The sequence below is a fragment of the Engraulis encrasicolus genome, chromosome 9 (assembly GCF_034702125.1).
Source record: "Engraulis encrasicolus isolate BLACKSEA-1 chromosome 9, IST_EnEncr_1.0, whole genome shotgun sequence".
In the NCBI taxonomy this organism is placed as follows: domain Eukaryota; kingdom Metazoa; phylum Chordata; class Actinopteri; order Clupeiformes; family Engraulidae; genus Engraulis; species Engraulis encrasicolus.
Window position 1 is genome coordinate 59,849 of NC_085865.1, and position 72,089 is coordinate 131,937.

The 72,089-nt window shown below is 41.7% G+C and overlaps 2 protein-coding genes across 2 annotated transcripts; both read right to left on the reverse strand.

Annotated features, from left to right (window-relative positions):
- Positions 1-1,200: 1,200 nt before the first annotated feature.
- On the reverse strand, positions 1,201-46,288 carry LOC134456061 (beta-1,4 N-acetylgalactosaminyltransferase 2-like). Its single transcript, XM_063207493.1, has 10 exons — positions 46,230-46,288; positions 42,893-42,999; positions 35,227-35,264; positions 25,034-25,214; positions 24,788-24,874; positions 24,498-24,679; positions 16,870-17,012; positions 3,844-3,964; positions 3,359-3,461; positions 1,201-1,376 (listed from the first exon to the last, which is right to left on the reverse strand). The coding sequence occupies exons 1-10, from the start codon at positions 46,286-46,288 to the stop codon at positions 1,201-1,203; spliced, it is 1,197 nt and encodes a 398-aa protein (XP_063063563.1).
- Positions 46,289-47,431: 1,143 nt separating this feature from the next.
- LOC134456062 (uncharacterized) lies at positions 47,432-54,140 on the reverse strand. The gene is made up of 8 exons (XM_063207494.1): positions 54,054-54,140; positions 52,666-52,916; positions 52,034-52,103; positions 51,470-51,656; positions 51,014-51,135; positions 48,438-48,666; positions 48,086-48,232; positions 47,432-47,706 (listed from the first exon to the last, which is right to left on the reverse strand). Exons 1-8 carry the CDS (start codon positions 54,138-54,140, stop codon positions 47,432-47,434), a joined length of 1,368 nt encoding a protein of 455 aa, XP_063063564.1.
- Positions 54,141-72,089: the final 17,949 nt, after the last annotated feature.

A 72,089-nucleotide genomic window follows, 5' to 3' on the forward strand; every position in this document is an offset into this window, starting at 1 on the left:
AACTCATTAAATGACATAAATAAAAATGTATATTTTTAGTATTTAGTGAAAATATTTTCTGTAAAATAGCAAAATTTGGTCTACAATACGGCCCATAGACATGTACAAACATTGACTTGAAAGCTTCCGAAAAGGTTGTTTACACTTGTTTGCAAACATTTACAATGCAGTTTCACATTAAAAATGTCTAAAATATACAAATATAAGTACAAAGGATTAATTTGGCACACAAATTATAAAAAAAAAATCTGTAAAAATAGCCTCATACTAATCTAATTCTAAGTCATTCCAATGGGGTTGATTGGGGTGAATGGCCAACAATGTTGTTCCATAACTGCATGAAGTTGCCATATGGCAACCATAACATTTTACCTTTTTCCAAAAAAACCTTTGCATCTAAAGTTGTTTTAATGTTGAAAAATAACAGTTTACATATTCCAGATAGTGTTTGTATTTTTTTATAACAATATTTTGGGCTGAAATCAGAGTAATACCTTGGTTTATGGAGGCCTCGAGCGATGACCTCCACACACAAAAGTAGGTGATGAAAAAGGGCTTCCTGTGTTTATTTCTTAATCATGTGACCTGAAAAGTTTTTTTGGTTTCAAAGTAAAAGGCTGTCTTATCACAAATAAGTATAAATAAACAGGTTATAGTGCACCCTCTATTAGAAAAACTGGAAAAAGTTTACGGTTGCCATATGGCAACCCCATGCAGTAGAGGGTTAAAGTTTCCTTTCTGGCCACGCAACTGTGTTGGAGGTAAAGTGTTGATGACACTTCCATATAATGCTTTTTTATGGTGGAAATTTATGCACACAAGAAAAAAACAACAGAAAAAACATTCTCATTACTTTTTAGCTGAAAAATCATTATACTGCGCTCTGTTGTGGTATTACTGTCTACACCAAAACCACTGTGTCAATAGAGAAGTGCAATATATTGCGCAATATACTGGGTTCTTGGCTAGTACGACAACACCTCCTAAAACCAAAAAGCGCAGTATAATCGTTTTTTATCGTTTTTTTCTGAAACGGGACTAAGTTGGACCAAAAGTTTTTAACACAAGAAAAAGAAGGTATTTTAAAGCCAATTTCCGGTCTAAACCCATTTTCGACCATTTTCAAGATACTGCGTTCTGATATTGTAGGGCAGTATTGCTAGTTATTAACTTTATATAGAAGTTTGAAGCTTATATCATTTAACAATTGCGATAATTCTTGAAGTAAGTCAGGTGACTTTTGGTGGTCATATCATCATGTGGAGTGTGGCGGAACTGGTCGTATTGTCCACGGTTTGGTTGGTGGCCTTGGTGACCAATCACCAGGTGCCCACAGGATGCCACCAGTAGACGCCCAAGGCCATCTACGAAGAACTCTAGGACACACACGCACACACGCACACACACACATTAATTAATTAACACAATTTATGTAGGGAGGTGTGGTCCCTCCCCCTGTAAATTTTGCAGTTTTTAGATGCAATCTCCTGCATTCTAATCAATTTTAGGGCAAGGAATGGCAAATCCCATCTCACTCACTCCCTCAGATTTGAGATGTTGAGATCACAAAGTTAATGTCATATGGTCATGCATGAGATGCTGTGCTGAGATTTGCTACCCATCAGTCATGACTGAAAGACCAAAAGCAGCATTTAAAATGCAGAATCCACCAAACAATAGGTAGGCCTACACACACCCTTTGGGCCCCTGTACCTGGCTTGGCCTAGGGACTATTAGGGACTATACCAGTTCATTATACACTATATTGGCTGGTACTTGAAGCACCTTGGAAAGATTATTACTGCAACGGTGGTTTTGAAGGCCAGTGTGGGTCCTAGGCCTGGGCCCGGTAGGCCCGTGCATTAATTCACACCTGCCTCTACTGCATGAATTTTCAATATGAAGATGGGGCTACTAACGCCCCGCCCCCCCCCCCCCCCCCCCCCCCCCCCTCAGATATTGGTATGTTGCCTCAAGGCAACACTGTGCATTACAGGTAATACAAAAAAAAACGTCAATGTCTTTTAGTTGTATGTATATTACTGGAACAGGGATAATACATGATATTAACCATGTTTTGACCGTTTTTGATCAATTAACTGGACAAATGACATTCGAATTATCAGACACTGAATTACTATCATATTGCTGATTAGGAACCCATAGGCAGAGGATACAAACGCCACAATAAACCTATTTCTGTGCTTCACTTTCTTCTGATACATATTTATCTTCTGGGTCATTTCACGTGAAATCAGACACTTTGGGACTCAACAATTCAATCATACTTGCTGTGCCTGTTTAGTAGCAAGGTAGCACCCAATAACTGCATTTGTGTGAGTCTGACCAATATTAAGGGAGAAACAGACTAGCGAAGGCTTACATATGAGGGTCACTATGCATTCATCCTTGATTATATCAGTCAGTGTAAGTCACAAAAATATGTCCGTGGTGTTATTTGAAAGCTCTTTTCTGGCTCTACAAATTACACAAACAGCATGTAATACAACAACCCCCAGAATATGAATGATCATATATTGAAAAATTACAAATTGAATATAAAAAAAATGTATATTTTTAAATGGCCAGTTCCTTGTGTAAACATAGCCTGCAATTCAACTTGAGAAAGGCCATACGGGCCGAAATGTTGTTTTGTTAATAAATTGCAGGTCATACGGGCCGAAACGTTTTGTCAATAAATTGCAGCACGATGGACAAGAGTGTGCGGTACCTTCTTCTACAAAAATGTATAAGTTTGACAATTTTTTATCAAAAAAATAAAATGTTCAAATTCACAATTTTTTTGCTTTAGATGAGGGACAAGTATGTGCAAGATGTAAATGAATTTGAATGAACCCCAAAAAATAATTTATATCGTGGTATTTCTATATAAACTCCTTGGGGTCATAAATGACGCCACTTGGTCAGATTAGTCGCAAAAACAGGTCGGTTGCTTGAGGGTTAAAGTGAGGTGAACACCACCCCTTTTTGCCTTTTTGTTAAATCTGGTCATTTTATAGGCTATACTGCATTTTGAATTTGTATTACTGCTTAAAATTGCACAAGCATACATTGAAACAAAAAAAACATACTGCTCTTTGCTTTTATAGGCCAGTATGGCACAAGTACAGTCATTTTTGCAGCTACAAATGTCTATATCTGAAAATTCTAAATGGCGGACCATGGAGAAGATCCCTCTCATAATGAATACTTAGAATTTGATGGTGGTAGTAAGTAAGTATTCATGAAAAAGGTAGCATGAATTCGGGAAATAAACAACTAAAAATCTTACACAGTGCACCTTTAGGATGGGGGGGGAGAGAGAGAAAGAGAATAACAATGGAATGTATGATCTTACCGGAGTGGGCAGTCCGCTTCAAATGGGGGTCGAACCCAACCCTGCGTACGGCATCTGTCCTAGCCAGGAAGAAGTTAACCACCGCGTCCACCAGCACACAGTTCTTGAAGTAGAAAGGGGATGTATGACTCCTTCATGGGATTGGATCATAGTGACTCGTTCAATCAAAGAGCCTTAACAATGGCTCATTCGATGTTTTTTTTTATTTTATTTTTTTACTTTTATTCAATGTAAAGAAGACAGAATTTAAGAAGCCTCCTGTGGTCCATCTTGTCCGAACATCTGACTGTCCTCCTTCTAAAAACATTCCTGCCACTTTCTGAGGCAGAGACACTTGAGCTTCTTCTCAATTTTAAGTAATCACGTGAAGGTCACATACTCAAATAAAACAAAAAAGTGAATCCCTAGCTGTGCTTCGGTTCTCATCATTCATATACAGGATCCACTCAAAAGAATTAGTTTGTTTATAAACATCACAACACTACCTTGAAACCAGGCAGCTGGCCATGATGCTTGCTCAGCTGCCGGGACAGACACCCTCCTTCCTTGCCCTCCTGGTAATCTAGAGTAGCGTAGAACCGGTTTCCTGACACAGAGCCCCCCAGCGGTGAGCGCACACACACACACACACACGCACGCAAACACACACGCACACGCACACACACATTTTAATACTTTTATTTGGATGTCATCTCATGAAGAGATGCAAACATTAGTGGACGTCACAGCAGAGTTGGTAAGAGGGATCACAATGTACATCAGCAATAAGTTCAACATTGTACAGTTGAGGACGATATTATTAGCCCCCCTCCTGAAATTAGACATCTCTCTTGATTTCTCAGTGAGAAGGACCATTATGAACCGTTTCTGTTATTCTGGAAACAAATACACTGATGGAGATAATGTCCAATGAGTTGAATTTGATTTTATTCCATTTTCACAATTAGTAAAAAAGGGTAAAAATGGCAAGGACAAAATTATTAGCCCCCTTATCATTAATAGTCAATAGAGTGCCATTTATGAACCAAAACTGACATCAGGCACTTCAATTAGTAGTTAACTATAATGGCACATGCCCTACCAGGGACTTTGGCCCATTTTTTCATTGCAAATTGTTCACCTGGTCCAAATTGCATGGATGTTGAGGATGGACATTCATTTTCAGCACTCCTCAAAGACTATCTAAATGATTGAGATCTGAACCACAACATGATCATGGTTTTAGTAACCTTGAAGAACATTTGAACAATTTTGGATGAAAGTTTTGGGTTATTTAATTATCTTATTGAAAGATCCACTGAAGATCTTAGCTTCCTCTCTGAGCATATTTTTGCATGGTCACCTTCCACATTCTATCATAATCTTCTGTTTCTATGGTGCCGTAGACCCAAACAAGGTTTCCTGTGGCTGAGGCTGCCACGGAATGATGCTTCCACCACCATGTTTAATTGTGGAAACCATGTTATAAAGTATTAAGGACTATCACTTTCTTCACCTGACAGAAGCAAAATTCATGCATCAAAGCAGGTGCAATTGAATCTCATCAGATGAAAGCAGAGACTTTCAAAACTAATTTTTGACTTTCAAATGTTCATAGGCAAAGCTCAATAGCACTTTGATATGCACCGCCTTCAGTAAAAGGGTTCTTCTGTGATGATGGCCCCAGAGCCCAATATAATGACAAGCCCTAACAGCTGTCTTTCTTGAAATAAAAGCTCCAGGTGAGGCCAGGTCAATAACAATCATCTAGGCAGGTGTCCAATGCTTCTTTGGTCTAATGAGACTAAGCAGTTTCGACAGTTACACATAGTGGTGGGGGAATGTTTTTAGACTGTTATTCAGCCTCGGACACAGGGAGTCTGGGTCTGGATTTGGATTGCTGGGTCCTCCAACAACATTGTATCCCAAAGTAAACATTTAAATTAGTTCAGAGATTCTTCAAGGACACTAAAACCATCATACTGGAATGGCACGCTCAAAGTCCAGTCCTCAATCCCACTGAGAATCTGTGGCAAATGTCTATGCTCAGCAGCCATGCATTTTGGACCAGCTAGAACACTTTGCAGTGAGGAAATGGGCCGAAATCCCTAGTGGGCCATGTGCCAACCTAGGTAAAAATTGATCAAAGTGCCTGTTGCCAGTTTTGGTTCATAAATGGCGTCATATTGACTATTAATGATCAGGGGGCTAATAATTTTGTCCTTGTCATTTTTGCCCTTTTTTGTTTAAACTCATAGTAATGATAGAAAAATGCAAATTCAACTCCTTGGACATTATCTCCATCAGTGTATTTGTTTCCAGAATAACAGAAATGGTTCATAATGGTCATTCTCATTGAGAAATCAAGAGAAATGTCTAATTTCAGGAAGGAGGCTAATAATATCGTCCTCAACTGTATATGGGTGCAAATGGCATCTCTGTCTCCATATGGACAAACTGCCCATGATGGCAGACATTGAACAGCACTTCGCCATCATGGTGCTGACTGACCACTCCACTAAGTGTGCAGCTCAAGGCCGCGACCACTACACCTGTGTTTAGACAAAACACATCTCTTGCATGCTCTGACAATCAGATTGTATTCACACCAGGACTTGTAATAAATGTTTTACATTTCATCGTTATGAGTTTTCGTAAACGCAGTCTGCTGCCATACCTTTAAAAATGGGTTCAAATTGACTGATAAAAATAAATAAAGTAGCAGCAACCTACACTATTACACATGAAATGATCCCAAATAAGATTATGATCCATGATTATTATATGGTGTGACGTCATCGGTCGAATGCTCCATTAATTTCAACGGGGCTCCCCAACGTTCGCACGTCTGTTATTTGAAATAACGGACGGGTTGGTCTATAACAGACCGCTGTCAATGGCAACAAGACTTTTCACTGCTAAAGCGACTTTTCAACAAGACTCTAATCAGCTGCTGTGATAGACAACACCTGTTGTCTAGGCTACCTGTTGCCTAGCGGTGTTCCACAACGGCACTGTTTTGTTTTGCGCAGCAACAATCTTTTGACATCAAAAACTATAATAGACTTAACGTTAAATAGGCCTAAAGAAATGTCTCCGCCATGTGTGAATCATTTAAGTATATCCATATAATAAGCGGGTTAACGTTCGACGAGTCGATCGCTTTGTGGAATAGCAGCACTTCAGCACTCCGCTCCGCGTCGGGGTCTAAAGATTCTCTCTCGTGCTGCTATTCCACGGTAGCGACCAGGGCTTAATTTGAGGGGGAGCAAGGGGGAGCTAGCTCCGGAACCTCAGACGAGAGCTCCGGAACCTTGGATGGAACCTCAGGGAAAGACCTCGGGGGGGGAGCTACCCATCCTCTGCACTCCAGGACCTCCCGCTTGACAAATTAAGCACTGGTAGCCACCTTCTCGCCAAACGTTAACCCTTACTTAATATTACCTTGGATTTGTCAAGGGGGTTTGTACTCATACAATTCTGTTTTCTAGTAAACCCTGTTTTTTCCCATTTTCAACACTCGGCAGGAGTTTGGTACAAGAAACTAACAGTGATGGGCCAAGTCCAGTCAATAGCACCAGCATTCCTATGGCATTTTGCCAAGACCAGATGGTTTATTTGTTTGATGCTGAACATATTTTTTTTATTCACACATACAGATGGTCCCTCTACAATGCACACCCTTTGTCGCAACAATGCCACGTCCTGTACCGCGTCCTGTACCGGGCCTAGCTGCAGTGTACCCAAACAACCGCCAGGTGGCACTTGGGAGCGCTCGCTATACGCTTTACCACGTGGTAGCGCATGTTCAAGTTTGTAATGAGAGATCAAGAACCCATAATCCAGAAGGATTTTTTTCTTAAAAAAACTGTATATATATGATATCTCTCTCTCTCTCTCTCTCTCTCTCTCTCTCTCTCTCTCTCTCTCTCTCTCTCTCTCTCTCTCTCTCGTTCATATCAGATAACCATAGCACAGAGTGGTGAAGAAGCGCAAATGTGTAGGCAACATTTATTACCATATGGAATATTTTGGACGATGCTGACGGCATATTAACTCATTGGCTGCCTTAGCCGTCGAATGACGTCATTTCGAATAGTGACGCCCCCTGCCTTCGACGTCGTTCGCCGATAATTGCGTTTTTTTACAGCCAGGCCTCGAGAACGGTCTGACCTATCTTCTGTATAAATTTCAAGCCTCTAGGCATTTTCTAACTGTTCCTGTAGGTGGCAGAAGTGTCCTTAGGAACAGTCAAGGCAGGGCTTAGTTCAGACCAGGAGGAAATGTCAAGACAAAAACACCCCTTTTTTACTATTATAATCTCAAAAGTAGCATAGCAAAATCATTTTTTAAACTAAAACACATGTCACAGTAGTCTACTTTCTTGCCCTCTGATTTTAACACAGGTAGGCTACTGATTTTAGTGTCAGAGCCTGACCAAAAAAAAACCCTTCCTCTCATGACCAAAATACAACCCACTGTTGGCATTGTAGCTAGCTTGCCCAAAATACACCATGAGATGATCTGTGTGGCAACCTTTCATTTTGGATAATGTGATCAGCCTACACAACATCAGGATGATGCTTACAAAATATCATCTAACAGGAGAATGCACGGGACTAGTGGTGATGTTGGGAATGCTTGGCTATACATTTTGCTACGCTAGCCAGCTAGCTGGCACGAAATCGCTAACAACTTACAACTAAGCCTAAATAAAGGAGCCTTGGTAAGTCAACTATTTTTACTCATTCTACAGTTATTTTTTATGGATCTGTATAGTATGATCAGCTTACTGTATCATCAAAAAAGACAGGGGGGTTGCAGATTCTTGGAACAGTAGCCTTTGTGTCTGGTCAGATGCAGTCAGCTCACATGAGAAAGCATTGCACTTAGCCTCAGACCAGCTAGCCTTCACCACTCCAATCGGCTTGTGAAATGTTGGATATGTGATCAGTACTTTATCAAAAGAAAATTCATTGAACAATATATGACAAGATCACTATAGCAGAACCATGATGACAGTAATCATCAATCTGCAAATTGTCCGCTCTGCCAAATAAGCTGCAGTAAGCTACGCTAAGCGGAGCTGCCTACCTGCCTCCCTCCCTCCCCCACAAGACACAACATGGTACTATTTCTGGAGGAAATAAAACAGCTGTGATTCCTTATCCAACGAGGGGAGAGAGAGCACAATCAGAGGGAGAGGGAGAGGGAGATCCCGAGTTAGGGGCACCTGCTGTCATGATCCATTCTGCGCGCCAGCAACTAAACCAAAACACCCTTGTTTTCGAGTCCACCCCGTTATATTTCAGTATATTAGGTTGAAAAGGTCATACAAACGATTTTTTGTTCAGGCTACAGATGACAGAAGACTCTGCAATAGCATCTGATAGGTTTGGAGTTGTTAGGACGATGCCATTATGGGCAAAAACGTTTGCAGTTATAGTTCTACTTCAAATGGCGTTTTCTCAGCTTTTTGGCTAGAAAGCAGCATTTTGGCGAATTCCACTTCATTTCAACAGGTGATTATGAAAGAACGGAAAGGGGTAGAGAGAAGCCGTTTTTTTTCTGATGACAGATGAACGTCTAATCTGTGTTTTGATAGGTATGGTGTTGACATAGACACAGAACTCTGGGTTACTCTTTTATGAAAATGGCTGGCAGCCAATGAGTTAATATATGCTCATATTCACCAGCACGCACAGATTCAGCGTATAACAACATGCCTAATTAAATTGTCTGAGACAACACCTCCTGGAAGTAGGAAGAGTCATGAAAAGAATAAATAGCCTAATGAATGTTCTTCTTTTGTTTTTAAAATGATCGGATGAATTGCCTTTAGGCTAATGTGCAAGCTCTGACAAAATGTGTAGACCTAAATTGAGTGTAGCCAGAAGCCCCTACCGATTCTCGCATCGCAAGATTTGAAACGTCTAATATTGCAACTTAAGACTTGTTTTCTGGATGTGGATACTTTTTTCGTTTGGTAAAAATTACGGAGAGTGCAATAAACCTCACCGCAGTAACCTACAGCGCCGCGTTTGAGCGTTTAAGCATTGGCTATTTATCTCACATCGCCAACAGCTGAGGTGATAACCTAACCTACACTTCCCTAATGAATTTAATGTTGTCACATTGGCAAAAATTAGCAAGCGACTGATATTTCTGTTTTCGTGCTCAATATTAAGTGTAAGCAACTGTCGGGTTCTGTGAGGGAAGGACAAGCGCACACATGCGGAACTCTTGGTAGCCATAACCAACAGAACACATGTCACGTCCCCACCTGCATTTTTGCGGTTTGCTATGACTAATCAATGCACCAAGTGTAGTGTATGCCACTACATTATCCTCAAAAACTTTATGGCAAACATTTTTTTAAACCATTAAACAATGTCTGCGCAGCCAGGGCTTTCCATCTTATCCGCGCATATCAAGCAAGGAGGGGCAACTTCATAAGTGGGTGCCAATTAATTAGCCTAGGCCTATTAGTCAACATTAAGACATGGGCCTATGTGTGGTAGGCTACGACATATTTTCGTTTGCATTCTTTTTTTAAATAAGAGTAGCCTTTTGCCACGGCCTTAACTGTAGTGTTCTGCGAGGGAACACATGCAGAACTCTCGTAGCCATAACCAACAGAACAGATGCATGTCCCCACCTGCATTTTTGCCGTTTGCTATAGGCCTTTACATGACCAATCAATGCACCGAGTGTAGCCCAGATGCCACTAAATTATGCTCAAAAACTGTAGGCCTATGCCAAACATTTTTAAACTAAACAATGTCTGCGCAGCCAGGGAGGCTTTTCATCTTATCCGCATTCGTTCGTTCTCAAGTGATTCTCTCTCTTGCCTGTGATTCTGTTTGCGAGTGAATCGCTTTTTTCACCCGTGTGGCTGTCGCTATCAGCCCCATCATCCCTACCCTGCCGGCTCCTGGTGCCTCTTCTCCATTACCTACGCCCCCCGCCTCTCTCTCTCTCTCTCTGTGTCTCTTTCTTTCTTGCTCTCTCACTCTCTCTTTCTCTCTTGCTCTCTTGCTCTCTCACTCTGTCTCTTGCTCTCTCTCTCTCTCTCACTCTCACTCACACACACACACACCCGCGTGTTAGCCTAGGCCTAATCTGACCAGGACGCATCTAGGCTATTTCATTAAGCAAGGATTGTGTTTTGTCGCAGGGTGACGGAGTGTTTAAGAGAAACGTAAATGTGGAGGCAATAGGCTATTTAGTAGTAGTAGGCTATAAGGGCAGCAAAGAGAAGACGGCGGTCTTCCCGGTGTAACACCCCAACCATTTTTTAACGGGAGCACTTGAGATGACTATGATCCAACTTGAGCACCGGTCGTAGCGCAACAAATCGTTATCGTGTAGACTACATAGATCATTAGAAATTAAAAAAAAATAGGCTACATTTTATAGACTTTGGCTATAGGCTAACCCCACTTCTCTACCTGTTTGAATTGGTGCAGCCTTACAGGGAGGACACCTATAGCCTAAGTTTGATGCAACAGTGGGTAGCCTATTTGCCATTAAGGAATTGTGTTTGAGCCTGGGTGAGCGCAAAATCATGGCACATTCCTTCAACTGTGGATGCATGTCTCCCGCCAGCTTCATAAGAACAATGTCTCACTGTAGGCTACGGTGATATGCGCTGGGAAATATATGCGATGTCATCTCATAATCATGGAGTTCCGTGCATGCGATTTCATCTGGGTCAGTCAGAAATGCATGCACCCTGCGCACCGGGAAGTGTGTTTTTTTTCAAACAAGAAAACTGGTTCATCATATGCATGGCTTAAACTGACTTTAATGTTTGCCAACGTGCTATAGTTTTCCTCTCGTAATAGCACCTGGCGTGACCACAGTTAGATGACCTCGCGCGCGTAAACCCATTAAAATATAGCCTAGCCTTCTGTGGCTATTCAGAGCAATATGAACCAATCAGGTCGGCGTTGCTATTAAGCAAAATACTTCCCTGATGTCTACTTAACTAAAATAAGCTGCATTTGTCTATTATTTGGAGACATCGTCTTGCTCTCTCTCTCTCTCTCTCTCTCTCTCTCTCTCTCTCTCTCTCGCTCTCTCCCCCTCTCTCCCTCTCTCGCCCACACACACACACAACGTAACTCTTTGCTCTCTTCGCAAGACCAAATGACTCATCTTTTTGGATACCAGCCAAACTCGCAAGCTAGATAGCCAATAGTTTCGATTGTGCTGTTTGGAGAGGACGCATTTAAACTGTTACAGTTTAGGCAGTATTTAAGCATAGGCTACACACATTTCAACTTTCACGTTGTGCGATGGGTGGGGGACAAGTTTGGAATCGCTATAAGTTAGAGATTTATTTAAGAACATAGGCTGGCAAGATGTAAATGACACGCACTGCTAGAGCAATATGAACCAATCAGGTCGGCGTTGCTTTTAAGCAAAATACTTCCCTGATGTCTACTTAACTAAAATAAGCTGCATTTGTCTAATATCTGGAGACATCGCTATGCCCTTTCTGCGGGGAAGCGCCTCTTTCTCTTGCTCTCTCTCTCCCTCTCTCGCCCACACACACGCGCGACGTAGCCTGTAACGTAACTCTTTCCACTCTTCGCAAGACCTAATGCCAATTGACTCGTCTTGTTGGATACCAGCCAAACTCACAAGCTAGATAGCCAATAGTTTCGATTGTGCTGCTTGGAGATGAGGCATTTAAACTGTTACAATTTAGGCAGCAAAGAGAAGACGGCGGTCTTCCCGGTGTAACACCCCAACCGTTTTTTAATGGGAGCTCTTGAGAGGACTATGATCCAACTTGTCTTGAGCACCGTCGTAGCGCAACAAATCGTTATCGTAAACATAGCCTAGATAATTGGAAATTACAAAAAATAGGCTACATTTTATAGACTTTGGCTATAGGCTAAGCCGACTTCTCTACCTGTTTGAATTAGTGCAGCCTTACAGGGAGGACGTTAATTTGGCATAGGTCAACTGCAAGAGACTACTAATTTGTGACTTGACGTGATGTGTGAATAATTAGGCTACGCTATGCAACAGGCTTAATTAGCCACCCATTGAAAGAAGCGCACTCACTCATTTGCTCATGGAATTGTGGTGGTGAATGTCCCGACCCCGTGTGTCCGCGTGCATGCAAAAAATACATCAAGCGTGCCATCACCACCCATCCCCCCAGACCCCACTGCGCTCCGAAGATCCAAGCAATTGTAGCCTGTCAGTATTTTAGTGTGTGCCCAGGTAGTTGAATTCCTGGCATGGCCTGGTTATCTCAATCGTGCCAACAAGATGTTTGCCCTCAGGCTAGTGTGTTCATAAAGCGCATGTTCGATTTGCTGTAATAGGCTATGATCAGTAGGCCTCAGCCTCAACTTGTCTGTCTTTTCTTTTCCTTCTTTCGATATTCAGTAAAATATGGTTAAAGCCTAAATACGATCATAAATAAGGCTAATAAAGTAAGCTAAATAAGTCAGGCCTAAATAAAGTTGTTTTAGCCTACATGAACTCAGGCAATGCAGAAATGCGGAGGGATTTTTGATATCTTAGCCTATATATAACGATATTAGGCTATGGCTTTATGAACTTCATGAATACTAGGCTACAAGATAGTCGGGTAAACAAGGATTGACTTGTGGTAGACCACCAACATCTGATGCTGAAGTGGGGGAGGGTTGTTTTTTCACTTCAAATGTTGCCCGACACACACACACACACACACACACGCACGCCGCTAATCACTCTCTCTCTCCGTCTCTCCCTCTCTTTCTCATTGTTGCTCATACGTGCATCTGGATAGGCAGTGTGGTCACCCAGCACATTTTCATAGAAATGCTGTGTTTTTTTTTAAATGAAATCTTTATTCAGTTATTTGTGAACAGTCTCTGCGTTTCTCTTTCGATGTTGCGTCACCGTGGACAAGTGTCTGCAGAATGTGTTGAACTTTTCAGAACATGAATGTTTGTCTGTGGGGGAGGGGGTGGGTTACAGCAGTGCAGTGCACAGCCTTTTGTGACATGTCGTGGCGTGACAGGTTATCCAGCCTCCGAAGAAGGAGTCATAGTTCTCCAGTCATATTGTTGGTTCGAATCTCCACCGAAGCAACTGAATTTGCAGTCCTAATCACAGATGATTGGCCACACCTGGTGTAATAGACAGATGTCTTGTCACGTGTTGCCGCCATCCCCAGTTAACCGGAATCCCGTTGATCGCGCACAACAGCGCATTGAAAGGATGAAATGTTCACAATCACCATTAAAAAAAACCCCGTCTTCAACCTATTAGTCCGTATCCTGAGGATATCCGTTCCTGACTTGAATAGACTAGTGCAGAAATAATTAACAGTCATCACTTATAAGTTAGGGGCGGAATTGAGACAGTGAATGCAGGACAGAATAATAAAAACAAAACACCGTCGACTGGCGGTCTTGTTTAGGGATCACGCTTGTGTTATTATCAAATGCCCAATGTTACGTGCAACGCGCAATTGGCTGACTCTTTCCACTTGTAGCCTACTAAAACTGAGGGAGGGATCAACGTACAATGAGCTACACTGAAGCAGATTACTCTGCTTCGCAAAAAAAGCAGTGCACCAATAATACCCCGTCTTCAACCTACTATTTACTAGATATATAGGCTAGTTTTTTTTGTGGTAGGGACAGTGTAGATCAGGTAATAGCCTGCAATAGGGGAAGTGGCCAATGCGCCAGTTTTGAAGACAGAATGTCGTCGCCAAATGTAAAATCACCTCTCTCATGCTGACGTGACGGGGCACTACTTCATTAGGCTACAATGTTGTTCATGTCTGTTTGACTCACACACATATAGGTTCTATACGAGTGGTTCAATTTGTGTTTTGTGCTCATCGCACAAATGAGACAGGCTTGCTTGATACACAAAGCAAGCGACATCGGTCCACTCAAAATGGTCCCAACTCCGCCGCTTGATTTCATGTCTCCTCAGTCTCTCCTTTACGGTTTATTAGCCTACTCTGTTTTGCTATTTTAATTATTCTTTGCCCTGCCGTTAGAGATGGAGCAACTGTGATCAGTGAGGTTGTGGAAACGGTTGGTTGATGCCAGTTTTGAAGACAGAATGTCGTCGCCAAATTTAAAATTCGATCTCTCTCATCCTGGCGTTACAGGACACACTTAATTACAATGGTGTTCATGTCTGATTGACTTGGTTTTAACCCTCTCGGCGCCACAGGTTTTTGCCCAAAACTGATGATTTTGACATGTTATATTCAAAAGGCTGTGGCTTAACATGGGTAATAGATAGAGCCTGACAATTAATGAGACAAATATTGAGGATGACCCAAAGTTTATTTTGGGAGTAAATTATCCCATCTAATTTGCATATTATGACGTCATATGGTGTCGGCCATTTTGAATTTATAATGAGTTATTGGATATTTTTGCATATTTTCAAAATATTTTTAATAATTTATTTAATTTATAAAACTTCCCCAGACACCTTCACTATTATGTTCTGTGAATACATTTTGGTCTAGAAAGCAATAAATTGTACACTAAAAGTGTAATTTGTAACTAATATAGTGCAACAATGTAGCATAGTGACAAACACAAGTGAATGGACGGTTGCCGTTTTGCCTGTAGGGACTGGTCTATGAAGGTGACAAGTTATTTTTTAGTGCATGGACACCCTTCACAGCAATGCCCAGCATACAGATTCTATCCACACTAGGGGTATTATGTGCATTTTGTCCATTTGTGTGTCTTTGAACCAAGTACAGCAGGCCTACAGTAGCCTACAGTAGGCCTGTCAGCGTACACCCTGAAGGACTCTGGGTATGGGCTACATGTCTAAAAACTTGTGCAAATATCTATTCAAACCCAGTGTTACATTTACTGATATACAAATAGGTGATATAAGGAAAGTGTGTGTGTGTGTGTGTGTGGGTGGGGGGGGGGGGGGGTGTTGGTTACCTAGCCTATATCGCCCATGTCTTTCTGATGCACCAAACCCCAGCTGGTATCACACTTTTTTGTTGCAAATAGACTCAGTCAGGTCGCAATTGGACATAATTATTACTATTATTATATCATTAGAATAGCATTGCTATTTATTTAGACCTGCAGTCGGCAGGAACAGTGTCGAGTAGCGTGAACTATGCTTCCGTTTTGCACCGAGTAGAATGCGCACGAGACCTCTGTGTCTCGGGCGCATACTCCTCTCACTCCATCCCCCACTGTTGGCAGGAATATGCGCACTTCTTTTGTCTTCATTTACTTTTCTACTTAGTATACAAGCTCTTCTACAAACATCCTGACCACTGTCACCCTCCAGATGATGAATATTGACTCTGTAACAGGCAAATTACGACGCGTTGCATCATTCCCCTGTCGTTGTAATGAACGTCGCCAGCATAGCGACAGTAGGCTATAGCCTACAAAGCAGCATGAAATTACCTCGCATCTCGATCGGAAAAAAACCTTCCCTTCCTCAATATACAAGTCTCCTGCAGAAACGAACACTTCTATTGTGTACTTACAAGTGAATGAATGAAGGGTTTTCTTGTTACAGTCCCCATGATCGACGAATAGGCTGTCGATAGTTTCCCTCAGGCAACAGTAACATGGGAAGTATAACGCGGCAGAAAATACACTCCTGTTTGCATATTACCTCATTTAGGGGCGAAATATATGATGAATACATATGTACAATCATGACAAGTTACCATTTGAGTGCATTTGGTCGTTTATTCAGTAGAATTATCCACGAAATGTCACTACAAGGCTGCTTCCGTCTTTCGCCTTGTTTCACATGGGAGAAGTTACTTCCGCAATGTCCGAGGTTTGTAGTTTTGTAGTTTTCTTAAACAAAATACCATATAAGGCGTCCCAATGTGTTTAGAACTGAAGTACTACATGTCTGCCACCCAATGGAGTGGAAGTTGAACTACATTTGATATCCTATTTGAAAAAAAAACGGCCGTTGTAATCAATACGGCATCTCGTCGACAAAAGTCGCCTGTGGCGCCCAAAGGGTTAATTGTCTTTACCGGTTCAAATTGTAGGCATGCAAACTCTGTATCCTGAGGATACCTGTTCCTGACTTGAATAGTGCCGAAATAAGTTAGGGGCGGATTGGGAGACGGTGAATGCAAGACAGAAAAAAGGTCGAGTTTAAATCACACTTGTGTTATTATCAAATGCCCTATCAAATGCCCAATGCTAAATTAAACATGCAATTTGCTGACTGTATTTCTACTACTACAAGTACTAAAACTTGGGAAGGGACAAGCACGGAAGCACAAACAGACGCACAAACACAGGCAGACGCTGCTCTGCAAAAGCAGTGCTATACTGCCCCCCGCATTCCGAATGGCCACAGGGTGTAATGACCACGGTACGCTGCCACGGTACGGTAATGACGTGAGCAGATTGAAGTGACAACATCTGTACCAGCCCAAAAGGTCATAAAACATACATTTTTCAATTTAAACAAATAAGACAAGGGACATCTCATTGTCCTGGTTTATTGTCATGCAGTGTTTGTTTGTAAGACTCACCAGATCCAACTTTGGCTCTGCCTCCATGATCTCCACAAACTTCTCAATGCTGGTCTCCTTCAGGAAGAGGAAGTCATCATCTACCCACAGGAAGTACTTGCTGGTCACCTGGGAGACGGCCAAGTTTCGGCCTGCAAACCAGCCCTAGCAAAAAAACATCAGCATATGAAGTAAACTAAAGCCCTATAACCAATAAGTATAAATTATGAGAGAGAGAGAGGGAAAGGTGGAGAGCCTGGCTCAATCCCCTCTCCCCTCTCTCTCACACACACTCTCTCTCTCCCTCTCCCCTGTTTGTAACTTTTTAAAAAATATCCAAAAGAGGTACAGAAATAGTTTGTTACATAAGGGATAACATTCAGAGAGAAGTTTACTACCGTGTAATAACACACCACAGAGACATGCAGGATCACCAAAAGTTATTATATGGTTATACTTAAATTATTCACACATGGCAGCAAACATATTTTTATGTGGATATTATCCCTTGTAAGGTGTTCGTGTTGTTGTTGCTTAGAAGGTGTTCGGGTCAATTGGATGTGGGCATTTAGAAAAATAATGAAACATGGGGAAAAAATCATTGCTCTGGACTGAAATCAAGCTGAACCGGTTCGGAATGAAAAATAACGTTCGTTCTTAAGGTTCCGGCACTGTTTAACGGGCCTATTAACACATTGAGTACAGACGACGTAATTATGTTTTTCACGCCTATGCGTTGTATATTGCGTTTAAATGTCATATTCCAAATCTACACTCTTCAATGCACAATATATGTGTTTTTTGGAGCTCTGTGATGGACATAAATGACAAAATTTGCAGTCAAAAGTTTGTGACATGATTTGGACATTTTAATTAATCTTACCAAGATGTCTCGATGCCAACCCATGTCGCCTACCGTGTGACTATCTGGACTGTAGGCTCCTAATGATAACGCCTGCCTGCATTGATGCTACGGCTCTGCATTTGATTTCGTCGCTAAATGATCCTGCAATGATGCTCTTTTACTCTCTTTGTAGCCTTTATTGTGGTATGGTAGCTATCTGGGATGCTGCCGCCTTCGTGAATCGTGCTATGTTGTTGTTTCCGTAGTACGGTCGGTGCCCACGCTATAGCGTGTGTAGTGTCTGACTTCACGCAATATGCAAACAAAGGGTCCATTGTATATCATGTTTGGAGTATTTTGAACTTTCTGGACTTGCTACCTAGACCTTTACCAGATCCTTGGATCCTAATGGCACCCGAACTGTGATTGGAGTATTGCGCTCCGATTTGGAAGTTTGATCGCCAACCAGATAAGATATGTTTATTTCATTATTTGCCTGCATGTTGAACTTCCTGTGTCTTCCTGTATGTGAAAAGCCAGAAGCTAGCATAGATGGCTACATATGGATCGGATGGGCTACACTCATCTAAGGCATCATATCATTGGGATTCGTTGTCAAGGTTGGGCTGTTACTTTCAGGAGTCATCGGAATCTATTTTAGCAAATGTCACCTTCTGCGTGTGTGCAAAGAGTTTGTGTTCAGTCCGCGTGAAAATTAGACTTACTCATTATTTCCCCTTGATTAACACTATGCCCAAAAATAATAACACACCCAAAAACACTCAGATAAGCCTGGCTACAAATTAACTAACCTACGCCCATACAGTAAATAGTATAGGATATTCACTTGAGAATTTTTTTTAGAAAAAGTATATGAGTGATTCTACGATTCGACTGCGCTTTTAAGTCCACAGATTTGATTTGCCAATTCCACTAACTATTAACTGCATCCAATGATGTTTTGGACATTAGCACACATTTATCTTTCATATAATACAGAAAGTGTAGATATGGCATTATTTCCCTCAGCAAGAATGAATATTTAATACTGGTTTTGGGCGTTTTCATGCCGTCCTGTTTTCCAAATGTCAGATTCAGTCTTCATATTAGCATGTAAAGAAACTTGTTTTACCCAAGACGATTGCAAATGTTGATTCACAGTAATCATCACAATATGACAAAACTGTAAGAAAGACCACTGTCCTTTCCACTATACATAAAATTTGCCAGTTTGTGTGTGAGTGATTCTACGATTCGCCAACGCTTTTGGCAAAAGCAAAATGTCAATTATCAGTGTTTTTTTTCAACTAAATGACCTAGATGTTTACATAGTGTATATATTTAAGTTTCCAAACAAACAAATTGCCAAGCTTAATCTTAAATCATTTGATAAATACTCTGATGAAAGCGAACATTTGCTTGATTATTTTGTCAACAGTGTTATGGACAAATACTATGTCATTTCAAACATATATAAAAAATACTACAGAGTTGAAACAACATACGTTTGAAAGTGCTTATGTCCCTTAGCAATAATGTTGTCATTAATACGCGCAACTGATATAGAAAATGTGATTGTTGAGCTTCATAAGTAGGATTTTATGATTCACTGTGATACAGACTGACACATTTTTCATTATAAATTCCTGTAACGTGTGATTTGAATGTAGTCACCCTCCTTACACAAGACTTCCTTCTCCAGAGATAATCACTAGTGTCTGTTCATAGGATTTTCCAACACATAAGGGATAAATAGCTCAAAACACTTTGTTACTCAACTGTGTTATGGTCAACAGTGCAGGGGAACAAGTCGGCACTTTTTTAGGAGAAAAAACAGAGCCGACGAACCCATCTCCCTAGAACACAAATTATTTTGTTTGTTTGTCTGTCAATATAGAGATAAATTGGCAAAAACTATACTAAACTAATACTCCTCCTCCACATTCATCAGTGTTGCCAGATTGGGCTGTTTTCCCGCCCAATTGTGCTGCTTAGGACGGCCGTGTGCGGGTAAAAATGGCATTTACCAGAAAAAACGTGCCCATTTTTTTCCCCATAGAAATCAATAGAATTGAGCGGGATTTTGTGCTTCTAGGCGGGTTTTGAACATTTTTTGGGCTGGAAATCATCAGCCTCATCTGGCAACCCTGACTGTCATAGCTAATTGTAACACCATTGACGGTAACACGGCTTGACATTTCAGACATTTTTATGGTGTTGTGCTAACTGAGGACCTCAGAAGTTCCACCACACCTTAATCAATTCATGTATTTGTATGCTTTATCTGTGTTTTTGTACATGTGATTTCTAACTCAGATTCTTATGAATATGTTGATAACACAGTTGACAGGCAATTTTCCCGCTATGAGAACATGAAAAAGAATGGATTAAATTATGGAAGGATGGAGCTCAAAACTTACCAAAAAGTCTTCCCATATCCTGCCAAAGAGGTTATGACATCACGTGATGTTATTCGTATGGCCTAAGACCAAACCATTACTGATTTATGGAGGGGGTTTCAGACCGTGACACGGTTAATACAGTTTTCGTACACCAAAAGTGCCGACTTGTTCCCCTGCACGGTTGACCGTAACACAGTTGAGTAACACGGTTGACTGTTTTGAAAGTGTTTTTGTGCTATTGATCCCTTATGTGTTGGAAAAATCCTATGAACAGACACTCTAAATATATACACTATGTAAACATCTAGGTCATTTAGTTGAAAAAAAAAAAAAACTCATAATTGACATTTTGCTTTTGCCAAAAGTGCAGGCGAATCGTAGAATCATTCACATTTGTGGATTTCATAATAACGTTTCCATTCTGGAACAGTTGAATACAATTTTGTTTTTGTTTCCGTTTCTGTTCCTAATAAAATTCCGTAAAATTCCGTTCGTTTTCAGTTTTCGTTTTCGTTCCTTGAACTGTTTCGGAGCCCTGGTTGAAATATTGATGCACAACTGAAGGACCGAGCGATATCTGTAACCAAATACTACACCCTCTGCCTTGTCTACTCAACATTGGATCACTGTTGTATCAGAGAGCTTAGAAAATATTAATGTTTAAGCCCCCCATTATTTCTTCGAGATTCATGTTCCTCACTGAAAATGAGCCAAGGCCAGTGAATCTCATTGTGAAAGAATAATAACCAGTGTCGCGTCAGACAAGGTCTGCGCTGATTGCTTTACATTTCACTGAAAAAAACACGGGAGAAGAGAATAGAAAAAATGGGTGGTGTCTGAGCCGTGGTAAAACGTGAACTAATTGAAAGAAGCCTGAGCTGACTGATCAACGTCAGCTGTCAATGATTCGGCTGATTTGGCTACGCGGCAAGCTGAGCGCACAGGTGGTTTAATTAGGTGGGGTAGTGTTCAGTTTGCAAGGAAACTGGAGAGAGTCACACGCAAACTTTAGCTGTGCTCTCAAACATCCACTGTGCATTACGAGTCACTGAAAACCCGGAGTGGTAGCTGGTAAGCGCTCATCTTATCTGATGTGATTTAAAGCGTTTTAAGTGCGCTCAATGTTTTGTAGTTTGGGGTGATTTGCTGATGTAAATGGTAGTGCTTAATATTGGTCTTCAGTTGCAATGTAACTTTAAGTTAAAGGACCTGGGCACATTTAATCATTTTCCTGCAATATTTAGTGGCGATTTAAGTGCATTGATCGAAATCTCAAAAGCCCTCGTATCCAGTTGAACATGGGCGCTTCATGTTTTATAGTGAGGGTGCTTGTGTTCATTTTGGTCAATTTCTGGTAAATTTGAGATATAGGCATTTTTATGTATTATGTTTCTACAAATCCTAAATGCAATATTTATTCTGGTTTCAGTATTAACATAGCAACTATTTGATCAAACATTAATGTTTGTAAATATTTATTTTTTGTAAATATTTATTGTTAGCATCTTTGCACATATTGAATGCATGCATTTGCACAGGAGTATTGCTTTTTGCACATTACTCAAGTGGTCACTAACTACTGTTCCTGTTTTTTTTAACACTAACACTAACACTACAGGTGTATGCAGCTTTTGAACAGAAAATGAGGGCTAAATAATTCAGTGGAATTTCTTTAAAAAATGTGGGAAGCCACATTTATCGAGCCATCCAAACCCAGAGTGGCATATATGTAATTTCACCGAATAACCCTCTAAATAGGCCTACCACCAAAAAGTAACATTGTGATGTTTTGTATGCATTATAATACCCTATGTCACCCCTAAAGTGATAGCAGTCAGTCATATATTTATAGAAATACATTTTGCTTGATGGTGAGCTTGATGCGTGTCTTCCCCCATAGATGGAGAAAACAGCTAAAACATACAGATATCAATTCCCTGTATGAAAGACGGTGAGTTAAACCACAGCTAGAAAAAAGAATGGAGGACTGTTATCCTGTTAGACATTGTTTGATATCGGACTTGGGGAAATGTAGTCCGCGTGTTTTTTTCACCGATGTAATGTACGGCGAAATGAAGACGCATACCCTAAAACGGTGTTTCCCAACCAGGGGTACGTGTACCCCTAGAGAATGGAGTAGAGTAGAGTAGAGTATCGTTTATTGATCCCAGAGGGAAATTAAGGTGCCAAGTAGCATACACACATAAATAAAGACATTACCCACAAGACATAATACACATATTTACACATAAAATAATCATATAAGCTTACTGTTGCATACATTTTGCTAAGGCATCTCTCTCTAACACACACACACACACACACACACACACACACACACACACACACACACACACACACCAAAAATAAAGTGTACATAGTGTCACCTGTGCTGGGTGGCCAAGACAAAGTTACCATCAAAGTGTCCAGGAGTATCAGTAGTCCAAGGGGTTACACACGTCAACTGTGTCTCTCCACACACACACACACACACACACACACACACACACACACACACACACACACACACACACACACACACACACACACACACACACACACACACACACACACACACAGCTGTGCATTTCAATGAAAGAGGAGTCATAGGGTAAAGAGTCCAGGTAGATAAAGTGTGCAGGAGAGGGATCTGTTATGCAGTCCAGTCCCCTATGACGATCTCTCTTTGTGTGTCCTTCTGTGCAATGTTGAATAGCTGGATGGCCCTGGGTACAAAGGACTTTCGCAGCCTGTCTGTCTTGCAGGAGATGGCGCGCAGTCTGTGGCTGAACAGGCTTCTCTGGTTGTCGAAGACTGGGTACAGGGGGTGCTTGTAGTTGTCCAGGATAGAGTCTAATCTGCTAAGTGTCCTCTTGTCAGCTGTGGTTGTGAGGGCGTCCAGTTCTGTGCCTACCACAGACCCTGCTTTCCTCACCAGCCTGTCAAGCCGTCCAGCATCTCTCTTCCTAATGCTGCCACCCCAGCATGCCACAGCATAGGAGAGCACACTGGCCATGGCAGACTGGTAGAACATCTGCAGGAGTCTGTTGCACACATTGAAAGATCTCAGCTTTCTCAGAAAGTAGAGTCTGCTCTGTCCTTTCTTGTACAGTGCGTGTGAGTTTGCAGACCAGTCCAGGAGTCCGTTTCTCGATTCTTGCCTTTGCTAACCGTCTTAAGTCGGTCTTGAGTTGGTCGTAAGTTGCTCTTGAGTTGGTCTTAAGTTGGTCTTAAGTTGGTCTTCAGTTGGTCTTTAGACGTAAGACCAACTTAAGAACAACTTAAGAACAACTTAAGACCAACTTAAGACCAACTCAAGACCTTGGTTACAACGTTGGTCTTAAGAACGAACAAAATGGCTAAAGTCGTTAGCAAAGGCACTGTCGAGAAACGACCCCCAGTTTAGAGTCCAGATGAACACCCAGGTACTTGTACGTGGAAACTGTCTCCACAGTCTCCCCCTCAATGGAGACAGGCACCAGGGGTGGGGTGGTTCTCCTGAAGTCGATCACCATTTCTTTGGTTTTGGTGGTGTTCAGCCGCAACTGGTTGGTTGGTTCCCTAGTGGTCCACGAAGGTACTGCAGGTGGAACGCAACGGACTGAGAGTTTTTTTTTTAAACTACAGCACAATGAAGCCAGTCCAATTGCAACTACATCAGAACACCAAGCACCCTTCAAAAGTAGGGAAAACGGATGAATACTAGGCTAAACAAAATTTTGTTCCTGATACCTTTCTATATTGCTACTTGACACCTTAATTTCCGCCCGAGATCAATAAACTAACTCTACTCTACTCTAATATTGGCCATGCAGTGCAGGTACCTTAAAATAGTTGATTTACATTACAGTCGGCTTTGTCTCTAAGTTATCTGACAGTGTTTATGTACTGTACTTGTGGGTTCACTTATGGTTGCTATTTTGAAGCACTGTCCTCTTGTGAAAAGGATGGCAAATTTTGCCCATGGACATGTCTCTCATCTTTGCACTACCCACCAATGCTTCATGTGACACATCAATCTGCATTTGTCCAAAGAGGGTGGTGCTTTCAAATTCATGTGGCATATAATGTGTGGTTACATGGAGGCATTTTGGGAAGGACATTAACCTGAGTGCACACAAGTACATTGATTTAGAAAGTGTAGGATTTATCATTGCAGATCATGTGTAAGAACAGCCAGCGCACTTTTGATAAATATTGGGTTTCTTTTGAACTTGTGAACATTCTTAATTTCACTTGTACGGCAGAAATTAGAGGGCATTCTACGAACTGATGAAATGAGGCTGCAGGTCTGTTCATAGAAATGTGTGTGTTTGGCATCTTATGGCAAGCTGTTCCGTGATATGACATTTTTGCCATATTGCCCACCCCTAACTGCAGTGAAACCTGGGGGATGTATACTACCTGAGCAGGAGGCATGATGTACTGGTAAATGTTGTGACCCTCCACTTTCTCTGGCTTGAAGCTGTCGTCTGCAATGATGATGAGGATATCCGGGTATTTTGCCCTGATACTTTTGATCAATATCCCAAGCTCCTTGTATCTGATGAATGTCTTGGTGACTATGGTTACCTGAGAATTAATATCTGGTCAGTTAAAAAAGAAAGGAGGGAGGGGGAAAAAAAAAAACAAACACACCATGTAACATTACAGGTACCATAGATTTTCTGGTAAATAATTCTTTTTGGGCATACCTGAGCCTGGATCGTACATAACAGGAATCAAAGACCTCTTGATTGTGACTGGAAAAATAACCTCGTGGTCCTCAAAAGAGAAGTGGACTGAAGGGACATTGAGATTTGAATAGGATTTAATCATTATTCAGAAACCGTGACGAGACAACTCTTATGAACTACAAATTCCCAAGGTCAGGGTGAAAGTTGAGATCAAGGTATCTTTTTGGTCCGCAGTTCATAAAAAAAATCTCCTGCTGAACTTACTCAAGTCCTCCATTTGCAAGAGGTAACTGGTGCTTCGGTAGGCCAGCTGTGCCAGTAGGTTATTAAGTTGAGCCAGGCTAGTGGCGGTGATATTCAGTGCCATCTGCTTCTGCCCTGTCACTTCCTGTCCCTGTTGAACACTCTTCACTTCCAGGACACCATGGGATGCACAGAGGGTCACCTGTGCAATGACACAAAGAGGCTCAGGATGGCCAGCTGTGATTTCCAGCCCCAAAAACTGCCTTGAGGCACTAAATCCCTGAAAATATCCCCTATATTATATTGATTTCTATGGCCACCCTATGGTTCACAGTTCACCTGGGTGGGAAACTGCACAACACTGGGACACACAGACAAGCCCACTGATTTTGCACCACACTACTGCTAACAACTTGCCTGATCATCGACTTTCAAATCTCATTTTGGGATTTGATTCTGACAATTTCCATTAAGAGCAATATGAGAGCCTCCACTCTTCTGGGTGGTACTACACTCTAGGGGCGCCAACGGAGTAGTGCTGACTCCATTCAGAACTAATAGGTGCCCTCTCTCGACAGCGAACTGCAGGCATGAGCAGGGGCGCCGTCAGAAATGATGGGCCCCATGAAAGATTTAAATTTTGGGGCCCCTACCCCCTATTACCCGTAACATACTTCACTTTTTGTTGCCTATGGAACAAATGAGTTTGTGTTACTTAAAATATATTCATTAACTTGTGCTATTTTATTTAATGGCATAATGTATCAAGACATCTACTGAGGATCATGCTTTCTAGCAGCAGTCATTCACAGGTTTTTCAAAAGTGGTTTGCACAATTTTAATTAACTCTCATGCTCAAATCTGCACACACAGCTTTCTATGCAACACACAAATTACCTAGAAATACTATGTGTTGGTATAATATTATGTGTTGGTAGAAAGCCAACGGAATTTCAGGGTTTAAGCAACTATTGCCCGCAAGCCTACCTGATCCTGCACGCATCACAGCACTTGCACTGTGCGCTGTTTTTTCTTCTTTCCCCCTGCTCTTCTGCTAGCTTTCCAAACTCCAAACTGAGTAGCCTACTATTAAAATGTTTCAAACTTTTCAGTCGAAGTATTTAGTTTGTTTTCATACTAGACCATCACAGTGGCTTGTGGCTCCGCTCATGTTTGATAAAGAAACCGACATTTGCAATTGATTTTACGCATGACAGCCTGTAAAAACAATGATTGGATATGATGTTACCTTTTTTGCAATCACTTGCCATAATTTCAGCACCATTTAGATATAGTGGACAATAATAGTGGATAATAATAGTGGATAATAATAATGGGAACGGAACATTAGTGATAAGGGGTTGTCGGAGGCGGGGGGTGGGGGTGTTCGTATGTTTACTGGCGTCTGTTGTCAGAAGCAAAAAAACCACGTAAACCATTTGTCTGCCTTCGGATTCACTGGATTTACATACATAACTGGACTATTGTTTCTTGCAGTGTGATCCACGAATTCCTATTGGCTGTTCGCCAGAAGCATCCTGTCAGTTCATCGGCCTACTGGTGACTGAACCAACTCAAAACACCTCAAACAACATTCGTGAAAAATTGTAAAGAGCTATACTCTTGTCTGTGCCTCGACTTGGCTGACAAGATCTTTGTTATGACGGCCCTGAAGTATGAAATATTTTTGAGCATGCATATTGCTGAAATTCAACCAATTACTTAGATATTTTACATTGGCCCCAGCGGTTAACATTGGCTGCATTTTTTCACTAAAAAGCTTAAAATAAGGTAACTCTGTAATGCTGCAGCATTTCTCAGAATGGCTCATCACTAGACATATTATGTGGCATGGCCAATCGATGGTAAAACTTTCATTTTACGCCGGAACTATCCCTCAACAAGTCCGACAGGCGGACAACAGATGCGTCCCTCTATGCTTGTGGTTCTCAACCTTTTTGGGCCAAACGCCCCTCTGGCCTCCTCATAACCTGTTAAGGTAATTTATCAATAATGTATAAGCCTGGATTTGAAAGAGTACCATAGGAGATCAAGTAAATTACAAATTACCAGACATTAAGCAATTAGTATGCATGGGTGACCAGGGGTGCCCAACCTTTTTTTAACCGAGATCTACTTTTGAAGTTGATGGTCTACCGCGATCTACCAAGTAAAATTTAAGGATATCAGTAGGCCTATGAGAATTTAAGATCACCATTAATCACCATTATTATGAACAAAATGTTTTTTAGTAGGCTACTATGACCATTTCTTTTCAGTGACTTTTTAAAGTGTTTTGAATAGCCTATGTTTAGAAAACAATGCAGCAATGATAGTACAGACATAATTTCCGTCCTAAACAACTGAAACAATTTCAAAATGATCAACATTTGGTATAAAAGGCATATGTAGGCACATAGGCCCTATTTCTAAAATATGATGAAGCATTATCAAATGCCTTCAGTGGTACAAATTAAAAAAGGGCTCAGAAATTCACCATTTGTTATGGGTAAATAGTAGTTAAGTTCCCTCTACCATGAGAGAGAGAGAGAGAGAGAGAGAGAGAGAGAGAGAGAGCGAGAGAGAGAGAGAGAGAGAGAGAGAGAGAGAGAGCGAGAGAGAGAGAGAGAGAGAGAGAGAGAGAGAGCTCATTGGATTGGTTAACACACCTGTTCAGAGTGACTTCTTCTATGAAGGTTTTTTTTCCACTCTCTGTGACAGTAGCACAGCAAAGGCTTTCTATTGTGAGTTTGGCCAATCATTTTTTCCAAAACTGGAGCAAGAAACAGCACAAATTGAAGTGAATTCCATACTTGTCAACCATGGCCGTAGCCAGACGTGTGAAGTAGGCGAGGTCCATAATGCGCGTGCGGAGCGCTTGCGCCGAAATTGTATTATTAATAAAAAATATAAATAAAAAATTAATTCATAAAATAAATAGCCTAAATATAGGTTACACAGGCCTATATATAGGGCCCTCCTCTATGAATGTATAGGCCTAATGTGAAATAGTAAATATGTAGACATGTATAATAATAAATATGTTGTAGTTTTCAGCCAACTCAGCCTATTCCCTTTGAATGGCTATGCTTTGGTATCATGCCTCTTTTATCATAAATAACATTCTCCCAGTCAGTAAAGCCCTTTGTAAGGAAACTTAAGTTTCACCCAGAAGTTGCACAATAAGCTACATCCTCAGATGGCAAGTTGCTCAGCCATTCATATTTTTTCTCCCAATGAAATTACACTTCAGCTGTTTTCCTCCAAAGATACAGGGATAGCTATAGTGCAAACCACCTATTTTGGAGTAAACTTTTTTCTTCCTAGAGTCGCATCAAACGTTTTGTTTTTATTTAGTTGTTGTTATAGTTCTTCACAAGCGCAGAAGACAAAAGTCTATCAACGAGAAAGAAAGGTAGCCTATCCTCCACGCTCCTGAGCCATCTGGTGCGTCACGGCTATGCAGACACAGTAGTCACGGGAGCCTCTTCAGGTGTGGATATTTTACTGCGATTGAGTCTGACGAAGACGTGGCAACGTCGATAGTCTTGGCACTTGTCCAAATTAACAGGAAAATATCCACACCTGAAGATGTTCCGGTGACCTCCTCTATCAGTGTTTATCACAGGCTTTCCAATTTACAATCAATTACCTTTCACGGATATCCTATGCTTTTACCTTTATGCAGCAGCTGATGCAGCAGCCGGCCTTCTTAAAATAATGACTCAAATGGCTTTTTAAGACACCATAGCCTACTTGTTACGCATGAGCTTTAGGTAAACAACGGTTAGCTTTCTGTTGGCGGAGATCTCACCAAGCGCGTGCTTAATGGGCGCGTTCGTGACGGCACATTACTTCGCCATTTCAATGCATTTTTCTAACCAGAAAGCATGGTAATTTTGCGTTGCGCAATGCGCTGTCATAATAATATAATAATTGTATTTGTATAGCACTGTGTATAGCACTGAGTGTTATTAGAGTGTTGTTAGAGATAGATTTAAAAGGAGAGGTATAGAGGAGAGGCAGAAAAAGCAGGAAGGCAGAGGAAGAAGAGATAGACAGAGAATGTAGAGTCATAAGGTCAACGTAGGTTAGGACCAGGATTCTTAGATGTGTAAGGTCCATAGTGGCTGGGCCTATCATAAGTCATAGATAGTCACACAGAGATTGGGCGCCAGAAGGTTATGTTTTGCCCGACGTGTATTTATTTGTGAATATGTCTGTTTGTTTGTTTGTACTTCGCATAACTCAGTCAGAACTGAGCCGATTTTTATGAAATTTAGTGGGATGATTGGGCATGACCCAAGGAACAATCGATTAGTTTTTGGGAGTGATAAGGTCAAAGGTCAAGGTCAAAATGTTTGTTTGTACTTCTTATAACTCAGACAGAACTGAGCCGATTTTTATGAAATTTAGTGGGATGACTGGTCATGACCCAAGGAACAGTCAATTAGCTTTTGGGAGTGATTGGGTCAAAGGTCAAAGGTCAAGGTCACGAAAAGGTCAAAAACGTAAATTGAGCCCATTTTTATGAAATTTAGTGGGATGATTGGTCATGACCCAAGGAACAATCGATAATTTTTTGGGAGTGATTGGGTCAAAGGTCAAGGTCAAGGTCACGAAAAGGTCAAAAACGTAAATTGAGCCGATTTTTATGACATTCAGTGGGATGATTGGTCATGACCCAAGGAACAATCGATTACTTTTTGGGAGTGATTGGGTCAAAGGTCACGAAAAGGTCAAAAACGTTTTTCTTTGCCAATCACTATATGCCAGAACAACTAGGGCATGCGGAATTGAATAAGAGGTCAAGACTGGGCCAAAAATGTTATATTACGATATTCCGGTCCAATTTAAATGAAACTAACACCAACATTTGGAGAATGTTATGCCCCACACTCTGAAGATGGCCAAAAAAAAATAAGTGGCGTAGGCGAAGGTTTGCGCTCTACCGAGTGCCCATTCTAGTTTGCCCTCCATTACTTAAGCTATATGCCTGTACCTTTGCTATAACTGTGTACAATGCGTCCTCATCCAAACTGTGATAAGGAAGACAGCGAAGAAGATCATTGGAGCGCCATTCCCCTCCCTGCAGGACATTTACACCACCCGCCTCACCTGAAAAGCACTGATGGCAAGAATATAAGTCACCCTGCACAAAAAACGTTCAGTCTCCTGCCCTCTGGAAAGAGGGACAGGCGCCTCCGTTCCCGTACCACCAGACTGGCAAAGACCTTCATATAGGATGCTGAATGCTTACCCTGCCCTCCTATCACTGATAGCCCCCCCTCAACACTAAATTGTGACTGTTTTGAGTTAGTGCAAGTACACACACACAAACACACACACACAAACACACACACATAACCCACCACCCTGTTACACTGCATTGTGATTTCACATTCTACTTGCACTAACTCACATTCCTAACACTACAGCGTTCATGCCTAAAATTCAGAACGCGTTCAGTTGTGACCCCATAGAGCTTCATGCTTTTTGCACTCCTTCCTATCAGTCTGTGGAGCAGTGGCGCCATTACGCATTTACATGCACAGGACCATGGAGGTATTATAAGACCTGGAGCCTCATGTATGAAGACAAAATAACTACTTAAGTACCTTTGCCACGTCCAGATGTACTAAGACTGACTGGACATGGAAAACTGTGGATCTCTGCACAAATTGATGAGCTGCTGTGAAAGTTGCCGTAAGCACATCTCCGGTTAATTTTGTCATTTTGGCGGCACACAGATGCATGCGGTGCAACTACATGTGCTGTACGCGGTTGGAAATTTTGCAAAAATGCAGCCAGTTAAAAGTGGATTTGAATGTTGAGGCGCATGATTTAAAAAAAAAAAGAAGAAGAAGAAAGCCTATTCAACCTTATTGTTGTTGAGACACAGTGGCAGCTGGTTAAAATGAAACAGACTCCATGGGCATCCAATTGATGGACATCCAATTTCGTTGTAATTCCAGGATAGTTTCAAGTATTGGCGGTTATTAAACATTGAGTATTTTCTGGTCTACGACATCTGCGATGTGTCTTCTTGCATTTGTTGGGAACGTCCTCACCGCAGTGCCTGTCCTTTTCTTTTAGTTCGATTCAAGTTATTTTAGAATGAAGTTTCAAAATGATCATTTTGACCGTAACACAACCAGAGGCTTACATCGGCTACCTCCGAAACAGCGCCTTCACCTCGCATCATGAAATGTATTTCCCGCGCCCCCCCTTCCCGCGTTACCTTTACCATTCTTTCCCATGCTTTCCCTTCTCCCAAAATAGAGTTTCATGGAGCTCATTTCCGGCACCAGTTTACGTGCCATGTTACTAACTGAGGAAAGCTATTTGGAGGACGGGCATTAGATGTTCAGAAATGAACAATGACGTTGTTCAGGGACGCGCATCGTCTTCTAGCCCAACCACAGACCTATACTAATCCTGTGTCCAACACTAAACTTGTGCATGTACAGAGAGCAATGGCACACCAACCAATCATCATGATATTGGTAATAATTGGTACCGGATATGATGTGTATTTGTGAAAATGGCGACGAGGAAGTGTGTTGTTAATCGGCAAAGCTAACCAGTCAAATTCTGACCCTGAAGACTGAGCAGCTGTTTGTGTGGTTCGTTAAACTCTCTAAGGGGCTTGGTTTGTCCCAGCAGAGGCTTTCCAAATGGCTGGCTCAGGCCATCCTTCTGGTTTATGAGTCCTGGGGCGTTCATCCCCCCGCTCAGGTCAGGATGCACTCGGCGCGTGCTGTCTCCACGTCTTGGGCCCTCTGCAGACGTGCCACATTTTCTGAAGTGTGTAGAGCGGCTGGCTGGGCCAGCCCCTGCACTTCCATCCGGTTCTTCCGGCTTGATGTGACCGCTATGCCTCTGGGACACAGGGTTCTGGGATCACCCGCCACAGGCTCGGGTACTGGGAGCACTAACCAGGGGACCTTCTGTGAACTGTGACTCAGGTGGTCAGCATGCGATCTGGGAGTGATTGCATCCTCCCACAGAGATGTTGAACGAGTCTTACGAATAAGAACATTAGGACATGTATGTATATGTCCCTGGTTCTTAGAGTGAGATGATTGATCCATCTTTCTACTTTACCCAAATCGCCACAGCCGAAGAAAGCGTGTCTATGAAGTTAGTGTTTGCGCCTTCGGTGCCGCGTTATATAATCTCCGGGCGGTCCCGCCCTCAGTGCAAATTCCATCTTTCAGGAGTGATTTTACTAAAATCTTCGTCAGGTCGACAGCCAATCAGCTTGACTTGCACAGAGATGGCTCACTCATCTCACTCTAAGAACCGGGGGCATATACACGTACATGTCCTAATGTTTTACTACCACATTTCATGGTGATTCTAAGTACTATCAACCAACCATAGTGGAGTTTATCCACAGGATTGCAGTAGCTGTCATAGTAGTAGCCCTTACAAAGATTAAGCATGGTTCTACTATGACAACTAATTATGGTTTTGCCATAGATTTACCATGGGTTATAGTTATTCATGGTTTTTAATGTAACAATAACAACCATGGTTCGTGACTATGGTTTAACTAAACCTAGCCCTAGTATACTCTTTGCCATAAACCATGGTGTCCCCCCCCCCCCCCCAAACCATGCTGTTTAAAGAACATGGTGGGGGGAGGGAGTGCATGGTTGAACCAGTCACGAACCATGGTTTTCGTGGTTACCCAAGAAAACTCGAAACCCCTGAACAAAGACATATCACTGATTCTTGAGAAAGTGGCTAAAACAGGTTGTAATGTTGACAGAAAAAAACAAAGTGAATTACAAAATGTTATGGTATATCCTCGTAGACTAAGGTCTTGGCTTTTCAGAAATGCACAAGGCCAATCTCCCCATTATGTATTTTTTTCAGAAATCAGGCTTTTCTCCGATCATACCTTGTTTTTTGTCAACACCGTCAGACACAATTAAAAGTTATTAAAATTGTATTGATTTGGTTGCATATGTATCTGGAGTTTTTAAGTGATTATGTGTATTTTTTGGTTCACACATATGCCTTTAAATGTTGAAAATTCACTTTTGTTCTATTTTAATACTGTTTCATGTGTTCTAATTTTAAAATATGTACCGTCATACGATGCTTACCTAACGCCTAAATACAACAAACAATTTTTTGTAATTTCACAAATATTCGTGTAGGCTTCAATTGGCTATTACTTTGATATTTCAACAACTCCTAAGGAAAATGTTGTAAGCACATTCCTTTAAAATGACCAAAACTCCTTCTTACGGTGGTGACTTAAGAACTGACGGTGGTGACAGTAATCTGAGAGTGGTGAAAGTGGCCTAATTAGTAACTGCATTTAGCAAAATAAATAGCCCTCTCAAGTCAATGGCATCTTGCATAAACACTTTATTTTTGTGTGTGCACAGTATGAGCATGTGTTTTTACTTCATTAGTTAGATTATCTAGGAAGTAAGCCACTGGTTGTTGAAAATGTGGTAAAAACAGCTTTTAAGTTGTTCAAATCCAAAATAAAGAGGTGTATTATCATAGATGTGATGTGATGAGATGTGTCTTGGCTGTGCAGGGAATGCATTGGCCAAGCTCCCCATGTTTAACATTTTTCAGAAAATGGGCTCTTTCTTGTTTTGTCAACAGCGGCAGACAGAATTAGAAGTAAAAACACATGTTTACTGTATTAAAGTGAATTACTTTAACATTACTTTAACATAACTGTAGATACTTATTGTATGCATATTCTTAAAACATGTCAAAAACACGTAAAACATGTGTTTTTTGGTGAACTCCATCAGATGTCACCACCGTCAGGTTTTCTGACAAAAAAACCTCCAAATGCACCTCAGTGGTGGCTAGAGTATCATTTTGGATCACAATTATTACTAACATGCCTAGTAATGTTTCATTAACCAGCACAATTTAGTAAAATATGGAACAACATGATGAGCAGAACAAAATCTGACGGTGGTGACATCTGACGGTGTGAGACAAAAAATCACTCTTTTAAATATTATGCATTGTTTGTTCACATTAGCCATTTCATTTTCGCTCTGTTTCTTGGGTGCTTCATACCTTTTCTGAAAAAAATTATATTTATTAACATTAATGTAATACAATACTATTAAAACCCCCGACGGTGTTGACAGTTTATGGTTGGGACAGTACCAGTGTCCAAACAAATTAACAAATTGAGGACAAAATAGTAAACTTACAGGAGCTTCAGTGATGGTGAAGTATGCAGTAGAGCTAAAGGTTTGAAAAGGGGTCCTCAGTAATGAAAATTACCTTGTGCATACCTGATTTTATTGTCTTTTAGAAAAAATCTGACGGTGGTGACCAATATGCTGGACACATTTTGAGCAATTAGTAAATAATAGTAAATATTGTTTTACATCCACTATGTGCACATCTGTAGAACCACTTTAATATGGTCTTCCACATCATGGTGATATTGTTCAATTCTGTTAGTGATTTTTGTATTTTAAGTCAATTGAAATGATGATGCCAGTCCTTGGGACAGGCGTTTTTACAGGGTGTGGACAGGTTTATAGCCATGAAAAGTAATAAAATTACACTTAAATATTTCAAACAACTGTGTATTCGTGTGACAGACCCCTTGGCCATTACCTGGGTTCATTTTGTTTGTGAAAATTTAGTTGATTTTCAACAGAATTAATATTTTACTGCAGGGACATGTTTTTGCCAAACTTTCAAGAATCAGTGATATGAGTAGCCGTGGTGTAATGGATAGGGAGTTGGACTCTAGATCACAGGATTGCAGGTTCAAATCCTGCCCTTACCATTCCGTACACCTCCATCCATGGCTGAAGTATCCTTGAGCAAGGCACCTACCCCCACATTGATCCAGGGACTGTAACCAATATCCTGTAATATATCTGTCACTTTGGATAAAAAAGCGTCAGCTCACTGTAATGTAATGAATAACATAACTATTATTTTTTACAAGGGCATGGTTAAACCATGGTAAATCCATAGTAAGACCATGCTTAAATCATAGTTAAACCATGGTTGAACCATTGTCAATCAATAAACCATGCTAAAAAAAAACAGACAACTAGGAATAACTAAAAACCATGGTTAGTTCTCATAGTATTATTATTAGTATTACTATTAGTAAAACCATGGCCGATTTTGGTAAGGGATATTCCCATCACCACAATTTTCAGTCTGAAGATAGTAGATCTCATCGACTTACAAACCTTGAAAGTATTCCTTCCACGAGCATGCACAGCCAACCCTGTAAAGATGATTTTCTAGGTTAAAGAGGTAGTTTGACATTTTACACTTAAAGCCCTGCTTACATATAGTAAAGCTAAGAGTGAAATGTTGACATAGTGCTGAATGTGGTATAGGAATCATTTCCCACAGTGAACTGTGCAGTCAAGAGAAGGCTAGGTGCTGCCATAATAAGTGAACATTCTTAGATCAAGATCAGAATCAGTATCATTCTTTGTAGCTTAAGATCATACACAACGATTATTCAATGTACTCAAGTGGTCATTCAATCAGCACTGTCAACATTTCAGTCTTAACAATTTTATCTCATCACACACACTTCTAAACTATAAATATAAGTATGTACCATACCATCATTGCAGCTAATTGAAATACCTGATTACTGTATGTAGACACACACACACACACGGTACTGTACCATGGGACTGCACCTTACCTGCACTACCTCAGTCCTGGAACATAAGACAATACAACATGCTGCTTACAATGCTGCTACCCCAATCTACCACTTTATATAACTACTGTTATTATTATTGTTATATTATTATTATTATTATTTTAATTATTTATTTTCTTCAAATGCTACTATTACTATGTCAGAACGCTATAAAGGACTTTTAGAAAAAGCACAACAAAATACCTCCTCTTAATGTATGTTCTCTACAAGTCTTCTGTTGTCCAGTCTTGCACTTTAAATGTCTGTATGAGCAATGTCTACGTCCATGTATGAGTACTGTCTATGTCTATACTGTCTATGTCCTTACCTAGATTAGTCTATGTCTGCATCGGAGAGCAAGAAACGCAATTTCAAATTCTTTGTATGACCAGTGTATGTAAAGAAATTGACAATAAACTTGACTTGACTTGACTAGTGTTGCTATTGATTCTGTCACTGTTATTATTTCTATTATTGTAATGTCTACATTCTATATGTATCTTATCTTCTGTTTACATGTTCAATGTTAAATGTTCATTTGTACTGTATTTATTATTGATCACTTATTGTTACCAGTCCATCACTGTTACCTGTCCTGTCTTGCACTTTATGTCAGTCTGTAAAATGTCAGTCTTGTATATGTCTATGTTCTTGCATGGTAGAGAGAGAAAACGTAATTTCGTTTTCTGTGTATGACTTTCATGACACCCGGCGGCGGCGCACGTAGGTTGCAGGTTGCAGGTTGTGTTAAAATGTGTCTTTCGAAATGCCTATCGTCGGAAAATATGTCGGAACGCACGTACAGTCGGCAACAGCTGTTGCAGATAAGAATGGACAACTTAAGCAATGTATTGGATGTACCAACGAAGACTCTGGAAGAACTAGGAATTCTGCGGCGGCATAGGACTACATCGGACCCGTCTGCATCGCCTACATGCCGACACCGAAAGCGATGCTCCAGAATTAGGAAAAGGGGCAAACGAGGTGGCGTCGAGACACGGCTTGCAGCCAACCCAACTCATCCAGCAATACCATCAATTCTCTTGGCAAACGTCAGATCTCTGGACAATAAGATGGATGACATACGGCTACTAAGATCAGCGAACAAAACCGTGAGGAACTGCTGCGTTACGGTGTTCACCGAATCATGGCTGAACGACGGCATACCCGATTCGGCTTTACAACTGGAACAACTAATGTGCCACCGAGCGGACAGAGCCCTTGCAGAGAAAAAGCGAGGGCGAGGAATATGTGTCTACACACATGATGCTTGGTGCAATAATGCTACGGTAGTACAGAGGCACTGCTCTCCACGAGTGGAGTTCATGATCATCAAGTGCCGACCCTTCTATTTACCCAGAGAAATATCCGCTATCCTATTAGTCGCCGTCTACCTCGCACCCAGCAACAACAACCGCGTCAAAAGCGAGGCACTGAAAGAGCTGCATCAGGGCATCGGTGAACAACAAGAAGCACACCCAGATGCCTTCTGGTACTGGGAGATTTCAACCACGGAAATCTCAAAACAGTACTTCCAAAATTTCATCAACATGTCAACTTCCCAACAAGAGAACAAAACACCCTGGACCTCGTTTACACAAATCAGAAGAGAGCATACAAGGCAAAGCCCATCCCCCACATTGGATCATCAGACCACACAACGATTCTCCTACTGCCAGCTTACAGACAAAGGGCAAAACTCACCAAACCAGTTCAGAAGGAGGTGAGAAAATGGCCTGAGGGAGCCATCTCACGACTACAGGACTGTTTTGAAACCACAGACTGGGACATTTTCAAAACAGCTGCCACCCACAGCAATCACATTGACATTGAGGAGTACACAGACACCGTGACCTCCTACATCACAAAATGCATCGATGATGTTACAGAAATAAAACACATCACCACCAGGGCCAACCAGAAGCCATGGTTCACAGGAGACGTTCACCGACTGCTGAGGGCCAGAGACAAAGCCTTCAGAGCAGGAGACGTAGCTGGCCTAAAGACAGCAAGGGCAAACCTGTCCCAGGGCATCAGGAAAGCAAAAAAGGAATACTCAGACAAAATAACAACACACCTCAAAGACAGCAGAGATGCACAGAGCCTGTGGCAGGGCATACAGGCCATCACGGACTATAAGCCTGCACCACGAAGCTGTGACAACAACACCTCTCTGCTAAACGACCTGAACAGTTTCTTTGCCCGCTTTGAAGCACGAAATGACACTCACCCACAGAAAACTCCCCCTCCCCCCCATGATCCACCCCTTTACCTGTCCTCTGCCAGTGTTAAGAGGACACTGGCCACCATCAACCCACGCAAAGCAGCTGGCCCAGACAACATACCAGGCCGAGTGTTGAAGGATTGTGCAGAAGAGCTGAAGGATGTCTTCACAGACATCTTTAACATCTCTCTGGAGCAAGCAGTCATCCCATCACTTTTCAAAGCTGCTACCATCATACCTGTGCCGAAGAAATCATCACCATCATGCTTCAATGACTACCGTCCTGTAGCACTGACGCCCATAATCATGAAGTGCTTCGAACGGCTAGTCCTGTCACACATCAAAGCCACCCTACCCCCCACCCTAGACCCCTACCAGTTCGCATACCGAGCCAAGCGATCCACGGAGGATGCAATTTGCTCTGCCCTCCATCCAGCCCTCACCCACTTGGACAATAAAGACTCATATGTGAGAATGCTGTTCATTGACTTCAGTTCAGCATTCAATACCATAATACCACACCAACTCATCAGAAAACTGGACAAACTAGGTTTCAGCACCTCCCTCTGAAACTGGCTGCTGGACTTCCTGATGCAAAGACCACAAGCAGTACGGGTAGGGAACAACACCTCAAGCACCCTGACCCTGAGCACGGGGGCTCCGCAAGGTTGTGTTCTCAGCCCCCTGCTGTTCACGCTGCTGACACACGACTGCACAACGACCCACAGCACTAACCATCTAGTGAAGTTTGCGGATGATACAACACTGGTGGGCCTCATCACCAAGGGCGATGAGACTCACTACAGAGAAAGATGCGCACACACACACACACACACACACACACACACACACACACACACAGACGCACACCGCACCTTCTACCTGCACTAAACACATACACACACACACACACACACACACTGCTGCTGGTGTACTTGACAGACCTTTTTTAATATTTATTTTTTCTTCAAAATGCTACTATACCATGTCAGAACGCTATAAAGGACTTTTTTTTTAGGAAAAGCACAAAAGCACAACAAATACCTCTTAATGTATGTCCTCTACAAGTCTTCTGTTGTCCAGTCTTGCACTTTAAATGCACACTGCACTTTCTGCACTAAACCCAAACATAAACACACTGACACACACACACACACAGACACACGAACACACACACAGACGCACACCGCACCTTCTACCTGCACTAAACACATACACACACATACACACACACACACACATATACACACAGAAACACACACACACACACACACACACACACACACACACACACACACACACACACACACACACACACACACACACACACACACACACACACACACACACACACACACACACACACACAGAAGCACAACAATTACCTCCTAATGTATGTCCTCTACAAGTCTTCTGTTGTCCAGTCTTGCACTTTAAATGTCTGTATGAGCACTGTCTATGTCCATACTGTCGTCCATGTATAAGTACTGTCTATGTCTATACTGTCTATGTCCTTACCTAGATTAGTCTATGTCTGTATGGCAAAGCAAGAAATGTAATTTCAAATTCTTTGTATGACCAGTGCATGTAAAGAAATTGACAATAAAACCCACTTGACTTGACTCTTGACTTGACTTGTGCATATGAAGAAAGTAACAATAAAAGCTGACTTGACTTGACGATTATAGGATCCCTTAATCAAGGGAATCACATATTAATTTACCACAATAATAATAATAACTACATGATACAATATTACTTAGTTGCTAACAGTTAGTTACTGCCATTAAACTACAATTCTACTATCTAACGACTGCAATGACAGTCAATTTCATCTCTTTTGTCACAGCACAAGACTTGACTGTAACCATGCACTTACCAGCATTTCGCCTTTTCATTTGAAAACTCTTTCTATCACCATGAAACTGCCACATTATAACTGCCACATTATTAGTGTTACGGCTGCATGCATGTGCCATTTGTCTTGTTTCGCCTTGCTACCACTTCCACCAATCAGCTGAAGCAACTGTGGGAAGTGGCCTAATGGAAGACACCTGAACCTGCAATCCAGCCTGGTATAAAGACCTGAAGAATCCTTCTAATCATCAGAGGCTCTCTTACTGAGATGATGGCTGTTGCCTCTCCAGCCGTGGGACTGTCTTTGTGTATTTGGACTTTCTTTGTGTATTTGGACTTCATGTTTGTTAAATGTCTATGTGTGATTACAATTAAAATCCCACTGGTTGGGCTATCTGTTTAAAAGGAGTTGTTTGTAATCTTTTAAGGTAGCACCTTAATGTGCGCTGNACCTCCAGTGGCACGCTGTAATAGTCATTGAAATGTAACTACCATAGCACTACAATACTATGACACAACACAGGCCGTTTAGAAATGCACCACGACTTGGTCATGACCATACTGGTAGCAACAAATGTATTAAGCCGCGTCTTAAGGGGTTAATTCTTGTTCTGTGTTAGCCCCATAGGGCCATTTCGTGTTGGGGTGTAGAAATTAGCGATCTGTAAGGTAAAGTGTTACCAACTTATTACCTTCAGTGTGGTGCGGGTGCAAGTAGTGGGCTACAGTCAGCGTTTACTCTATTGCGTGAAGCATATACATTCTAAAGCTCCATAATCTCAGAAGACAGCACTTTTACATCGTGTCCGGTTGAGCACCGAACTTCCTGGGAGATAATGCGAACATCCTTGGCCAGATCCTTACACATTGCGCCCAAACTGTGATTGGATTATTACCCTTGCCTCGGATTTGATCAGCAGCCAGGTAAATTGGATTGTTCATTGTGTTTTTTATTCCTCCCATGATGAACTTGACACTGGTAGTGAACAGGAGAAGCCTGCTGCTGCTGTCAGTGAGAAGCTAGCATAGATGGCTATGTAAACAGTGAAATCCATGGCAAAGCTCTGTTTCCTACAGAGGGATGCATCCGATTAATAGATGTTGAACTAAATGGTTTTAACCCTTGTGTTGTGTTCGTAAGCTGCATACACCTGTGGTGTTTGGGTCATTTTTGACCCGTGTTAACAAAACTCAGCCATAAAATACCCAAAAACACTAGTTATCATCAAATATTGTTTTTCATCTCATGGCTAACTTGGTATTTATTCATATCCATGGAAATATTACTTTATGTATTCATCTTTTTGACTTAACTGGTCTTTTATCTTACATTATGCAAATCGTTTTTGATGACCAAAACTATCAAAATCTGCATAAATTCACTATTAATACCTCCTAAAGTGATACAATTAGTGATTATGTTGTCCATGTATTACAGCTGATATGAGAGTACAACAACCCCCAAATTTATTTTATTGGTTTTTCTCTAATATTCAAAAATATCATCAATAGTGGCATTTGTGGTGTTGAGGTCCAAACCAACCCAAAGAGATTTATAGCAGGATAAAGACCAAATGTCAACTAAATTAGTTTTTCAGTGCATAAATTCAATGTTTAAATATGTTGACTTGGTGTTTTTCAATATTTATATGATTTTAGTGTGGTAAATATACAAAATAACAATTCTGTCTGAGTCACAGCTATTCCACCAATCTAATGCAAATATATTGGAAATGAACACATCAATTAACATGAAAAATGTCACACTATTCATCTGAATCCCCTATGCCATGAACATGGACCATTATGTCATTGCCACATCAACTTTATGGAAAATATAAGACCAGTTCTACATGTTTGGGTGCCATTATGAATTTTTGATATGTTTTTTGGAGAAAATAATGTGCAAAAATGTATTTCGCAAACAAATGTGCAAAAAATCTCATTATATAATGCAGAAATGGATTCCCTGACCATGAAAACATATGAGTAGACACCAGAAATACATCTGTACTCCTTTCAGAACAGGAGATATGACGTATTGTAGTGTATGGGACTGTCCGACTGCCATATTGGATTTGGAATATGAAAAAGCTGGCAAAAAAAATTTCAGGCAAGAAATATATTTCCCTCACCATAAATCACCAAACTAAAGACAAGGGGCAACCAACAGCTTTTCAGAAATGCATACAACAGCCAAAAATCTATGCCGGGTCAATTTTGACCCTGAACACCACAGATGTAACTTTTTTTTTTTTGGACCTTTAAAATTTACTAAAATGATAAAACATATTTTTGTGTGTTGCAATGATTGTGACTGAGGATTAGATGAAGCCTTATTCCAAGAAAATAAAGGAAAGTGTGTTTTTTTCACACTAAAACTTGAAAATGAACACAACATAAGGGTTAGGGACGTGTTTTGAGATATGTTTTGCCTTCAGCATGTGACTAAAGAACGGTTTCGTGTAACTGTGCAAAAGAAACTGCTGTGAACTTCTGGAGGCGAAAATCATTTTGATTGGGATGTGGCAGAGCCGGACAACACACAACGGAGCTCAGAGTTATAGTATTATACACCATTTTCATAAAGCACAAGATTCTGAAACAGCGCATGTTTCACAAAAGCCTCGATATCTCCGTTTCATGTTGATTTTGGCAGATACCGCCCTTGGTTTAATTTAGGATTGGTCGGAAATTAAAGCACTTAGACACACAGGTTTCACGCACTAAGAGGTTAAAGTCTCACGTTTGGAACAAGCCATAACATGTTTCGGTGGCCCTATCACATAATGTGCTGTGACTCTACCAAGAAAAAAGTTTTAGAACGCTGGGATTCTACAACATAATTCCTTAACACCGTCGTTATTCAATGTGTTAATGGTCTATAAAGTGAAGAGTTATAACGGTGTTTTATAAAAGCATGCCATTGAAAAGGGTACATATGTGAAGAAAATTGAATTGCACCCGTGTATGAAATGCACTACAAATAAACTTGCCTTGCCTATGTATGCAGTACGTCAGTCATTGACAGCTTACAGAGAGTAAACATACAGGTATGTTGATATTCACAGTAGGATATGGACAAAGCTAAAATAAAATGACGACTTTTTACCTGGAATCAGAGTGCTCTTCAGGGGTTCCACAGTTAGGCCGTGGGAGGGGTACTGCAGGGGTGAGTTGGGAGGAACGATAAAGACTCCAGCAAGACCAGTTGAGTCCCTAACATCCAAACGATAAGTAGAGATTAGAGCAAAGACACAATAACCTTTGCTGGTGTAGGATTACCCTCGCACCAGTGTGACAGGAATATTCGGACAATGAAAGTTCTAAATTTGAGCCCGATTCAATACAATTTTGAATTTTAGAATCTTGCTGTCTTATTCTTTTTCATAGAATGTTCAAAAACCCACCCTTTAACAGCTATTTCAATTGTGTCCTAATTTCAGACCATGACTTTAGGATGCAATAGCTTTTGTTTTACATGCTCCACATTGACCATTGAGGGTTTAAATTGAAGCAAGACACTTGGAGCAAGCCATCCAGCCAACTCCAGCTTTTTATTCAACCATGGTTCACAGTTTAGTATAGCATAGTGTATGGTTTCATATCATTGTATACAATAAAAGACATCAGAAATTCTTTTAAAAAAAAATCTTTTTTAGATGAATTTTAGACACTGAAATGGTGTAAGATTATCCCTTTCGGACTCAATATGACTTGCTTATTGATATATTTGCTATGTCAATATGAGGTTTATGGTAAAGTATTTATTTATTTTTTTGTTTTTACAGCTCCCAGAAGTGAGACAGAGGCTATTTCTCAATGTTATAGTAAGCACACTTGGAAGTGTGTGAGCCTAATTAGTCACACCCAGTGATTGGATACTCCGCAGGGTTCACCAAAGAGTATCTAATCACTGGGCGTGACTAATTAGGCTCACACACTTCTAAGTGTGCTTACTAGAACATTGAGAAATGGTCAGAGTGCCTGTTGCAGTATGACGAGGGTGCAGTGACCAGAGACCTCCAGTAGACCCTGCTGGCATGATTGGCGGCTGAAGAACATGAAATCAACAGCAATGTTTATAATACTGTACATACCTGTATAGTCTGTACTAAAATGCCGTACCTGTACTATTTTTCCGCTTACTTTCATATTTACCACGTATTAACTATGAATTGACAACTTTTACTCAACTCTATTTTTGTATGTGCCCTGACCAAAACTATCCCTAAACCTAAGCTGTCAGAGGTGTAACAACAACCTGCGCTTTGCAATGTGGCAGCAGTCTACTTGGATGCAGCGGGGAACAGAACCCTTTTTTTATGTTTCTGAGTTTTATGAATTGTGCCCTTCCCAAAACCATCCCCAAAACTAACATGTCGGTAATGCAATGTTTGAGTTGTACATTTGTGCCCCGAGTGCTGTATACATCACTGCATATAGAGTATATTGTGTGCAGGGTATGTGTGTAGTTTTAAATTATTTATTTTTATGAAATGCATGGTTCCTGTCAAAGTGTGTGTACATTGTTTGGTGTGATATTAAAAGCGCTCAAAAAAAAGTTTAATTTTCATTTTATCAATAAATTCACATCATGCATTCTAAAGCCCATCACAGTGCAGCCTATGATGATGTGAATATAGAAAGTAAAATCAACCTAGGTATATTAGTGATAATAATTTTAGCATAATTATACGGACCTACTGTATACGGTCTGCATAAATTAATCCAACGTGACCAATAGAAGGTCGTAGCTGCTAACCAAATACTTTGAGTCACGTGTCTTTTTCGTCCAATAAGAGCAAGGCTAGTCCGCGTTCCGGGCTGGCTGTCATTGCCTTTCATGTGGTAATCGTTGGGCCATTAACACCCTGCTGTGAGAGTTCTCCCCGGGTCTGATTCGCTTCAGACCGATTTTAGTAACAACGAAACCTTTAACCCTATCCAGACCGGGCTTTTTTGGCATTCCTGGGACCGGGGGGGGGCTCTTTTGACCCCCCCCCCCTCATAACTTAGGAACCGAATGGCGTATGACCACCAAACTTGGAGGGGATGATCTTCAGCCAAAGATCTATGAATGACAGCAGTTTGACGTCATTATGACGTCACGTCCTGATTTTATTGCCCAAAATGTCACCTTAATGTATTTTCCATCTAACTTGGGTAATGCACATCAATTTTGGTTATTATGTGCTTCAGACCACTTCAAATGTTCACAAGGGTGTCTGATGCTAATGGAAATGTAAAAAAATATGAAAAGTGATGATGATGAGACTTAGATCAGTGATTTTTGGTCATGCGTACCTGTCAGAAAACCGTTGCCATGGCAACAACAAAAATGATAAACTTAATCTTTTGGTATCACACTGTAGCCAACTTCATTTTAGGAAAAGTCACAAAGTTTCGTAGTCATAGCTTTAGTCATTCAGGAGTTATACGACATCAAAGTTGGTGCGGGCACTTTTAGCCCCCCCCCCGGTCTGGATAGGGTTAATTTCGCACCTTCAAAAGCGCCAGCGATCAGACGAAAGTTAGGCAAGTCCGTGGACGATTGGTGGCGTCCACAGAGCCACAAATCCCCCTTTTCGTGCTGTGACTATGCCTGTAAAGCCAACCCAGTGTTCCTGTCTATGTAGTAGTATGGCGTGATTTACTCTGTCGAAAGCTGCACTTAAGTCTAGTAGCACCAAGACGGATGATTTGACAGCATCAGAATTCAATCTTATGTCATTAACTTAAAGGGAAAAAACGTTTTTTTGCATGTGGGGCCTTATTTCTGGAATAAAACACATCACTCTACACACCCATACCACTTTTTTCCCATTTGATGCAGTTTGGAAGATTTTGTGTCAGACGGTATCCACTCAACGGTAGCCGTAGGGGCAACATTTCCAAGCCCATAAATGACTTGTCCCCACTTTTTAAACGTTGTGCAGATGTGCCATAGTCGAATCAAACACTTCCCGCGTCTGTCACACCCCCGCCTACTTGTACTCATTTATTTCTGAAAACGGCAATGAAGGCGGCACCGTGACGTCATCGGCTGGCGACTCCATTTATTTTGACAGCCGTAAGCTGGCTGCCATTGCATTGCATGTTGCGGTCTGTGTTTGCAATTAAGCAGTTAGCAAGCAAGGCTGTGAAAACTTCCTCTTTTACAGAAGATGGCAGAAGATTCTGACTTTGAATTCGAAGATGACTTTGTGTATGATGGCCGTCCGTATCGTTTTGAGCCTGAGTATACAGATGAGGAGCTGTTGGAAAGGAGAAGGCAGAGACAGGCTATGGAACAGCGGACCAAGCTACAACCAGTAGCGCGCTCACGAACAGATGGTATCTGGTGGTGCTCTTGTGGACACTGTTCTATGATGAAAACCGAAGATGAATGTCTGTGCTGTATCGAATGGGATTTGCGTCCAGGAAGTTAACGGCTGGGTGATTCTAACCAGGCATGCTGTCTTTCAACTCTAGAGGATGTTCGTGCCTTGATGAACCGTGGAGTCATAGAAACGTTTTTTCGGGTTCCCAAACTGAACTGGAGGACACAGCCCCAGCCAGCGGGATCAAATGGACAGCTGTCTGTTGAGTAAGTAGCATGATAACGAACGTGTGATGCAGATTTGAATTGTCACCGTTAGACTGTTGCTATTCAGAGTATTGTTCTCACTCATGCATTACTGCATACTAATCACTGTGATCATTTTTTCCATAGGCAATTTCGGCTAGTAGCATATCGAATTGTTCTCGACTGGGCACTTGGAGGGCTACGACTGGGACCAGGCCACAGAAAGGTGATTCCCAGCTGCATCGTGAGCCTCATCAGAAGCAAGTATCCATCTCCCAGCGGAGACTACGTTGGATTCACGGATGCAGAGCTCCTCAGTATATTCGAATAGCATACATTACACTATTATATTACCTTCAAAAACGTTCATAGGCTACATCCAATAGCCTACCTGCACTGTGATACAACAGGAAATGTCCAAGCCCCGACAGCAGTTGGCAAGCATTGCAAACACGTTTTACAATTCATTATTGCCTCAATTGTGTTCAGAGGCACTGCCAGAGACTATCAGCTTCTTTTGACAAGCATATACCTAATGCATATATCATACTGAATAGATGTCATTACTATCTTGTACATTCTATAATAATATCATTACAATCTATTGTACATTTTCAATAAATGGAAAGAACCAAGATCAGTTGTGTTTGGGCTTTATTTGTTCAAAATGTCATTCATAATAAGACATTCATTCGACAACACAGCATAAGCTACAGTCAGACAGTAATGAAAAATGATGAGTCCTGTTTTGTTTTTTGTCCAAGGCCTCTCAGGGGCTTTGAGGTAGTTTGCAAAACCTTGAACTTTTTCCAAGTATTTCAACTAACTGTAAACATATATGTTAAAGTGGCACATATGGTTGTATTCTGAAAAGCCTAACAAAACTAATATGACAGTAAAGTGAATATAATCCAAACAATTTTCATTTAGATTGAGTGTAAACAAAACTGTACAAAAAAAGTGGTAAAGGTCTTCAGTCAGTGCAAGAAAACATAGTGTAAATAAGTAAAAAGAGCATTTAGAAAGTTTTCTTACAGCGAGTAAGACCCTTGGGTGTTGGATTCAAAGAAAAAGTCAGTGGGCCTAATAGGGCTTAGCTCTCAATCCTCCAAAGCGACTGGTCCGTCTAGCCACTAAAAAGTTTTTGTCTGGTCTGGCGACTGGAGCAATATTCTGAAGCAGTCTTTTGCAACGTGGCTTCTTGTACTGCTCTGTGTATGCTATACTAGCATCATCCCTCATCTCCAAGGCACGCTCAATTAGGGTCCTTCTGAAGGTCTGTGTCGTCTTCTGGTAGATGGGCTTTGACACCCAATCCCCTGACTGCCTGGAATATGGGAAGGACCAACGGAGTTCACCTGGGGAAATAAAGATTAAACTTTGTTTATTTACCAGTACATTGTCAGTGGCAGAGCAATTACACACAGGGCCCCCATAGGTTGCAGGGCACCCACCAGCATTACATGTGGGCCCTTGGGCAAATGCTGCATACTGTTACTGACCGTTACGATTCCATTTCAAAGACAACACACAAGCTTCCAGTAAGACATGGCAGCAATAAAGCAAAGCGGTCAATCAAATGAAGGTGAATGCTTCCCATACTACTTCAAGCATACACTTTGTGAGACCACCCCCCTCCCCTATTTTAGATATAACCATTTCAGTTGTTCACCTAGAGTGATTGAATACCTTCACACACAGTGTACACAGGTATAAACAAATGTATGGACATATTACCTGCTTTAGTTGTGGCCTGTTGCCTCCCAACATTTTCGTTATGATCCATGATTGCTAATTGTGTCCGAGCCCGAATGGAGTCATAATTGAAGTGCAGTCTTTTTGGGACATATTTCAGCATCACTGAGTGGTAGGCCTCCAGAGGTCCTGTATAGACAAATGACAGAACACCACATGCACAGTCAACAATAAATAAATAAATACATGATTGAAATTCAGATGCAATGTTTTCAGAGTGTCAGAGTGAACCAGCAAATACCAATATTACAAGAAAGTTATCTACCCTTATACGTTGGTGGCAGACATTTCTAAATGTGGGTGGGGGTGACATAGTTATGTAACAGGGATGTACCAGTATGCTTGAACAACGTCATCTGCCGCAGGTCATGAAGGAGATTTCGGTTGGTGACTATGTCCTTCAGGGCGGAGAAAGCAGGTGAATCAGGTGAAATCCACTTCTTCCTCTCTTGCTCCTCATCAGACAAGGGGGGGTGGAGACAGGTGTGCTCACTGCTCCCTTCTTCCCATCGATGCACCCCAATGATGTGGTACAGCAGGGAAGTCCATCGACGGACACAAAGCTGAAACATTGAAAGGAAATGCTCAGTGAAATTTTCAATATTTGTTCATCCAAAAACGAGGACAGGGTTTGATTTCAGTGTGTGAGCAGCTACAGTGCCCTCCATAATTATTGGCACCCCTGGTTGAGATGTGTTAAAAGCCTTAAAATAAATTCAGTGTTTATTGCAGAAGAATACTGTCACACTGAAAATTGTAGAAAAATGTAGCCTTCAACTCGAATGAATTGTAAGAAAATAAAAACATCCCTGACTAAAAAATAATTATTTTTCATTAAATCACCTGTTCCACAATTATTGGCACCCTTAACAATTCCCAGGAAATAAATATAATTGAAGCATTTCTGTCATTTCTACAGTAGTTTACAAAGTTTACCAGGAACATTTAATTAGTAATTCATCACTTCCTGTTTCCCTGGGGTATAAATATGACGTGACACCGAGGCCATTTCTCTTATCCACTCTTAAACATGGGAAAGACAAAGGAACACAGCATACAAGTGAGGCAGATGTGCGTCGACCTTCACAGGTCAGGCAGAGGCTACAAGAAGATTGCCACTCAACTGCAGCTGCCCATATCCACTGTGAGAGGAATAATTAAGAAGTTCAAAACAACTGGAACAGTGGTAAACAAGCCTGGACGAGGACCCAAGTTTATTTTGCCACCACGCACAGTGAGGAGGATGGTAAGAGAAATCAAAAGATCTCCAAAGCTCACTGTTACAGAATTACAACAAATGGTAGCATCCTGGGGTCACAAAGTCTCCAAATCAACCATCAGGCGCTGTCTACACGCCAACAAGCTGTTTGGGAGGCATGCACAGAGAAAACCTTTCCTCACTCACAATCATAAACGCAAGCTTCTGGAGTTCGCCAAGCGGTATTGGGGCTTCAACTGGGACCGTGTGCTTTGGTCAGATGAGACCAAGATTGAGCTTTTTGGCAACAAACACTCTAAGTGGGTCTGGCGTACCACGAAAGATGCGCATGCTGAAAAGCACCTCATACCCACTGTGAAGTATGGGGGTGGGTCAGTGATGCTGTGGGGCTGTTTCGCTTCCAAAGGCCCTGGGAACCTTGTTAGGGTGCATGGCATCATGAATGCTTTGAAATACCAGGACATTTTAAATCAAAATCTGTTGCCCTCTGCCCGAAAGCTGAAGCTGGGTCGTCACTGGGTCTTTCAGCAAGACAATGACCCTAAACATATGGCAAAATCTACACAGAAATGGTTCACCAGACACAAAATCAAGCTCCTCCCATGGCCATCTCAGTCCCCTGACCTCAACCCCATTGAGAACCTGTGGGGTGAGCTGAAGAGGAGAGTACAGAGGAGAGGACCCAGGTCTCTGGATGATTTAGAGAGATTCTGCAAACAGGAATGGCTGAAGATCCCTCTTTCTGTCTTTTCCCATCTTGTGAAACATTATAGGAGAAGATTAGGTGCTGTTTTGTTGGGAAAAGGGGGTTGTACAAAATATTAACACCAGGGGTGCTAATAATTGTGACACACATTATTTGATGTCAAATAATTATTTCTTTATGTGGGATTTTTTCCCCACTGAATAAATGCACTTGTATTGAAGGTTGGATTTTTCTCTTTTTTTCCATTAAGGTCCGATATTATTTAGAAAAAAAATAAAATAATTGGAAGCTAAAAAACACATCTCAACCAGGGGTGCCAATAATTATGGAGGGCACTGTATTTATGACAGGTTTTCATGCATTCACTATTACCATCAATACAAACAGCAACACATTGTACACTCTGCCACTCCCCCCCTCCTCCACCCCTGTTATATAGACATGTAACAATGAGTGATCAAGTAATTATCACAGCCTTTCTGGGGGGATCTGGAATCAGAGGTTGGGAACAAGGTCTTTCTGCAGACAATGTTTCTCAATAGTCTCTAACGTGTTAGAGACCCCTTTTGGGTGTTGAGAAGGGAGGGAGGATGCCAATTTGCAAATGGGGGATTAGTCCATCATTGTTTTACAGTAAAGAGGCCATTGGTTTATGACTGGGGGTGTATATGAGAAAGGTTGAGCACACTCTAGGACGACCTGTCAGTTCACACCTACTGAAGCAGAGCCATTAGACTGTCCTGCCTTACAGTCGCACCCTGCAGAGCCATTAACCCGTCCTTTTGTCATTTGTAGACAGCCAACGACACAGGAAAGAGTCTGCCAAGTGTGAACTGATACCCATCACATTCTGTGTTGCTTGTAAAGACCTTGTCGAAATCAGCTGGTGTAAGGGGGGGAGGAATTTTGGAGGAAATGTGAACACTGTGACCTCTACACATCACCCAGGCATTTTATTTTTTTATACGTATAAAATAAGTCTTACCTCCTGGTCTCCATTTGATGTGTCACATGACCAATACAGGTGATTCGTAATGGCTTTGAGCCAGGTGAACAGTTCTTTTTGACCCTTCCTGTTTGAGGCAGCGACTATGTTCTTCTTGATACCTGAAACACACAGAACAAGATGGATATTAGTATACAAGCACCCGAAGACAAAATAACACATAATGATAAGAATATATCAAATGTTATATGATATATAAATCTACATTCTGCAAGAAGGGTGACCAAAGCATCACAATCACTTATGTCCACGATTCACTAAAGCCTTGCTGTAGCATTTGTCTTTCAAAGTAGGCCTAAAGTGCAGGGGGAAATTCTGGTTTGTGTTCATAGTACGGCCCTCAGAGGACTTTAACAACCCTTGGAGGAATTTTAAGTGGCCCCTGGAATGACAAAAGGTTCCCCACCTCTGGTGTACTGTATGTGAGCAACTCACCCTTGGTAACATGCCATGAATCCAACTCATGCTGGATAGTAGGATGTTCTTCCCTCATCAGCTTCCTTACAGACGGTGAACGGTCGGTGGTCATGACTCCTATATCTACCCCACGATCAAGCAACTCACTGAGGCCTCTCTGAAGTCCCATAACCTCCATTGCAACTGAGCTGCTCGCCTCTGTGACCTACAAAAAAAAAAAAAGAAATTCAATTAATCCAATGCAGTTCATTTTCATAAAGTTCTTTGAATCACAAGACAAAGGAGATACGCACTCCGCGCTTCTAAATTAACAATCCGGTGCAACCAGAGCAGGACCAAAACATAGGCAAAAAGGGAAAGAAATCTGGTGCCACACGGATGTCTATTTTCTGTAATTTATTTTTTAGTGCAGTGAGACTAACGTTTCGACATGCGTCTTAGGACTCTGATGAAGACGCATGTCGAAACGTTAGTCTCACTGCACTAAAAAATAAATTACAGAAAATAGACATCCGTGTGGCACCAGATTTCTTTCCTTCTTTGAATCACAGTTTGAGCTTCATGTTGGTAAAGACACATTACCTGGACCAGTTCAAAATGCACGATTTCTTTTGCAGAGTCGTTTTGGAAGGAGTAGGTGGAATATTTCGCACTGAAACGTTGGGAAGCACAAAAAGAAAGAGGTTTCAATTTATAAACATGAGCTATGATTACTTGTGAAATGAATACAAACACACACACACACACAAAAAAATATATATATATATTCACCTGGACTGTCACATCTTCCGTCGCCACAGAGTTCATGTCTCTTTCCAGATGTTGATTCCTCTGCAAGCCGGGATATTATTCGGTCATTCTCCCTTTTGTACACATCTTGGATGGCAGGTCAAAGGTATATCCTCTGCATGTCGTAAAACGGTGTTGCTGTTGGTATGGACATGTTGAGGAGATTAGCCCAGTCTGCTACGTCTGTGTATGTGGCTCCCGTGAAGAGTATTGATGCACTGATCAACAGATTGTTCTCTGCCATCCCTCTTCGGTCCGGACATGACTGCCATTCTCCAGAGTGCCTCCCACAGCTCCACTTGATTTTAATCTGGCTGCCTTTGGTGGTGATTGTTGTCTCAGTTATAAGACTCATGCAACTAGGACATGTTTGAAAGAGTTGTAAGAGGTTTGATTCGTTCACCAACCACTTCATCTGTCCCCACCCTCTCTCTGTGTCTTGAGAAATGCTTCCAGACCCCGACATAGTCCCTGCGCTGGAAGATGACTGGGAGCTTGGCAGTACAAAGCTGACATCTTTCAAGCCGCAATCCTCAAAACTTTTGCTCAGATCAAGAAGTTCACGTTCCATGTCAACTTCTGAGTCAGCCTCCTCCTCACTTGCGACATTTGATGGCCCTGATGAAGGGGCAGATGGAAGTGCAGTACTTGGTGGTGATGTGGATGGTAGAGGGACCTGGTGCACAATAAAACAGTGTGTATTTTGTCAGAATAATAGTGAAGGGCGAAATATTGTCATGTAATGGCAGTTTTCAAAATAAAAGGTGTTTCATTGTTGTTCTTACCAATGGTTGCGACCACGTGGGAGCCAAGGCACAGTACTTCCCAGATAACGAACGCCTTTTTGGTGTTGTTGTAGTCTGGGGGGGGCTTGTCATAAGCACATTCAATGCAGAGTCAAATGGCCCTCTAGATCCTGATGGTTCCTCCAGTGCACCGTGTTGGCTTTTCTCAAGAGTTGACTGAGGAAGTGAAGATAATTCGGTCACTGCCAGGCTGAAACCACTGCTGGCACTTTCATAAAAGAGAAAAGACATACAAAAAGGAATACATAAATAAGACACATCACACTGCATCAGTGTCATCAGCTTGGGATTATGATGAATCCCCTTTCTTGTTCATCTGACATTGAAACATAGGCTATATACATACAAGTCAGTGACTGTATTATTCAGAGAAATCAACACAGCTGAACCATGTCCGTTCCTCATTTAAACCTTTTATTTTGGACCTTTTTACAAAGTTCTGCAACAGTAAAGATAGTGTTTATGATGTCTTTATATCTTTTTGTATGCATATCTTGCATGCCTGTCTGGCTTTCATGACGTTGGAAATCTGCATCTACAATACCCTATACACCCCTCATTCACCTATGGGTTGCATCATACAATCAACATGACACAATGAAAGTAAAATACGGTGTGGTCCGAAACAAACCAGCATTCCATTGTTGATGTACTGGTAATTCGTGAACGGCTCCAAAAGTCAAGGCTCTGATGATGACTGTTCACTGATTGCTCTGGGAGACCATTCACAAATGCACCCAGCAGTAGAGCGAGTCTAGAGCTCTATTTCGCGTCACAGGTCTAGCCTGCTTGGGTCATGTCAACTGTTTTACCTCTACGTTTCAATTTTGTTCCCCAATGTTCCAAATGCACCCACTGCTGCTTCCGACAAAACAGACAACTTGGAAATGGTGCACACAACTTATAATTTGGCTTGTTTGAATGTTTGCTAGCAGTAGACTTTGCACTGATTCAAGTACAGGGTAATCACATACAATTAGCTCGTGGACATGTGAAAGCTAGCTTACCGTAGTTTCCTCTGAGCGTTGTTCGGTGGCCGTAGGCACAGCGCCGGTCTTGAGAATTCGATACTGAGATTTTTGGCCAGGTTTCATTTCCTTTAGTGGACAAAAATCATCGGCAGAGAAATGGGCACTACAAACTCGATGATCAGCGCGTCGCAATCGCTGCGGTCTGATGTTAGGATCCATTCTCATTGCGATAAGCCACAGTCTCAACACTTCTCGGTTTTGCAGAGGAAGCCGGTGAAAAGACAAGGATGTCCATCTAGTCATCTTGTTTTCGCATCCTGGGAATGTACACATTCGAACCATTTTTGCAAAATCCAAATAAAACTCCCAAAAAGCAAATGTTTACAAGCGTTTTGCAGTCCTAGCTGATTGAGCGAGCGAATGAAGCTCGACCGCGCCTGCTGTCAGAATAAATGGAGTCGCCAGCCGATGACGTCACGGTGCCGCCTTCATTGCCGTTTTCAGAAATAAATGAGTACAAGTAGGCGGGGGTGTGACAGACGCGGGAAGTGTTTGATTCGACTATGGCACATCTGCACAACGTTTAAAAAGTGGGGACAAGTCATTTATGGGCTTGGAAATGTTGCCCCTACGGCTACCGTTGAGTGGATACCGTCTGACACAAAATCTTCCAAACTGCATCAAATGGGAAAAAAGTGGTATGGGTGTGTAGAGTGATGTGTTTTATTCCAGAAATAAGGCCCCACATGCAAAAAAACGTTTTTTTCCCTTTAACTTTAATAAGAGCTGTTTCAGTGCTGTGGTAGGCACGGAACTTATCAAGGTAGCCATTAGACATTAGAAAGGCAGTTAATTGGTTAAAAAACAATTGTCTCTATTATTTTACCCATGAATGGTAGATTGGATATGGGCCTATAGTTGTTTAGTACCAGTGCATCCAGGTTTTTCTTTTTTAGTAAGGGTTTCACAACTGCTTCTTTCAGACAGCCTGTTTGTAGTGAGGTGTTACATCTGGTGATATTAGATGAAAGATGTATTTGAAGAAGGCTGTTGGTAGAATATCTAAGTCAGATGTAGAGGAGCTAAGACTTTGTACCTTTCTATTAAGAATGTCCACATCAACTAAATGAAAAATTCTCATGAGGTTGATAGGAGAAGGCACCTTTTCCCAAAAAGGGCTTAGGCTAAAATGGGTTAATCGCTGACCAAATTTCTTTAAAAAAATGACAACAAAAAATAATTTGCCCCACGTCATCCAGTTGACAAGTTGAGGAAGTGATTGGTTACCCTGGCACTATACCACTACTGGACGTGCATGTGCGCTGCCAGACATACACTTCGCTACAAAAACTAGAGGTGATAAACACTGCAGGAATGAAACTTCTCTGCAATCACACTGATACCACACATGAACCACAGATGGTGCAAAGATGCAAAGATGTGCCCTTCTTGCAGACCCCCTACACTAGATGCAACATATTCTCATTACCAAATTAGACGGGCCGCTTCTAACTCAGATGCGCATAGAATCTTCAGTCGGCAGGTGTGTGTTTATGCCCGATTAAAAAGCACTACTAGGCAATCAGAATCGATAACACGACCGTACAGTCCTGAACTGTGTTATATATTGAAATTCTGTTTAAGTAATAGGCTTATCACTGACTGGAGTACGGTGCACAATGTCGGCAACTTGTTGGGCATCATGCAGGAGTTGGGGGGGTTACCAACACAATAAGCTGGAACCTCAATGATGACAACAAATAGCTAAAATGATAGATACATAGATAGATGACAGATACTGCTCTCGGTCAAGCCTCTATCTATCCGAGAGCAGCAAGGAGACCGGAGATGGCGACAGTCAGCAGAATAGAATATAACAACAAGCATCATGTTTCACCTTCATTTGTTTTTAATCGTGACTGTCGACGGGCCCGGAAATGGGCGTGTCTGGGTAAGAGATCAAAGCTGACAAAACGTGCTCTAGTGGTGTCAACAATCATCAATTCAGCAATGCATTGCAATTTAGAGCAAAATGTCAAAATCAATGCTGCATATTATTTTAAAGTTTCAATTACTTCCGTGGGCCTTTCCAAAGCAAATAAACTTTAGATTAAATTAAATTAAAGCACTTCAAAGCAATGGCAACACTGCAGGACTGATTGAAATTAAAACATTGTTTAGTATTTGACTGCTTGTATTTCCTCATGACCGAAGAAAAAGTTGCCTTGATTTCAGTAGAAATCGAATGCATTGTAATACATCATAGAATCAGACTGAATCGTAACCGAATCGAACCGTAAGGGCAGTGCGAATACACACTACTACCGTGAACAATGTGTTGCCATCAGCAACTCAAAGTCCACAATGAAAAAAATAAAAACAGCATTCCGCAGAGTTGAGTGTTAGGACCGATACTCTTCAGTTTATTTATAAATGATCTCCCTGATTCCTGCCCAGGCGCAGGTCTTCAAATGTATGCAGATGATGAGGTTTTATATGCTCATGATAAAACAGCCGCTATAGTCTCACAAAAACTAAACAAACAACTTGAGACTGTAGCTTACTGGCTGAATAGTTCATGTCTAGCTCTTAATGTGAGCAAAACAGTGTCAATGTGTTTCAAAAACATCAGTATATCCAATCAACCAATTAACCAGGTCAAAGAGGTCAAATACCTTGGATTGATACTGGATGAACATCTCCGATTTGACAAACATGTTAAGAAGATTAGTGAAACAGTTAGACTGAACATGTGCACCTTCAGACTAATTAGATACTGTTTATCATTTGAAGCAGCCAACATATACCTGCACTCTATGATGCTCTCTCATACTGGATACTGTGTCACAGGCAGGTCTCTCAGTAATAAGACCACTGGAGAGACTCTACAACAGCGCACAAAAAAATCTTAGCTAAAAGACCAATTAGAGCTCATCACTGCGATGTTCATCAGGACCTGAACATGATGAGCTTTGACAACTTTATAGCTTTGTCAAATATTAACTTTGATATATAAATGACTGCATGGTCAAGCCCCCCAAGTGCTCTGTGACCTAATTAAACCTTTGCAGGCAGGTGGGAGGTCCACCAGGGGGGCTATAGCAGGGAATTGCAGGATATTTTGTATTTTATTTTAAAAGCCCTTCTAGGGACGGGCATTGGGAATTAGCCAAGGCTGTAAATGCTATGATGCTACTCTGTTGGCCTTGCATAGCGTATCTGGGTGGGAGACGTGACGCCTTGTTTTTTCGTAACATTGGTTAAAAACCTACAAAACTGTTATTTTCCTTTAAAAAAAACAAATGTCAATGAAAGAAGATGTGGTACATTATGTTTCATATTAGTCTTAGATGAGAAGAAACATTTTTGTTAAGATTTATGTAAAGGTTTATATGTCAAATTTCCTGCGGTGTGACGTAACATTAATGAAACAATATATAATAATATATATATAAATTAACCAACAACATTTTGAATAATGTATGAAGCATTTGGCATGATTGCATAAATCTTAACTTTAGATTAAGATATGTGAATGTGGAAAAAACTCAAGACAGTAATATTAACTACAAGTTCAATTTCGTAACACAAATTGCGTCCTGTGGGGTGACATGTATGTCAATGTTTGTGAATGGGCAGCTGCAAGGCCAACTACAAGGGTCTTAAAGACTGGCTCCTAACCAGTCAGTACCTCAGTTATTGGAGAGTGCTGTGGAAGTTTAAGGTGACTCTTAACCTCTTAATATGTCTTCATATTGCAATCTTTCTGTCACGCAATGCTTAGGTTCATGTTATGGTCTCCTGTGGTGTGACTGCTCTTATAGGAGGGAAAAAACGTTTTTTTTATTAATGAAAACACATATTAAGATTAAACACAATATCATTATCAAGTTAGCATGAGCTCAGATGTCAGTCATGTATACAAAAGGATTAAAATGGCCATAATGCAGTGAATTCCCTGTGGTGTGACTCCATTTTCCTGCGGTGTGACATGCCTATGCTATGTGTTGATGCAGGACACATTTTCCCAAAAATGGCAAAAATAAGGTGAAATTCCACAGACCACTAAGTGCTTTATTTTTTTCTATTTTTTTCCAATTTTTATCCATCATTTTTTTCAGGAATTTGAAAAACTTTTTTTTTTTTTTGCGTTACGCCCTTAAACGTCAACCACCCATCTGTCCCTATCAAATGAACCAAACTGAACTGAACTGAACTAATGTATTGCCTATGGCCTCGCTGTTAAGGGGTTACAGTAGGCTACATTTCACTCTGGTTTTTTTCACACTGTTTTTATCCAACAATGCCGAGTGTGATTTAGGTAGAGGGTATTGGCTGCAGTCCCTTAAGGAATGTGGGATTAGAGGACTTTGTCAGGGAAGTAGTGTATCAGTAGAGTATAATGTATTGATCCCAGAGGGAACAACCAGTGGGAGCATACCCATGTTCCCCGGGTCTTTGTATGGGACCGGGGAACTTAGGACCCTTTCTCTAAAAAGGGTTCTATGATCCCCGCATTGTATCTATCCCTTCCCAAAACCCTAAACTTAACCTGTCGGTAATGCAATGTTTCTGAGTTTTCAAATTGTGCCCTTCCCAAAACCATCCCTAAACCTAACCTGTCAGTAATGCAATGTTTCTGAGTTGTAAATTTGTGCCTTGACCAAAACTGTCCCCAAACCTAACCTGTCAGAGGTGCAACAACAACCTGCACTTTGCAATGCGGCAGCAGTCTATTTGGAAGCAGCAGGCAACATAGAACTCTTTTCTGAAAAAAGGGTCTTAAGTTCCTCGTTTGCTGGGCACATAGGACCCGGGGAACATAGCCATGACCCCCAACCAGTTTGCATTCGGTTAGACCATGATCTAATGCATAGTCTTGCTGTGTGGTCAAGTTCTCCACAGTGCTGTATGGTTGTGTTCTGCAATGTGTTCTTCATGTTTCGCGTTATGTTGTGGACAGGGAGACATGCCTGATTTTCAGTTTGGAATACTCTTCTGCTCGTCTCTTCATGGTGCCGCTCCTCTTATCCACTTCAATGTTTTGAATGAGGCCTTTGCCACAGGAACACACAGCTGAAGATTCAGATTTAACAATTCTGTTGGGTTCCAAAACAACAATTATCAGATAGCTGCCAGGCAGGAGTGGTTCCATCAGCTGAATGTAAGTTCCACCGTAGGTGAATGAATGTAATGGTTGCCTACAATCGAGTTGCACCATGCAGAGTTTCAACGTAACAGTATGTTAAATTACATACACATAATGAAAAATGACGCTGGTACAATTTATGCAGCTCTTCAGAAATTTGTGTTCCGGTCATTTTTGACCCGTTTTCATGTTTAAAGGAATAGGTCGGTATTTTGCATTTGGGGCCTTAATTATGGTGTATCATACACTGAGCTACCCACCTGTGTCACTGATACAGCCATACTGTAGAATTTCAGAGAAAACATATCCAGGCATTAGCAAGTTATTTTCAAAGCCAAACAACAAATGCAACTGAAAGCATAACCTTTTGGAAAATGTACTTAGTAGCCAAATAACAATCCCCAAGTTTGTAAAGCACAGTTCATGTAGTCAGCACAAACTGCTTAAATGGTTTGACAGGAACACAAGGTTGGAACATTTTGAGACCTTTGATCAATTAGCGTGTCCCCATAGAGATGACAAACAACTGGTTTACCTGGTCTTCTTGATCCAGTCAGTCTCAACACTCCTTTCTCTGTTTTCTTCCATCAGTTCACAATCTACCCTGTTAATAAAGCAAAAAATTGAAAGTACTGTAAGGATTCAGAGACAGAGACCCAAATGCAGATCAGATAGCTTAAGCACAGACACTGATGTCAGTGCAAGTGTTAAGTTAATGTTGCGAAGCAGTGTGCCACAGATCCAAAAACTGAAAATCCAACAACAAACAACTTCAAAGACTTGTAGTAATCGTAACTCTCCTTCAAACACAGAGTTAAGTATTCAGATACGTATGCAGCTTGTAAAAAAAGCAAAAAGGCAGTCAACACAAAAAAGGTAAGAACTCAAGTAAGGTTTTCAGGTTCAAAATTCAAAAAGGCAGTCCACAAAAACAGGGTTCAAAAACAGTTCAAAACCAGAATTTCCAAATTCGCAAGTCCTCACTGATAAGATCACAGGGAAAAACAGAGTCACGGACACAAGGTCAGGATCAGACAAACTGAGGGTCTTTCTCAAATGCTAGGCCAGTGTCCTTCCAAGTGTATCAGCCTAATTAGTCACGCCCAGTGATTGGATACTCTTTATTAGTCACACCCAGTGATTGGATATTCTGTAGAGTTCACCAAAAAGTATCCAATCACTGGGCGTGACTAATTAGGCTGATACACTTGGAAGGACACTGGCCTAGCATTTGAGAAAGACCCAGACACCGAGCAGAGAAATGACAGCGCTTAAGTAGAAGTGACACTCACAGAACTAAACAGGGAGCAGCTGGGATAATTACAATCAATTGAGTAAAGCTACAAAGGGGAAGCCAAACTCGACAGTGGTGTCTATCGATTTAAGCTGCATCGTCAAAATGAGCTACCTTGATTTTCACTAGAGACATTGGAAACGTAGAGACGTGTCAATAGCTTGCCGATAGGCCTACAGCAATGTCGGGTGTGCGAAAATGCTCAGATTTTCTTAAACAGAGACAGCCTGACTAATTTTTTAGATGCCATGAGCTACTTTGGAAAAGTTTGATGCAACGACTGGTAGGCTAAATTAGGTGTAGGTCAGATTTTCTGAAATCAGCATCTAGATTGATTTTTAGATGTCACTGGCTATTTTAGGAAAAGTTTGGTGCGGGGTAATTTTTGTTAGCGGGGAAGTGTATGAGGGGGTGGACAAATGTATCTCTCTCTGTATGGGCCATGATGTCTCCCTGTTCTGCAATGCTACAGTAGCTATCGAGCATGTGAACTAAGATCAGCTGTTTGGTAGCTCAACTCGATGGGCAATCACCTGTGGAAATCGCTGCATGGTGGTGCGCATGTTCAGTAGCAAAAAGGAGCTCATATCGACAGGGAGTTCATATCGGCAGGACAGTGGCCAGAGTACAAAATACTCAAACTTAGCAAGTACACCTCATACATTAAAGGGGCTCCAGGCAGGATTAAATGTTTAATTCATCACTGTCCCAAGTCAGCCAATGGTTATGCGATACATTAGGGAGTGAGCGATGATTCTCGCGACCACTTCCATGGTCCACTGTCAGAAAACCCAGAATGCAACTTTTTGACAGAGCGGTCCGAACGAGTGTTTTGGGAAACAGTTTTCATACGAAAAAATTGCTTGACATACCGTTTTCAGATTTTTATCAACTGCTGCTCTGTCAAAAAGTTGCATAGGCAAAACTCAGCTTCCTGATACGCTCAATCTATGACACGCTCCCCTGTCCTCGGAACCTCCACCAGTGGTTTGAAAATGAGGAATGTTGCGCACTCTTCAATGCTCCCAATGCAAGCCTCCAGCATATCTTGTCAGGCTGCAAAGTCGCGCTCAAGGCCGCTACAGACGGCGCCATGACCAAGTCTTCAGAAAGCTAGTCGAAGTACTGGAGGAGTGCAGACTGGCTAGCAGAATACCATTGCCGACAGAGGACTCCACCACCTTTGTCGCGGAAGGAGGGATCAGAAGTATCAGGCAAAGAGAAACATCAAGGCCCCTCAGTCCCGGTCAGGAGTGGAGCATGAAGGTCGACTTGGACAGGAAGCTTCTGTTTCCCCCAGAGATTACCACCACATCTCTCCGCCCAGAAAAAGTGACGTGGTCCACAAAGACAAGAGCGGTGGCTCTCATTGAGCTCACCGTTCCAATGGAGGAAGGGATCGAGGCTGCCTTCGAGCGGAAAAAGGCTAAGTACTCTGAGCTGGCTGCAGAGTGCTGAGAGGTGGGTTGGAAGACTACCATCTACTCAGTGGAGGCTGGATGCAGAGGCCTTATGGGGTTGTCGACTATACGCCTCCTAAAGGATGTGGGAGTCATCGGAAGGAGGCTTAAGAAGGCAGCAAAGGAACTGACAGAGGAGGCGGAGAAAGGGAGCTTTTGGCTTTGGCTGCGGAGGAAGGACAGAAACTGGGGGAAGAACACCCAGACAGCAGCTGCAGGGAAAAGCAAGCCTATCTCCCATCCGTCTTGCGCTTTCGGCACGTCACTCATCACTGTTGCCGCCCCAGCAACCAACGCACCTAAGCACAGCTGCTTGGAAGGGGTTAAAGCCAGCAGCCAACGAACACCAAAGACCTTAACTGCCTCAAAAACAACTCGTCAGTAAGCATTCAGTGCATTCGGCACCTTTCCCTCAACACTGTCGTCACCCCAGCAACCAACGCACCCGAGCACAGCTGCTAGGAAGGGGTTAAAGCCAGCAGCCAATGAAAACCAAACAACTCAGCTGCCTTAATCCGGGCATACACTGTGAAATATTTTCACTGTGCTTAAGCTTCTGCTCACACTGCACGATGGAATTTCACTGTTTAAAAGTTCACAGCTCACGACTCACGTCCTCACACTACACGAGCCGACAGTCGGATGCGAGCGAAATGCTTCCACCGTACGACGCGACAGGCATGTTTCCCCGGTCTGCAGAGGAGGGAACATGCGCACCTGAGGTGAAGAAGAGGTCGCGCTCAACAGCGAATTGCACGGCCCAATTAATTTCTGCATGTGAAGTGTCAAATCGGGTCGTAGCACTGCTTTAAAGGGGTATGCCACTATTTTGGGGCTTAACCCTCTGGGCGCCACAGGTTTTTGCCCAAAACTGATGATTTTGACATGTTATATTCAAAAGGCTGTGGCTTGACATGGGTAATAGATAGAGCCTGACAATTTTTGAGACAAATATTGAGGATGACCCAAAGTTTATTTTGGGAGTAAATTACCCCATCTAATTTGCATATTATGATGTCATATGGTGTCTGCCATTTTGAATGTATAATGAGTTATTGCATATTTTTGCATGTTTTCTAAATATTTTTAATAATTTATTTACTTCAATTTATAAAACTACCACAGACACCTTCACTATTGTGTTCTGTGCATACATTTTGGTCTAGAAAGCAATAAATTGAACAGTAAAAGTGTAATTTGTAACTAATATAGTGCAACAATGTAGTGACAAACACAAGTGAATGGACGGTTGCCGTTTTGCCTGTAGGGGCTGGTCTATGAAGGTGACAAGTTATTTTTTAGTGCATGGAAACCCTTCACAGCAATGCCCAGCATACAGATTCTATCCACACTAGGGGTATTATGTGCATTTTGTCCATCTGTGTGTCTTTGAACCAAGTACAGCAGGCCTACAGTAGCCTACAGTAGGCCTGTCAGCGTACACCCTGAAGGACTCTGGGTATGGGCTACATGTCTAAAAACTTGTGCAAATATCTATTCAAACCAAGTGTTACATTTACTGATATACAAATAAGTGATATAAGGAAAGTGTGTGTGTGTGTGTGTGTGTGTGGGGGGGGGGGGGGGTACCATATCGCCCATGTTTTTCTGATGATGCACCAAAACCCAGCTGGTATCAAACTTCTCTGTTGCTAATATAGACTCAGCCAGGTCGCAATTGGACATAATTATGGCTATTATTATATCATTAGAAGAGCATTGCTATTTATTATAGACCTGCAGTCGACAGGAACAGTGTTGAGTAGCGTGAACTATGCTTCCGTTTTGCACCGAGTAGAATGCACACGAGACCTCTGTGTCTCGGGCCCATACTCCTCTCACTCCATCCCCCACTGTTGGCAGGAATATGCGCACTTCTTTTGTCTTCATTTACTTTTCTACTTAGTAAACAAGCTCTTCTACAAACATCCTGACCACTGTCACCCTCCAGATGTTGAATATTGACTCTGTAACAGGCAAATTATGACGCGTTGCTTCATTCCCCTGCCGTTGAAATGAACGTCGCCAGCATAGCGGCAGTAGCCTATAGGCCTACAAAGCAGCATGAAATTACCTCGCATCTCGATCTGAAAAACCTTCCCTTCCTCAATATACAAGTCTCCTGCAGAAACGAACACTTCTATTGTGTACTTACAAGTGAATGAATGAAGGGTTTTCTTGTTACAGTCCCCATGATCGACGAATAGGCTGTCGATAGTCTCCCTCAGGCAACAGTAACATGGGAAGTATAACGCGGCAGAAAATACACTCCTGTTTGCATATTACCTCATTTAGGGGCGAAATATATGATGAATACATATGTACAATCATGACAAGTTACCATTTGAGTGCATTTGGTCGTTTATTCAGTAGAATTATCCACGTAATGTCACTACAAGGCTGCTTCCATCTTTCGCGTTGTTTCACAGGGGAGGAGTTACTTCCGCAATGTCCGAGGTTTGTAGTTTTGTAGTTTTCTTAAACAAAATACCATATAAGGCGTCCCAATGTGTTTAGAACTGAAGTAAAACATGTCTGCCACCCAATGGGGTGGAAGTTGAACTACATTTGATATCCTATTTAAAAAAATGGCCGTTTTATTCAATACGGTATCTTGTTGACGTCAAGAGGCTTAATGCAGTTAAAATCGTTGGCCACGATTTATATAGGTGGTAAAGTGTCTTATTTTTCATGTAAGCCGTTGTCTTGTTTTAAGACAAGTTAAAAGAGGGAGCATGTCGCTAAGCTAGTGAAAGTCAATGGATCCGTGTAGCATGTAGCAATGCTACATGGATGCATTGACTTTCACAATCTTAGCGACATACTCCCTCTTTTAACTTGTCTTAAAGCAAGACAACGCTTCACATGAAAAATAAGACACTTTACCACCTTTATAAACCCCAGCCAACAATTTTAACTGTATTAAGCCCCAAAATAGTGGCATACCCCTTTAACTGTGCGATTTACACACGAGCAACGACCAGAATTTCAAACCGTTTAGATTTTCTTGCGACCTTGCGATTGCATGATCGTGAGGCGAAATCGCTTTTGGCGTTACCCCATGTACACTGCATGATGCGAGACTCACGATTGACCTGTGATTGAGCAAGAAATCGGCCCGACTCTCAAAAGGTTGTGCGAGTGCCAATTCGGGCCAAAATCGGGGCAAAAGTCGCACAGTGTAAGCCCAGCTTTAGTTTCCTGTTTTTTATGCTTATCAAATGTATGGAACGTATTGTCTTGTTGGTGTAAGCTGTACGCTAGGAGCAGATGGGCAGTGAGACTGGAAACACACTGTCGGCTCACTGGCTGGAGTTGGAGGTGTTGTGGTTCAGGGCCGAAACACCACAGAGAAGGCTTGACACCACCTGATGATATCTGCTTCTGGCATACAGATGGTCCCCCTACAATGCACACCCTTTGTCGCGACAATGCCACGTCATGTACCGCGTCACCTACCGGGCCTAGCTGCAGTGTACCCAAACAACCGCCAGGTGGCACTTGGGAGCGCTCGCTATACGCTTTACCACGTGGTAGCGCATGTTCAGGTTTGTAATGAGAGACCAATGAGGACCCAAGAACCCATAATCCAGAAGGATTTTTTTTTAAAGTATATATATGATCTCTCTCTCTCTCTCGTTCATATCAGATAACCATAGCACAGAGTGGTGAAGAAGCGCAAATGTGTAGGCAACATTTATTACCATATGGAATATTTTGGACGATGCTGACGGCATATTAATATATGCTCATATTCACCAGCACGCACCGATTCAGCGGATAACAACATGCCTAATTAAATTGTGTGAGACAACACCTCCAGGAAGTAGGAAGAGTCATGAAAAGAATAAATAGCCTAATGAATTTTCTTCTTTTTTTTAAAATGATGATCGGATGAATTGCCATTAGGCTAATGTGCAAGCTCTGACAAAATGTGTAGACCTAAATTGAGTGTAGCCAGAAGCCCCTACCGATTCTCGCATCGCAAGATTTGAAACGTCTAATATTGCAACTTAAGACTTGTTTTCTGGATGTGGATACTTTTTTTGTTTGGTAAAAATTACGGAGAGTGCAATAAACCTCACCAACCTCTCTCTCTCTCTTGCTCGCTCGCTCTCTCTCTCTCTCTCTCTCTCTCTCTCTCTCTCTCTCTCTCTCTCTCTCTCTCACACACACACACACACACACACGTGTTATAGCCTAGGCCTAATCTGACCAGGACGCATCTAGGCTATTTCATTAAGCAAGGATTGTGTTTTGTTGCAGGGTGACGGAGTGTTTAAGAGAAACGTAGGCCTAAATGTGGAGGCAATAGGCTTAGTAGGCCATAAGCGCTCTCTCTCTCCCTCTCTCTCCCACACACACACGCGACGTAGCCTGTAACGTAACTCTTTCCACTCTTCGCAAGACCTAATGCCAATTGACTCGTCTTGTTGGATACCAGCCAAACTCACAAGCTAGATAGCCAATAGTTTTGATTGTGCTGCTTGGAAAGGAGGCATTTAAACTGTTACAATTTAGGCAGCAAAGAGAAGACGGCAGTCTTCCCGGTATAACACCCCAACCATTTTTAAATGGGAGCACTTGAGATGACTATGATCCAACTTGTCTTGAGCACCGTCGTAGCGCAACAAATAGTTATCGTAAACATAGCCTAGATAATTGGAAATTACAAAAAATAATAGGCTACATTTTATAGACTTTGGATATAGGCTAACCCGACTTCTCTACCTGTTTGAATTGGTGCAGCCTTACAGGGAGGACGTTAATTTGTCATAGGTCAACTGCAAGAGACTACTAATTTGTGACTTGACGTGATGTGTGAATAATTACGCTATGCAACAGGCATATTTAGCCGCCTATTGAAAGGCGCGCACTCAGTCATTTTTGTGCTCATCATATTGTGGTGGTACCCTGAATGTCCCGACCCGGTTCCGCAGGGGTGGGGGAAAGACATCACTACCCATCCCCCCGGACCCACGAAACCCACTGCGCTCCGAAGATCCAAGCAATTGTAGCCTATCAGTATTTTAGTGTGTGCCCAGGTAGTTGAATTCCTGGCATAGCCTGGTTGTCTCAATCGCGCCAACAAGATGTTTGCCCTCAGGCTAGTGTGTTCATAAAGCGCATGTTGGATTTGCTGTAATAGGCTACGATCAGTAGCCTAAGCCTCAACTTTTCTTTTCCTTCTTTCGATATTTAGTAAAATACGTAAAAGCCTATATACGATAATAAATAAGGCTAATAAAGTAGGCCTAAGCTAAATAAGTCAGGCCTAAATAAAGTTGATTTAGCCTACATGAACTCAGGTAATGCAGAAATGCGGAGGGATTTTTGATATCTTAGCCTATATATAACGATATTAGGCTATGGCTTTATGAACTTCATGAATAGGCTACTACAAGATAGTCGGGTAAACAAGGATTGACTTGTGGTAGACCACCAACATCTGATGCTGAAGTGGGGGAGGGTTGTTTTTTCACTTCAAATGTTCCCCGACACACACACACACACACACAGAGATACGCCGCTAATCGGTCTCTCTCTCCGTCTCTCCCTCTCTTTCTCTTTGTTGCTCATACGTGCATCTGGATAGGCAGTGTGGTCACCAAGCACATTTTCATACAAATGATTTTTAAAAATGAAAACCTTATTCAGTTATTTGTGAACAGTCTCTGCTTTTCTCTTTCGATGTTGCGTCACCGTGGACAAGTGTCTGCTCAAAAACTTAATGCAAAGCGGCTAAACTTTTCAGAACGTGTTGAACTTTTCAGAACATGAATGTTTGTCTGTGGGGGAGGGGGTGGGTTACAGCACTGCAGTGCACAGCCTTTTGTGACATGTCGTGGCGTGACAGGTTATCCAGCCTCCGAAGGAGTCATAGTTCTCCAGTCATATTGTTGGTTTGAATCTCCACCGAAGCAACTGAATTTGCAGTCCTAATCACAGATGATTGGCCTCACCTGGTATAATAGACAGATGTCTTGTCACGTGTTGCCGCCATCCCCGGTTAACCGGAATCCCGTTGATCGCGCACAACAGCGCATTGAAAGGATGAAATGTTCACAAGCACCAATAAAAAAAACCCGTCTTCAACCTATTAGTCCGTATCCTGAGGATATCCGTTCCTGACTTGAATAGGCTAGTGCAGAAATAATTAACAGTCATCACTTATAAGTTAGGGGCGGAATTGAGACGGTGAATGCAGGACAGAATAATAAAAACAAAACACTGTCGACTGGCGGTCTTGTTTAGGGCTCACGCTTGGGTTATTATCAAATGCCCAATGTTACATGAAATACGCAATTGGCTGACTCTTTCCACTTGTAGCCTACTAAAACTGAGGGAGGGATCAACGTACAATGAGCTACACTGAAGCAGATTACTCTGCTTCGCAAAAAAAGCAGTGCACCAATAATACCCCGTCTTCAACCTACTATTTACTAGATATATAGGCTAGTAATAGTATTAAGTTGTGCTACCTTGTTTTTTTGTGGTAGGGACAGTGTAGATCAGGTAATAGGGGAAGTGGCCAATGCGCCAGTTTTGAAGACAGAATGTCGTCGCCAAATGTAGCCTAAAAGCACCTCTCTCATGCTGACGTGACGGGGCACTACTTCATTAGGCTACAATGTTGTTCATGTCTGTTTGACTCACACACATATAGGTTCTATACGAGTGGTTCAATTTGTGTTTTTGTGCTCATCGCACAAATGAGACAGGCTTGCTTGATACTAGGGGTGGGCAAACATGAAAATCTTTAATCGCATTAACTCAATGACTTTCTGTGATTAATCGTGATTAATCGCATAGTGCGCGAAACCCAAAAAAAAAAAAAAAATCATAAATAAAATAAATAATAAATAAAATAAAAATATTTTTTAAATTAATAAAATAAAATAATTGATAATAATTTGCATATGTACTGTGTAGACAACCTATGTAGGTCTAATATATTATTCCACAATGGAAATGTAGGCTATTTGCCATAAATGTAGTAGGCTATATGCCTATCCAATGTAGGCCTACTAATGAAACAAATTATTGCATACAATACTACACTAGGGCTATTTAAGATTGCAGGCTACTGAAACTGATATATTAGAAATTATAAACTCAAATTAGGATGGTCTACATGGGCCTACAAGAAAAAAAGAAAAAAAACTTGTCACTTAAAAAAACTATATGTTAAAACGGCTTGCCATAGGCGTGCGTCTGTGAGATATGTCCCGCCTTCTCTCACTGTCAAAGACTCCCACCTTCTCTCTTATCTGTCGCTATTTTTAAGGTGTTTCAGCGACTAGAAACTAATTGACTGTCTGTTGGCATTGACAGCAATTACATCTTTCAAAACAATAACGTTGACATGACTAACACTATCTTAAATGCTGACGAAGTTGCCGATGTCGCGAAATCATAGCAGCGCCATGTAGATACCAAAACGTTGCGTGAGGAATCGCGGTTCGCTTTTTGATCAGGGCTGTCTGCGTGGCATTATTGACAGCTGATAGACAGCCAGCACAACAGTACCCTTTTCATGCTGACCGTACAAACCTTGCGAGCTGCAAAGGCGAGCCACATGCTGCTCGAGAGTTGCGCAAGGAGGACCAGAACTGTGTACCGAAAATGTCCATTCAGAAGTTGACGTCCTTCTGTAGGCTATGCCTGTTTTGTTTTGACTACTTTTCTAGACATTCTTCTTCTCTGTGGGCACTGCAGTCACTGGAAGCAGCAACAAGCGCGCTGACGCTTTCAAAATAAAAGCCACGAACGACGGTCATAAAAGGCAAAAAAAAAAAATAACGTTAACAAAATTGTCGGGCGATATTGACCTCAATAGTTAACGCACCGTTAACGCGTTAACGTTGCCCAGCCCTACTTGATACACAAAGCAAGCGATATCGGTCCACTCAAAATGGTCCAAACTCCGCCACTTGATTTCATGTCTCCTCAGTCTCTCCATTACGGTTTATTAGCCTACTCTGTTTTGCTATTTTAGTTATTCTTAGCCCTGGCGTTAGAGGTGAAGCAACTGTGATCAGTGAGGTTGTGGAAACGGTTGAATAATGGTGGTCCTAAATTGGAAGCGGCCGATGCCAGTTTTGAAGACAGAATGTCGTCGCCAAATTTAAAATTCGATCTCTCTCATGCTGGCGTTACGGGACACACTTAATTACAATGGTGTTCCTGTCTGATTGACTTGGTTTTAATTGTCTTTACCGGTTAAAATTGTAGGCATGCAAACTCTGTATCCTGAGGATACCCGTTCCTGACTTGAATAGTGCAGAAATAAGTGAGGGGCGGATTGGGAGACGATGAATACAAGACAGGAAAAAAGTTTAGTTTAAATTCACGTGGTGGTCTTGTTTAGGGCTCACACTTGTGTTATTATCAAATGACCTATTAAATGCCCAATGCTAAATAAAACATGCAATTTGCTGACTGTATTTCTACTACTACTAAAACTGGGGGAGGGACAAGCACGGAAGCACAAGCACGAAAGCACAAACAGACACACAAACACAGGCAGATGCTGCTCTGCAAAAGCAGTGCTATACTGCCCCCACATTCCGAATGGCCACATGGTGTAATGACCACGGTACGCTGCCATGGTACGGTAATGACGTGAGCAGATTGAAGTGACAACATCTGTAAGGCTAAAGCTACCTGCGAAGGTGGTTGAGGAAGGCACCTCCTCTGCATGCATTATGAATGTGTTTGTCTTGTAAATAAAGACGTTTGTGTCACAAGTCTTATTTTCTCTCGCTGACCCCTGGGCACCGGAGGAGGTGCGACAGGCAGCAATGCCCAGCAGGTATTAACAGTTACCTGTAAAATCCTGTAAAGGCAGATTAAAAAAAGGTACACTGCATTGCTCCTCAAATAACAGTAAACCTCTCTACTTAATTTTATCCGGATCATTTGCAGTGGTGGCAGACTGTATCCATGGAGGTGGGGGGTGTCAGTAGTGTTGGAAAACGTGAGAAACTATAGGCTCCCGATTCCTTCTTTGATAACGAACAGTCAGACAAAATTACTTCTAGCTTTTTTAAATGATCATACCCAATAAGTTACCGGCCAAATGTCTCACGCTTTACAGTAGGTATAAAAACACACACACACACACACACACACACAAACACACACACACACACACACACACACACACACACACACACACACACACACACACACACACACACACACACACACACACACACACACACACACACACACACACACACACACACACACACACACACACACACACACACACACAATCAAAACTACCTCATTGAATGGAAAGATTCCAAAGTAAGGTTCTTCTGCAAGTACAAATAGACAATAGCGGATGACCCAGTCACGATGAGAAACAGGCTCAAGACTTTGCACTTGGTCAGCATGGCTCCCCTGCAAGAGAAAACAGACAAACTTTTTTGTTGTTGTACACAGCTAAATTCTTCATTCAGTAGTTTATTTTTCTGGACAGCTCTTCCTCCATGTAAGAGATATGCCTCTCTCAGGGTAAGCACTGAAAGTGCCAGTTTCATTTGACCATGTGTTTGTTTGGTGTGTGTGTGTGTGTGGGGGGGGGGGGATTTTAGTAATTGTGATCGTTTTAACGACCATTTGTCAATCAAATGGAATTGTTACCATGTCACGCCATGTTTTTTTAAACTGTATCACACCATGTCTGGTAACACCGTACCTGACACCAGCATAATAGGAATGACATAACAGTGTCATATTAATGTTGTAACACAGTCATGGACGTGTCAAAAATATTATGTCTACAGTATGTCATAGACATTTCATGACTGTTGCCATTAAGTGACATTCCATTATGCAAAAGAAAGTACTATTCCATGACCATAAAATGTTTATGACAATGACATAATATTTTTGGATCCTTCATAATGACACTGTCATGTTATGCGTATGATGCTGGCATCAAGTCAAGTAACCAAATTTTCTCCTCATCATTATTTGAGCCATGCTTGCATGTGTATTCTTGTGGTCTTGACACAGTTGTTAAAAAAGTTAATCCTCTGGATATATTTAACCCTTGTCTGGTCTTAATTTCTCATACCATGCCTGGTCTTCACGGGTTGGTTTCGACCCGTATTTTCAATCAGCTGTAAAAGTGGCAAATAACAATGATGTATCAC

Coding starts and splice junctions, on each gene's coding strand:
- LOC134456061 (XM_063207493.1), bottom strand. CDS start 46,288: ATGACTCCACGGTTCATCAAGGCACGAACATCCTCTAGAGTTGAAAGA. Junction 17,013..24,497: donor ACATCATGCCTCCTGCTCAG/GTAGTATACATC, acceptor TTTTTTTGCTAG/GGCTGGTTTGCAGGCCGAAA. Junction 1,377..3,358: donor GAAGCGGACTGCCCACTCCG/GTAAGATCATAC, acceptor TGTGTGTCCTAG/AGTTCTTCGTAGATGGCCTT.
- LOC134456062 (XM_063207494.1), bottom strand. CDS start 54,140: ATGAAACCTGGCCAAAAATCTCAGTATCGAATTCTCAAGACCGGCGCT. Junction 51,657..52,033: donor TGCATTTTGAACTGGTCCAG/GTAATGTGTCTT, acceptor TTTTTTTTGTAG/GTCACAGAGGCGAGCAGCTC. Junction 51,136..51,469: donor TTCATGGCATGTTACCAAGG/GTGAGTTGCTCA, acceptor TGTGTGTTTCAG/GTATCAAGAAGAACATAGTC.